The sequence below is a fragment of the Arachis stenosperma genome, chromosome 9 (genome assembly GCF_014773155.1).
Source record: "Arachis stenosperma cultivar V10309 chromosome 9, arast.V10309.gnm1.PFL2, whole genome shotgun sequence".
Lineage (NCBI taxonomy): Eukaryota > Viridiplantae > Streptophyta > Magnoliopsida > Fabales > Fabaceae > Arachis > Arachis stenosperma.
This window is the reverse complement of record NC_080385.1, coordinates 161,698,757-161,770,523: the sequence shown is the minus strand read 5'-3', so window position 1 is coordinate 161,770,523 and position 71,767 is coordinate 161,698,757. Positions and strand designations below refer to the sequence as shown.

Genomic DNA, 71,767 nt, shown 5'->3' with positions numbered 1-71,767 from the left:
ATGAAATGTACGCGTCTCAGGACGCCACATCTCAATGAAAGCACTGACTAAGGGCTCGTCCAACCAGAACCACCTGGCGTTGAGTCTCGACAGGTGGTACAAACTAGCCCTCTCCAGATAGGATACAATCCTGTCATGCAGATGCATGTTCTGCTGTCTCCGGACACTATAAATATACCTAGTCGGCTGGAGCATGTGATAGAAGAAATCAAACATATAAAAAATCCCACACTAATTTAAAGTAATCTAACACAAAAAATACAATATTAAAGTTTAAACAGGTAACATATAGTTCCTATTTTCTAATCATAAAATTCAATGAAAGGTATAAACGATTCAAGACCTTAATCTAAATTAATTAAATACTAAATTTTATGATTTAAAATAATAATGTAAATCTAAATTTAAATACCTAAATCACAGTCATAGGAAAAATATTATACGAAATACATTAACTAAAAATAACTAAACTAACCTCTTTGTTTATGCTGCCAGTAACGTGCGCAACGCCGTTCAGCCTGTAAAGACTGCGTGCCTCCGCCATAGTCCCGGCTTTGATCTCAACTCAACCAACCCAAACTTTTCTCTCTTTTTCTCTCTCTAGAAAACCTCTCCTTCTCTTTCTAAAAAACTTTTCAACCACCACAAATGTAATCAGCGAGACTCCTGAAGCGTATTTAGCCTGTCGCGGTTTATGCATATTTTCTCTAGTACGTTATCCACAACACTCTTATAACAGATTACTTATTCATAAACTGCGGAACTCCTGTTGCGATTTATATAGATTAAAAAAAATGCATTTTAGTATTATTTTTCATTTTATGCATTCTGATAATAATAGATACTACATTATTTATTATAGTATATTGTCCTAAATCAGACTATAAAAATTTATTAATATACATATTTAGTTGCATTTTCACATACTAAAATTGCAAAACTTTAGAATTACATAATTTCCACTAATACTAACAACGAAAACGAAACAAAACAGATTAGTCATATTTTCATTGGAGTTGGCAGTGAAAATAAAATGGAGCTTGTGATAAGGATACAGAGGCTTTTTGAAAAATAGGTCACATTCAATTATATTTGAAATGGGATTGGTCTTTACTGTTAATATATCTTATTGTTAGTAATCTATTAATTAAATAATATAATTATGATAAAGTACTATATATTTTAATTTTTAGCGTTCGGATAAAATTCTAGTCTTAACATTTTAAACGTTTTATTTTTATCTTACAAAATTTTAAACAAGTTTAATATTATATTTTTATTAAATTTGACATACACAAATAATTAATGAAACGAATGACATAAATATTAATAATGTTATTGTTAACTTATATCTTTTTTTTGTATTAGAAAAATATAAATAAAACCATTTTGTAATTTTTTTTTTGATCTTCTTATAAAAAAAATTCTAAAATTCTATCAATAAATCATCAATGATCTAAAATTAAATTAAAAGAAACCTTTTTAAGTCGGTGATGATTGATGAATCGATTTTACTTAAGTATTGAAATCAAATATTATTGACTATTCAATATACTAATTATTTGTGTCAACTTTAACGATGATAGTATATATAAAAATAATTAATCTATATATATATATTATATATATATATATATATATATATATTTTACTTTATTTTTACTGTCAGTACCAACAGAAACTATATATATAATTTTAATTTTTATAATTTTAGCCTGCAAAAATACAACTGAACATGGATATTAGTAAATTACTATAATCTGTTTTATTTGCGTAAATAATTATTTTTTATTTAAAGGAAAAAAACCTTTTTAAAATAAGTCCCACCACCAATTTAGCAGAATTTTTCTTATTAGTTATTAGGATATTTTGAGGTTATTAATATAACAAATTTTTTTATTCTTTTAAATAACTACATTATAAATGTATTGAATTTAATGAAGGGTTGTTTGTATTTTTTTTTCTTGGACTATTTTTCAATCATCATTATTATGGATTAAAATAATAATTTGTATCATAAAATTATTTATTCTAAAAATTTAATTAAGTTAATATAAGAATACAAGAATATTATATATTTCACACCTATACTCATGCAATAACCTTTTTGTATAGAATTGTATTAATTTTACATTTTTTATTTGTCTGATAATGATTTTTTTTCTCTTTTGGATAATAAAAACTGAATTTTAAATATTTTAGTCATAATATTTTTTATATCGTATTATGAAATTATTTGTCACAGACTTTTAAAGTAGTAAGAAGAATAAAATAAATAATTATAGAAAGACTTTCGCTCTCAGATTAATAACACCACTTTTTTTTAATTATATTTTTTAATTTTCTTCTAAAATTATCTACAATCTTCATAGATATAGATATGATAAAAAAATTAAAAGAAGTTTATATGCCAAATAAATATTAAACATAATTTGGAAAAAATTTTAAAAATATAATTAAAAAGAAATAATATTATTTTTTAATTATATCTCTAATAATTGTATACATGCTTATATTTTTATTTGTTTGTCAGATAAATTGGACAATTCTTAATGTTAGACATTACATATTTATATCATACATTCACACACATGTTTAAAGACTATCTATTGCTTGATCATAGCCAAAATTCAAATATGAAAGCTACATATTTAGTCATTCAATCAAAAGTATGCTATGCATGGCGATATTTAATTTGTAATAATTTCGGAGTTACTATGTATTGGGCCTCCGCCTTTAGATTAGTCTTTAACCTTGTTTTTGACAGGTCTTAGCTTAGAATTGGGCCTCCACCATAGCAGGTGTAGTATATGTTCTAGCCGTGCACCAAAATATTAGTAATATCGACAGATAATTAGTATTTTTTTTTTTGGTACAATTACGGGGCTAATAAAGCCCAACAAAAAGAAACTTTATATACAAATAGATCGGGGTAATGAAGCCCCTGTGCAATCTTCATAGATGATTCTAGCTAACTCTGGAGATGGTGTATCCCAAAACAAAAAACGATCACCAGTTTCTAAGCTTTTTCTAGCTAAATAGTCAGCACTTCTATTAGCCTCTCTATAAATTTGTACAAAAAATATTCTCCAATCTTTCTTTTTTAGTGCATCAATTCGTCTGACTAGAGAATTGGGATGCTTCTCCAGATTTCTTTTCACCATTCAACAGCTTAACAACAGCCGCCGAATCGCACTCCACAATGATTCTCTTCATTCCCATAATCCAGGCTAATTTCAGGCCCTCCATGACACCCCCATAGCTCTGCCGTGAATGCTGTGCAGTTACCAATCCTACAGGTAAATCCAGCAACCCATCTTCCATTCTCATTTCTCACCAACCCGCCACAGCCAGCACGTCTCATGTTCCCCTGTGAAGACCCATCTGTGTTAAGCTTTACCCATCCTTCTGGCGGTGGCACCCAACTGACGTGAACCTCACGCTTCATCTTCAAACCTTTAATCAGGTAATTCCTTTCCAGAGTTTGTTTAATTTCCTGAACTTGGTTCATGATATCAATATGAGGTTGGTACGATAGCTATGGCTTTGGGCTGCCTACGATATTAGACGGGAGAGTATCATTAATTCAATTATTAATAAGTAAAGTAGCATTTTATAGGCTTGTAGGTTATAGCATATAGGTAGAGCAAGAAGTGACTCAAGCCAACTAATGACCCAACTCGAGTTTAACTTGTTAGTAGTTCGATAAGCTAAACTCGTGAGTTGGTGAGCCAAACTTGAGCCTGAAATTAAACTCATAAATTAAATGAGTCGAGCTTGAGTTTGGATAAACTCAGCTCATTAGCTCGTGAACTGGCTCCATATATATATATATATATATATATATATATATATATATATATATATATACTTTTAATATTATATATATACATATGAAATAGTAATATATAATTATATATATTAATGATTTTAATTATTTAAAATTTTATATTTATTTTTTATATATATTTTTTATGTAGAACATAAATAAAAAAATTATTATAATTTATTGATAGATAAATAATATATAAAATTTATTTTTTAATATTTTTTTAAAATATATAAGTTATAATTTATTGATATATGATTATAAATTATGTTTCTATTATTTGAGCCAGTTTGTGAGCTTTCGGTGAGCCGAACTTGAATTTAAGAAATAGGCTCTATTATTAATGAGTCGAGCCGTGAACCAAGTTCAATTTTTGTGAGCCGAGCTTGAGTTTGGTCTAATTCGACTCAATTCGGTTTACTTCCGGCCCTACGTATAGGTGTAACATATGACAATATTATCTGAACTTGCGGGTAGTTATTTTGTTTTATTCGTTTAAAGTGAATAATTATTTTTCGGGTGTGGAGCAGATTTTTAATAGAGTGAAATTTTAGACAGAGTATGATAAAATCGGATTTAGATAATACTTGTTTTAATATATTATAATATATATATATATATATATATATAAAATAATTAATATAATACTTATCTTATATATATAATGATGATTATATAACTTTTGAAGTTTAATTTTTATTAATTGGATTTTAATTAATTATAAAGGTGTATGGTTCATGCAGTGCCATTTAGAGCGACATGCAAGTTGAGGAATGACCATGACTTTCATCCTCAAAGTTGTGTTGTTCTTTATTCCTTTTTTGCTTTACGCACTCCAGTTGTGTTGCAAGAAGAAAAATATCACCAAAGTTGTATATAGATTATCTATGTCACTGCTTTAATTTGATTATGTGATGAGGATGTAAAATGATTCTAATATAATTGTATATTGCCATTTTCAATAAAAGTTTTTTGGTTTTAATCAATTCCATCCCCAAGCATATAATAACTTCCCTTCCAATCACATGCTCTTGTAGCAACAAATTATTACTATCATAAACAACCATAATAAAATTCATATACACATAACATATAGTACTAGTCAAAAGGTGAAAACTCAATTGAAGTGGATTTCACATCAAATTAATATTTTAAAACTTTTAGATAAAAATTTAGTCAAATCAATCAAACCATCTAATAATTTTTAAATATCAATTTTACATGAAATCGACTGCAACTGAATTTTTTCGTTCACCAAATCCTTGTCTCGCAAATTACTTCATATGTAATTACATAACAAAATCTACTCACATGAACAGTTGTCTTTTTATAAAGATGATAATAAAAAATTATTAAATATATCAAATCATTATTTATGGCATATTTAAGGAGGACAATTCAAGTGAGTAGTCATTTAATATACAGAAATTGGAAGGGCACATAGAGGACTAAGTCTCTTCAATGTTATTCCATACTGCTCAGTCATGTCAAGACTTTCAGGGGTGACACCCTCTGGAAGTTTCCATTCAAATGAATGGACCAAGGCAGCCACCGCCAAAGTAATCATCCTGTTGGCAAGGGCCACTCCAGGGCAGATCCTTCTTCCCGCGCCAAATGGCAAGAACTCGAAATCCCTCCCTTTGAAATCTATTTTCGACCCGAGAAATCTCTCGGGCCGAAAAACCATTGGATCATCCCAGAACTGAGGGTCTCTTCCTATAGACCATGCATTGATCAGAACTTGGTCACCCTTGTGAATGGTGTAGCCACCTACTTCGACGTCGTTTCCGGCGACATAAGGCAAGAGAAGGGGCACTGGTGGATGAAGTCTTAGAGTTTCTTTGACTATTGCTTGCATGTATTCAAGTTTAGGAATGTCTGATTCCTTGACTTCATTGTTGGTGGTTCCAATTACTTGGTTGAGTTCCTTTCTTGCTTTTTGCATTTTTTCTGGGTTGTGTAGAAGCTCTGCCATTGCCCATTCTATTGTTGATCCTGAAGTGTCACTTCCCGCAATGAACAAATCCTGTTTAATTTGGTGTTACATTTTTTATTACCGCATCCATAATGCTTTAAATTTTGTCGTTGTAGAAAACGACGAAGAATAATATTGTCAATGATATTTATTGTTGTTGTTGAAAAAATAGCAAAAAGAACTTGTTTTCAACCATCTAAACAACGTGTATTATTTATTTTGTTTAGTCTCAATACTATATACTCAAAAGTTTACGTTAATTTGTAACACATCATGGGGGTTGGACCAAATCGAGCCTACTCTATTTATTATCTTTACTCTTAGATATTAGAAAAACCACTCCCAACAAGAAACCTGATGAAAAGATTATTGGTGGCAATGATGACGACCTACTTTGACTGATTTTATATAAAATAACATAGTTATGTATATAATAAGATAAATTACCATACTAAAATAAGTGATGTGATATGCATTATAATAGGATGTTGAAAAAAAAAAGGAGAAAGTTACGTCTTTGGCCAGAATTAAGCCGCGTAGTTTCCGATTTGGTAATAAGCAGAATTCTTTGAAATTTATATATATTCTAACATTATTTTTAGTTCTTTAGTCCTTATTAAAAATATTTTAGTACTTAAAAAAATCAAATTATAACACAACAAAGGTGAATACTGATGAGCAAATGAGATAGAATACGAATAATTTTGTTGAATAATACTTATCTAACCTTAGAGATATTTTTTGTTGTTGTGATATAAAGAAAAAAGAAAAAAGAAAAAAGAAAAAAGAAAAAAGAATGAGATTGATTACCAACAGCATAGGCTTGATGTTATCGATAGTGAGAGGATCGTAATCCTCGCTATCATCGTGCTGGTGGTGCTGGCAATGATCAAGTAACACATCCAAGAAGTCATCACCACGCGCAGCGCAAGTGTCTCTGAAACTCACGCGCTTCCCAATCATTTCATCGAACAGTTTATGAATCCTCAAATAAGAAACTCTCACGTGCCGCTTTATTCCCTGCAAGTCCAACCACTTCACCGCCGGAAAATAATCCGACGCGTTCACCTTCCCGGCGTCCTCCATGATCCGCCACACCACCTCCTTGAACTCCCCCGCGCTCTTGAACTCCGGGTCCACCACGTCCTCCGAGAACACCGTGTTCGACACAAGGTTCAGCATGGTGGCGAACGCCAGATCCCCGATGTTCACCGGCGTTCTTGCGGCAGATTTCTGGTGGAGGTGTTGCACGAGCTGCTGCACCTTGTGCTGCCGGAGGTGCTGGAGAAGGTCGAGGCGCTGGGCGGTGAAGATCTTCGTCGTGCATAGACGGCGCCGGCTGCGCCACCTTGGACCGCCGGGGGACCAGGCCAGGGTGTCGAGGACGTTGGGCTGAGCGGTGATGGCGTCCGGGATTGGGCGGTCGGAGAAGGAGCTATCGTGCTTTTGGAGGATTTCTTGGGCGGCGGAGGGCGAGGAGGCGATGACAACGGTGACGGAGCCTAGTTGAAGAGACATGAGGGGGCCGTAAGTTTTGGAAAGAGTGGAGAGAGTGGCGTGCGGTTTTGGGCCGAGTTGGTGGAGGTTTCCGATGATAGGTAGGCCGGGTGGACCCGGTGGGCGATTCTTTTGTCTGCGGCGGAGGATGATGGTGGGGAGTAGAGAGAGTGTGATAAGTAAGAGCAAGATGTGGAGCTCCATACTCAATTCTATATTGTGGGATTCCAGCCACTTTGTTGTTGCTTTCTTAATATACTTGTACGTAGAAGTTTAAGGCTAATATGATAAACAATTCAACTAGGTATCCTTTAAAAATGGTACAATATTCAACCTTTTATTACATTAATTTAAAAAAATTAAAACAAACACATTAAAATAGATTTCTTGTTTTCTTTTTTTAAATTTAAATACAAATCTACAAAAACCAGATTAACTAAAATTCAAATTCAAAATTTAAATTTAAAGCTTATAAATCCTAACAAATCTCAAATATTTCAAATCAGATTTTCATCACTAGTAAAATCTTCCTTCGTAAATATTCAGAACTGCAACGTTTATCCCTCTTCATATGTGACCGTTTTCGTCTTCTCCCGCGTTGCACACCTCCTCTGCGAGAATCTTCTCCTTCGGCGAACGCGCTCCTCCTCGCGACGTGCACCTCCCTCGCGACGCGCACACACCTCCTCCATCGATGGACTCCTCCCCATCCCTGGTGTCCTCCCTTGCACCACGCACAACCGCCTCCTCCTCTTCCTGTGCTTCTCCTGTCTCCTCTTCTACATCGCACTTCTTCTCTGTCTCTGGCAAAATTTTAAAAAAATTTGGTTGAGTTCATTCATGGAAATATGTTATCCCTTTCTTTTCATTTAATAAAAGGTTATATTTTTTTAATTTTTGTATAATATTAAATATGTCTATGTTTTATTTTTTTAAATGTGTTTGTGATTTTAACTCATATATTTGATTTGAAAGTTGTAATTTTAACTTAATTTATATGTGTCAATACTTAATTTTGGATGTGTTTATGTTGCTTATTATGTTCTTATGTATATATATAGAATTTTTTACGTGAGTTTTGGTTGTGTTGATAAAATATTGAAAGTGCATTCTTATAATATTAGATGTGTTTACATTGTTTACTATGTTCTTATGTACATATATATAAGTTTTTTTACATGAGTTTTGGATGTGTTGATAAAAAATATTTAGAGTACATTCTTATAATTTTGGATGTGTATTTGAGTTTAACTTTTTCTGTGTTCAATATGTAATTTAGAACTACAATAACAATAATTTAGATGTGTTAATACATAATTTTAAATGTGTTTATGTTGTTTATTTAATTTTAGATGTGTTTTTGACATGAGTTTTAAATGTTTTAAATAAAAATAATAATTGAAGTGAGTTTAATTAATTTTGAAAACTTCATTGATTTTTTTAAAAGAGAGAGAGAGAGTGTGAACGAGAGAGAGGGAGAAAATAAAGGAAATACTTTATTATAATGATAAAAACTTAGAGATTTTTTAGTTGATAAAGTTTAAAATAATAGTGGTTCCTTAAAAATAGAAAATATAATTAATTAAAAAATTAAAATAATAAAATATTAAATTTAAAGGCTGACTAAAGGCTGATTTATGTTGTATAAGTAGCATTTTCCTATGATAAACAACTTAATTAAATTTTTTTTGAAATAATAGTTTAAATAATAAATAATTATATTAAAAATAATTTATAAAAAAATTATTTTGTGTTCGAAATTTTAATTTTAAAAATGTTTATTTTATAAAAATATGGTAAAAAGTAGTAATATTAAGAGAAAAGACTTTTTTTTTAACTTTTTTATAAACTCCTAAATAGTTTTTTAAAAAACCACAATTTGATTTCAAAAATTGTACCGGATATTAATACTATTATTTTTTATAAGTCAAAAGCTAAAAAAAGTTATTTTTAAAACTTTTCAAACGGATCTTAAGTGCACTGAGAATTATTAAATAATTTAATAAATTTAATTAAAGAGGTAAATACCAAATCAGTATTCGAAAGATTATTGACAAAATAATCCTTAAAAAATTTTAAAATTTGACAAGCGTGTCCCCAAACTCGCCGGAACAAATTTCCAATAAGTACAGCCATTGACCTGGCAAACCATCCCCCAAACTCTAATCACTTCCTCCCAACGCAGACTTTCTCTCCCTATCGCAGCCGTCCCCCTGCCCAATGCAACCCCCTCCCTCTTCCTTCCATCGCAGCCCCCCTTTCCTCTTCCTCTCCATCATAGCCTCCCTCCCCAACGCACATTCCCCCTCCTTCTCCTTCTTCATCACAGTCCTCCTCCCAAAGCATACTTCCCTCCCTCCCTCAACACCATCACTTGCAGCAACAATCATCTCAACATTAACACTAAGCAAGCAACAACAACAACAATCCCAACACACACTTTTCTCTCTCCCTATTGCAGCAACAATCTCAACAGCAACAGCAACCTCAACTGCAAGAGCACCATCAAGGACCACTGCCACTACCATTGGAGCCTCAACAAGGTCTGGAATAGCCGCATCTCCTCAACTCCTCAACTTTTCTCTCTTTCTCTCTTTCTCTCTTTATATTTATATATGCATGTTGCGTGTTTGTGTAAATGTCTGTGTGTGTGAATGAATATTGTTATTGTTATTGTTATGATCCTCCGAGAAAAAAAGAAAAAAAAAAGAGAAAATGAGAGAAGGAGGAATAAGCAAGGTTAGGTTTTGAATGTGCAAATTCTTTTGTTGATTCTGTTTGGGATTTTAATGGTATTATTTCTGTTGTTATTGTTGCTTTTGCTACTGCAATTAGGGAGGCAGAGGAAAAGAGGAGTGTGTGTTGGAAAAAGGAGCTGCAATAGGGAGAGAGAGAAGATGGCTGCAATGGAGAGGAAGTGTGCATTGGGTAGGGAAAGGGCTATGATGGAGAGAGAGAGAGAGAGGGAGGGAGGGGGGAGTGTGTGTTGGGAGGGAGATGGAAGGGGGGTTGCGATGGGGAGGGAGATGGAGGGAGAGTCTGCGTTGGGGGGAAGGGATTAGGGTTTGGGGGATGATTTGTCAGGCACAAGAATACGGTGGCCATGTCAGCATTGTGCTTGCCGGAGATTTGTTTCGGCGAGCTCAGAACATGCTTGTCAAATTTTAAAATATTTTAGGGACTATTTTGTCAATAACAAAAGTGAGATACTATTTTGTCAGCGTCAAAATCTTTCGAGTATTGATTTGGTATTAACCTCTTAATTAAATTATTATTTAATAATTTTTAATTATTAATTTTAAACATTTAAATTTTCACCTGTATATAAAGCCATAAATTTGTTATCTTTTTTCTCAATAATTTAGACTTGTTTGTCATCTTAATTAACACGTCGACTTTCACTACTTGCCTAACTAGTTAGCTATTTCACTTTCGGAAACGATTGGTTAGTTTCAATTTTTTTTGGGTGAATTTTGTAGTGTTCATAATTTGTTGTTTAATTTTTATTTAATTATGATCAATTTTAAATATTTAATAACTATTTATTTTTATATTTTTAAAATTAAATACAAATACTTTTAAGTATTATAGTAATTACTTTTTTGTAATCAATAATCAAATGTTGTGAATGATTAATTATTGGCGAATGGCGAACGAAATTAATTTCTATTTTTTCACCAATATATGACAATTGAATATAAGTTCCTAATGTATGATCATCTTTTTTCGTCTAACAATAATATGAACTATTTTTATAATATGAATAATTTGAATAGCTTAAGTATATTCAATATATTTTTTTGTTACTTATACCCTTATTCATTAATTATACTTACTTGAGCTTTTAATGAAGTTTAAAATTAAATGAATATAAATACTTTGAATATTTTTAAGACAATTTCTCAATATGTATATATATATAATGCAAATTGAAAATGTATCGTGCATAAGATTTATTTTCATAAAAAATAGTATATTTAGATAATTATGACTAATTTTACATTTGTTGTTATCATATATATTTAATAATACATATTAATTAATATACTAAAATATTTATTACATATATTTATTAAAATAAAAATGTTAATTCTTTTTAATAATAAAGGAGCTACTCAGATAAAGACGCTTAATAGTCTTTTTTTAAAGATGTTTTTTAGTAATTAAAATTTAATACATATAATCGATTAAATTATGTTATTTTTGTCAAAATTAGATCAGATAAATTGATTTGGTCGAAAAATTGGTAAATCAAATTTTGAACTGGTCTAAATTAATATTTTTTAATAAAAAATTACTATAATAACTTTATTATAAAAAATAATTAAAATACTTCTATTATATATATTATATATATATATATATATATATATTTTTTTTTAATTTTGAAAACCTTAAATCCTAACTCTATATATTATATATATATATATATATATATATATATATATATATAATATATATATATATATAAGAGTATTTTAGTCATTTTTATAATATAAATATTGTAATTATTTTTATAAAAAAATATTAATTTAGATCGGTTCAAGGTAGGAATGGCAAAATTTTCCGAGACGCGGGGATCCCTGCGGGAACTGCCCCGAATGGGGATCCGATTGTGGGGAATTTTTCCTGCGGAGATGGGGATGGGGGACAAAATTCCCCCGAAGCAGGTGCGGGGATCTGAGCGGGGATCCCTGCCCCATCCCCGCTATTTCCCGAAATTTATGAATTTCTTGAATTATTCTTAATAGTTTATTTCTCATATATGTTTTTTAGTCATTTCACACACACATATATATAGAAACCGAAAACTCCTAATCTTTATTTGCATAACCCTTCTTCAATTTAGAGATCCCTAAGGCTGTCCATACTCCATCCAACCTCTCTGCAATCACCCCCTCGTCACCCTTCTCACCGCATCGTCACACCTCATCGTGCCATCACCCTTACTGCGTCGTAATTTCTATTTGCGGCGATCCTTTTCGTAACTCTGCCGTCGTGTCCATTCTCCTCTCTGTTGCAGCGTCTCCCACTTCGTCCACTGCTTTTTCCTTTAGCTCGTCGTTGCGTCCCCCTATTGCGTTAATTTAAAAGAAGTCACCATCGTGTCATTTAAACTTTTTATATAAAATCTTGCAGTTTTTGTATAAGATAGATACTTGCAGCTCTATTCACATGGAAATTAATAATTAGTTAGAACTATTATGTAAATAGGGAATGGGGTCCCCGTGGAGAATGGAGCTCCGTGGAAAATGAGAATGAGGAGTAATATTTCTCTACGGCGGAGAATGGAGGCGGGGATGGAGAGTAAATCTGAGGGTGGGAATGGGGAGCAGGGAGGCATCCCCGGTCCCCGCTCTGCCCCATTGACATCCCTAGTTCAAGAAATAGTTTTATTGATTTTTTAGCCAAATCAATTTATCTGATTTAATTTTGACAAAAATAACACAATTTAATTAATTATAAATATTAAATTTTAATTATTAAAAAATAATTTTAAAAAAATACGTTGTAAGCGTCTTTATCAGAGTGACTCCGATAATTACGTACTCTTAGTAGTCAGTACACACGAAATAGGTAACCAAGCATAAAGCATTTATTGATTCTGTTCAGTGTTCACTGGCCGCCAACCTTCATTTAACTCTAAAACCGCCAAGTGCAACATCGATCATCAAATTTAAAACCAATTTCATTTGTATGTAACATCATCTGTGTGGCTATCACATGATGCACGTACCAACATATGTATTATCTTTGGTACCTGTTTTGTCTTATATATTAAGTCTTTAATAATAGAAATATTTCTTGAAATATATCACAAATAAATAGGAAATTTAAATATGAATCAACATATCACTCAACTATTATTAGATATATATTAAGTATGAGTCTTCTTAGAATGAATAGTATGTTGGAACATGGAACATATATACTACAATAATGGTATTTTAGCACATCCACAAAGAAATATAATCACGTATGGTTTGTGACTTTGTTTTATCCAGATACCCGAAAAGTTTCTTTCTTCATGACTTATGCCAAGTGGCAGAAATGAATAACACACAAATGAACAAACAAGGCACATGCATGCCTTCCAATGAGAATTCTTATTTGAAATGCTATTCTGGATAGATCTCGAGGCGAGTCAAGCACTTCATGAGTAGATCAACCTTACTATGAAGCAATACTTAGAATAAATGTTAGGTGATTAATAATTTTTTCTTACGTTTTGTCTTACATTTAAACCAATACTAATTAACTCTTTTCTTTTCTACATACCCTAAAAATGTCAATCCCTTAGCATTCTTCGTTAGAGCTTTTAGATGTACGATAATTAGTTTCTTGTTTTGGTATTTTGATTTACAATAATATTTGAGAGACTAAAAAATCAATTAAACTTGTTTTATTTAATATTTATTAGTTGTCACTAAAATTAATAAATATAATTAATAATTATTAAATAAAATAAATTTAAATTGTTTGAATTGATTTTTTATTATCTCTTTAGTATTATCAAAATAGCAAGATGTTGTGAGAAAAAAATCATTATTTAAATATTTATTGTAGGAACCCAAAATTTTTTAGCATAGAGATGTAAGTGTAGATAATTGTTGTGTTAAAAGTAACCAACATTAGCTCCGGTCGCAAGTACTCAAATTCTTTCAATCATGTTTAATTGAATGATATGAGACTAGGGGAGAAGTAAAGATTAATATGGTTGCTAAAGTTTTTCTTTTTGGTTAAGGTAGTTTACTAAATTTGATTTTGAAAATATTTTTCAAAGGTTGTAATAGTTGGATTTTTTTAAAATAAATAAAATAAATATTTTAATTATTGAAACAAGTAATTTAGAGAATTTTTACCGATTTTTATAACATGCCTTATCTCATTTACGGTGTAAACAGAATAAGTATAGCCGTATTTTGTTTACACTGAAACGAGATAAGGTACAAACCCAAGTTCACGGGTGCACAGGTGTTACGTGGGAAAGAACGAATTCTGCAGATCTCGTTTATACTGTAAACGAAATACGACTATAATTATCTTGTTTACAGTGTAAACGAGATACGTACTAACTTAAAACGTTAACACTATAAATGAGATTTAATATGAAAAAAAAATCAATCAGCTATAAAAAGATGTTGAAACCGTTGGTATTCACTACAAACATCTCAATCCTTATTCTCTTCCATTTTTTTTTTTGAAAAATTTAGTAAAAATGTCTAATGGTAGTAGTTTCTTTGTTGTGATGGTGTATTCTAACTGTCACATGAGAAACAGTGACAGTGGAGTTGTATTTGGGGAGTGAGAATCCTACACTGCTGTTCACTCAAAGATCAAATTGTTTGTCCGAGTTAAAGAGTCTGATATTGACACATGTCGGTGGCAGGCAGAGAAAAGAGGTTAGAAGAGTTGGGTATAGGATGCTAGCACCGATGGGAGGTGGTGTATTTTGGTTTCTTCTGTTCTGGCTCGATGACGATGAGTAAGTGCACCTAATGTTTGACGTCCACGGGAGAATCATGGTTGAACAAGTGATGGAGCTTTCTACGGAGGTTTGTATGTTGGTGGTGGTGGTTCTAGCAGCTCAAATTTTGTCCAGGAAGACTCACCTCTTGCACCACAACCCTTGCACTGTGCTAGTCCAGTGGTAGACATAGATGTTGACGGTGAAGAGTCCTATGAAGAGTACGTTGACGATCACCACGAAAGTGATTCCTTTGAGGATAATGACGAGGATGAGTTCATACCAGAGACTTCCGTTGGTGGATCAGTTCGATACCTTTCGCCTGCTCCGTAACCAATTCCGAAGTTATCAGTTGTATCCAGCCACTACCATACTTTGGATTTGGATGCGATTTATGAGGTAAATCAATTTTTCAATATGGGAGCGAATGATTACAACACTGATGGAGATGTGGAGTTTAGGGTTAGTCACAGATTCAGAAGCAGAGAGATAATATTGCAAGGTATTAAGAATTACAGCATTCGAGAAAGTGTTGAATACCGAGTTGTGAAGTTAGATCGGTTAAAATACCATGTGTGTTGCCGACAATTTATTGATGGTTGTCCTTGGAGTGTTCGTGTCGCCCTCCTACAGAATCTCGGATGTTGGTAAATGTTACAGTATTTTAATGCATTATCTTATTTGTCATCCTTATTTTGGTTAGAATATCATTCGATTATATTTCAAATCGTTAGGGAGGTGCGTAAATTTGGCAGGCCGCGCACGTATTTAACCCCCACCATGTCTCAAGATCATCAAAAGTTTGATAGCAACCTAATATGTAGAATAATCATTGAGGAGAGTCGAATGTCTGGGAACACGTCCTTCCCAGACAGATATTTAACCTGGCATGCCTGCTGGTACTTGCCCCAATACTCCAGTGTAGGCCTGTCATCTATGGATGGCTGAATAGTGATCTTGTGTCCCTCTTCAAATCGGACCCTAAATCTATCATACCATTCCTGAAGATGAGTCGGCCACCACACATCCTCTCCCCGCCTTGTGTTGGTCAGAAACTTGTCAACATTCACTTGGTCTCCAGGAACTGACTGCTCCCCTCCAAACTGACCTTTCACCCGATTAACATGGTAAAACTACATAATATTAAAATAGACAAGGAGAACAACAGTGGGGGTGGCAGTGGAACGAGTAGGGGCGGGTTTTTGCCCTACCCGACCCCGCCCTGCCCTCCTTGCACTCCACTACTACCCGCTCCACTCTTACCTGCGGGTAGTAGGCTACTCTACCCTAACCCGCCCCTACGGGTACCCGCCCTACCCCTACCTCCCCCTATAAAAATTAAATGACGTTTTAATTTTTATACATTCATATATAAATTAAGATACAAACTTAAAATTCATAACTAAATTAAAATACAAACTTAAGATTCATACAATGTCAAATAACATGAAATTAAAAAAAAGTTCATGCAATGTCAACTAACTAAATTAAAATACAAACATAAAGAAATTATCATTAAAATATGAGTAAAAGCTCTTTCCGGTCCTTAACCATTTACCCGATGGACATTGCACCCCTTACCAATTATAAAAACACAAATTGGCTCCTATCCACTTTTGTATTTGTTCAATCCAGCCCCTAGAACCGGTTAACAACAGGTTAACGCTGACGTGTCAGGTAACGTCTCTTTCGTAATAGGGACAAATCGCCCCCTGAACTCTTCAACCATCTCCCTCCTTTGAAACTCTTTCTTCTTCCTCTCCTCCCTCTTCTCCACCGCTACCGCACTCACACTCCTCCCTCTCTGCCACCACTATCGCACTCACAATAATTATTGTCATTAACAATATCATCACCACCATTTATACATGATGATTAATGAAAATTTTATATTTTCCTAAACTCTCTCTTCCTCCTCTCCTCCCTTTCCTTCCTCTATGCATTTTTTTTACTTTCTCATTTTTCTTCATCACTCACCACTACCACCACCACCACCACAACATCATGAGTTTCATTTATTTTAACACTTAAACTTTTCTTTTTTTTTTAATCTTTATTTTTCTGGTAATTTTTCTAAAAAACAAATGAATTTTTTTCCTCCAAGCGACCAGGATACTTCTTTAGTGTGATTATGTTTTTTTTTTTTAATTTTTGGATTCTGATGAAAATATTATTGATGGCGATAAATTGTGATGAGGGTGAGGAGAAATGAATACGGTGATTTTGATGACGATTATGGTGATGATAATTTTGATGATAATTCCGGAGAGAAAGTGAGGTGGATTAGGGGTGTTGGGTTAGGGTTTTGGAGTTGAGAGAGGCAATGGGAAAGAGGGAGAAGAGGAGGGAGATCGTTGAGGGGCTCAGGGGTGATTTGTCCCTGTTACAAAGAAGACAAAACTACGTAGACACAGTTACCTGACATGTCAACGTTGACCTACTGTCAACCGATCTCAGAAACTGGATTGAACAAATACTAAAGTGAATGAGGACCGATTTGTGTTTTTATACTTGTTAGGGGGCGCAATGTCCATCGAGTAAATGGTTAAGGATCGGAAAAAGCATTTACTCTTAAAATATAAAAAGGTCTTCAATTCTTATTCTTGATCACTTTTCACATCTTCATCATCATTAAAGATTTAGATAAACAAAAAATCATATAAAGTAACAAATGCTAGCACCTATAAAAATCTAAAACACAACAGAAAATTACTTGACCAAACACAAAATTTCAATCACAACAAGAGAAAACAATAAAAAAAAACACAACAAAATTTAATGTGAATTAAAAATGGAAACCATATACAAAATAAAATTAAGATCAAGTTTAGATAGAACAGTATTAAATCGGTGAGAATGTTTAAGAATAGCATAAAACTACTAGAAAAAGCACAGAATATATATATATATATATATGCATTCCGGAGCGGATAGAGGCAGGTTTACCCTGACCCCAACCCCACCTTGCCCCGCTCAGCCACCTGCCCCAATCAAAACTTGCCCCACTCCTGGGTCGGGTACTCACGGGTTAGGGTACTCCTGCCACCCCTAGACAATAGGCATCCATGTCTCCCACTCTATCTTCACCTTCAATCAGTCCGAAGTAATGGCCTGCGTATGAAAGGTAAACGATTATAGTCAACTAAATAAAACGAATTGGCGTACCTCATTGAAAGGCAACCGATCTAACGTTGTGTGCCATCGGAAGACTCTCTGTGCATGGTAGTCCTTATTTTGCTAGGACATACTTATCAACTTGTTCACATATGCAACCAATCACGTTATCATACTCTATTGAAGAAAAAGTTTAGTTACATAAACAGAAAGGACGAAAAACGTATACGAAAATAGTTACCTCACTGCTAGGAAAAAAATTCGGGATCTGCTTCTCGGGTGGACACCACTGAGAAAACCTGTGGTATATCCACGACACTAGGAGCGAAGTGCATCCAGCTATGTCCGTGGTATAATGATGTGTTGCAAGGCATAAAAAGTGGTACGTCTATGCAAGCACTGCAGATCTCCACAACAAATCGTTGCACCTTCTGAAGTCATCTAATAGTGGCAGCCATCTGATATGTACCTGATTGTTTGACTTGTCGGTAATCAGGTAACCACCGATCAGTAGCATAATGTAAAACCTAGTGTACTATCGGAGGGTGGTTGGATCAGCTGTAGCTGACATGTGCCAGACTCGGTCCCGAAACCATGTCATCTTGATGCTAAATGATTGATTCCTCTGGGCGCCCTGCTGCTGACCATAAGGGGGTCTGGCACTTAGGAGCTTCTCTACGTACTCCCAAGTCGGATGCTGGTACCAAATCTGGAAGTCACGTAAGTATCCACCCATTGGATCTCCGTTTGTGTGAATTCTGAGGTGGTACACAACATCCTGTAAGGTGATGGTGCACTCACCCCATGGCAGGTAGAAAACGTGGGTCTCCGGACGCCAACACTTCACGAATACAGTGATCAGGGAGTTGTCAAACACAAAATTCTTGAGTTGCACCGTGTTGCCGAACCCAACCTCCCTCATGTGTGGAAAAATGACATCTGGGAGTGCAATAGTGTGACTTACCCACCTAGGTAGTAGCAGGCGAGGCCTTTGTTTAAAAATAAAACCTTTTAAAAACTTGAATTTCAAACCAAGTGATCTCGCGTATTCAAATTTAAAATTAAAAATATATATAAAAAATTCGACGCAAAGAAATAACATAACGTAATAAACAGGGATGAACAATAATTAATACATTTTTTTATTTATTTAAAAAAACTTATAAATAGTTAATAAATAAATTAAATTAAGTTAATTAGTAAATTAACTTCTGCTATAAGTAAATTCGACACCTAGCAAATATTCATTAATTGCCTACTAACCTATTTTATGTAACCTAAAGATAAGCCATTCTACTCACGTGCAAAAACACTAAATCCCTAAAAGTACCCTAACTATAATCACATACCCTTATTAATTTAAAAGATATAAACAATACTAACTTCGAAGTTGATTCGCTCCTGCAATGTGTCAGCTATCATTCAAGCGGTTGATGTCGGGATCCCGTGTGTCAATGCGTGTCATAACGTCTGAGCAAATAAAAAATATCAAGAAAACGTCCGAAAAGAGAGAAACGGAGGTTAATGGAGATGGAAAGTGGGTCAGGAGGTGTTGTGCACGAGTTGTTTTTACATGCGCACCCCATTCTTATCTGTATAAACGAAATAAGTATAGTCGTATCTTGTTTACACTGTAAACGAGATAAAGTCTGTGTCATAAGTCATAACACATGTGCATCCATGATACGTGGACTTGAATTTGTGTCTTATCTCGTTTACAGTATAAACAAGATACGATTATACTTAAAAACGCGATAAAGCATGTTATGAAAATCGATAAAAACTCTCCAAATTACTTATTTCAGTAATTACAATATTTATTTTATTTATTTTAAAAAATCTTGTAATAGTTATATTTGGTAAGTTAAAATTAAAATGGCTTTTAATAATTGTAAAATATAATAATCATCTTTGAAAAAAATTAATTTTAAATTTAGAATCATTTTAATAAATATAAATATGATAAAAATAAATTAAGAATAAATATAGATATTAATTAATATATGAAATTGTTTTAATTTTTTAATTAAAATAAATATAAATTAATTTTAAAAAGCACCTTAAATGTTTTTAAAAACAATTTTTAGAAGTCATAAGTTATCAAATATAAAATAAAAGTATCAAAAACTAATTTTAATTAGTCAACTTTAGAGTTTAGATTTATAATTTAGAATTTACGCTTAAATATTTTATGATTTAAGATCTAAAATTTAATATAAACAAATTAAATTTAAAAAAATTAACTAATATTAACTAAAAAATATTTATTTTCTAACATTATTCTCATAAACAAGACAAATATATTTCCAAAATACTTTACCAATAATCAGTATATCTATCCACCATTGAACTAGGTAAATTGGTAGGAAACTTATGAAATGGCCCACGCCGAATCTAATAAGAAAAACACCATACCTTATAGCATACTTCCAATTCGATATATAAATCAAAATTCAAACCAATTACACAAAATATTGTTCTATACGTGGCTCTTGTAGTCTTGGTCCTGGATAAGGAAGCGAGGTTCAGACAACACTTACAAAGAGTGAACCAAAAATGGCAAAATTTTAATCTGCATAGTTATTATTGTACAGACTCTTCTGAAGGATATCCGGTACACTCATGTGGAGCTTCTCAATGTAATGTCAAATATTCGGCCACGGGATTAGAAAATAAAATACAAAAACGAAAGGATAAAATGCAACAGTGCTCAAAAAGAATTTCCATATTTCTGAACTGATCTACAGCAAATGATAATATACAAGAGACCAGAATTGGATTTTGATATTCTGAACCTAATCTATAGCATATGATAACACTGGTGCGTATTGTAACTATTGGTTTGTTTTTTGTCTGCTATGAGGACTGCATCTGATCTCGCCGTAGAGCCTGCTGGAGCTGAATGACCTGTTGTTGCTGCTCTGGCGGCAGCGAACTCAATTGCTCCGGTGTTAGATTCAACACTTGTTGCAGTAAAGCAGACTCTACATCTGCTGGAAGCTGAAAGAGAGGGAGAGAAAGAAGAATGATATCATATGTATGTAATCACAAGCTAAGTTGCACAAATACAAATATTATATTGCTCCATCAATTGTGGTCAAGCCACCAAAGAATCAAAACAACCATTTGCAGTAGTAATAGTCCGAAAGATGTAAACGGTATTTTCCGTGCGCGCGGGGAAGGATATACTTTATACTTTAACCAAATAAAAAGTGAATTTTTTTTTATGAAAGACAGATATATGCTAATCTTTTACTACCTTTGCAAAAGATCAACTCTGTGAATGAGGAAATCATTTACAGTCACTTGTCAATTATGAATTACCAACTTAAACCTACCTGAGCAGGCACTTCTGTTTTAGGAGCTGCAAGAGCAGGCAACGAGTTGCTTCCAAGAATGTGGGATGAACCATTGGTCACAGGCACATCCGCAAAAGGAAAAGGCGTACTCCTTCCGTCATCCAATTTCATGAGCTTTGAAGGGCGACGCAACGATTCAGACAAACCATGAACCATATTTGTTTTCTCTACTCCCAAAGGCATGTTTGAATATGCAGATCTATCACCTTCCTTACTAATTAAGTGAGGAATTCCTGATGATACAGAGGGGCTAGGCTGTTTTAATAGACCACGTTAGATACTTCTAATAGTAAAGTATAACCATAACAAGAATATAGAAGTTGTAGCCAGCTAAGCAGAAGTGACAAGTACATCAGCTTCTATACATGATCTGCTCCACAAAAATTGAAAGCACATAGCTAAGTATACTCAATCAAGAACTATATTGAAATCCTACTTAGATTTCGTGGTTTTCTTCTTCATTAACCACATAGCTTTCATAACAAAACATAAAAGAGGCAAGGGAACTTGACCCCTTGAGATTTTTCAGTTTTAAATCCACAATAATTGCATTTGTAATACTTCTTGGCTGAATAGTGAAACTTCAGCAAGAAATTGTCTCCAGATGTTTGTTACGTTGAAAAATTTAAAAAAAGAAAAATCTCAATTATTCACTTTCTACACTGCAGGTCACATAAGGCCTTGACAGGTTACAAATGCCCAATGCACCCAAATTTCAAAATCCACAGGATAGCAATTTTGCAATTTTAAAGGATAAATGTCCTTATCTGCAACTTTGTAGGAAATAGGACATACTGGGCATCCTTATGGGCTCAGCTATTGTATTGAAAAGACAATCTGTTTGATGCAGAGGAATAGAAACTTTAAGTTGGTATGCTCTCCTGTTGCGGGGTGTTTATATTCCCTCTTATGCTATACTACAGACTACATATTTCTTTCTCAAAGAAATTCCAATGTTCCAATGGCAATAAAATGGTAAGAAAGGTGGAGCCAATTAGCCAAATACCTAAATCAGCATTAACATTCATATCTTTCTGCCTATGCAACATACAAAGACAAACAAAATTAGGCACCTGAAAGCTTGCATCTGGTCGAACCATTTGAATATTATGTCCTACAGTTGAGCTTCCAACAAGTGCTGAATGTGGTGGCAAAGGGGCATGCCTTTGCTGGTTCGGGGCAGTCGACGTTGAAGATTGAACTGAGGGCCTCATAGACAAACCCCCCAATGACTGGGGTCGTGCTGAAGGAGGCATTAAATTTGACTGCCCTGACAGCGTTCCCAACTGTCCAACATGGTTGATTGAATGTTGTTGAAGTGGCACTCTAGGCTGCAACGGAGGCCTTGGATGTGCATTCAATTGATTAGGAACCAAAGGATTATGGGGCATGACGTTCGCTTGACCTTCTTGAACATAAGGTGTCAAACCAGGCTGCAATGTACTCTGTCCCAAGCTCTGGGGTAGGCCAGACAGAGTCTGAACTAATGCCGGCTGACCTAGCTGGCCTTCATTTACTGAAGATTGTGAGGCCTGCTCCGAAACCATCCTAAGGTTTGGCATTTGTAACTGAAAAAAGTTCAAATAAACAGAAAGTTAAAGTTGATGAAGAAAGCTGTAAAATCTAGAGGGGAAAGGAATATGCATACGAAAACAAAAGAACCATAAAGTTCTCACTATTTTTTAGTTATTCTACAGATATCTTACTATTTATAAGAAGCTCCATGAATGGACTTTTGTGGCCTTATGCTTAAGTTATTTTCTTTTATTTGAGCTTAAATTGTTTTAGTCCTGCTGGCTAGTCATTATAACTGGGCCCCAGGCTCTAGCTTAATGTTTCCCAAGTTTTGTTTGATATACAAGCAATTTATATATGAAAGAAGCAATGGGTGAAAAGCCTATCTGTCAAGGAGTGCAAAGTATATCTTAGAAGTAATTGCTAAAAAAATGTCACAAACTCTATTCTATTTTGTCCCTTCGTTTACCCGCCAAGACTTACTCTTCTTCACAGACAGTATAAAAACGCATGATAACAAAATATTGGTTGATTATTGCTTTAATTTGTCCTAGAACAAGCGGACGCTAATTCACAAATTTACAAACTCTGTTTACATCCTTGGCAGTTGAAACGGCACCTGAATTTTCCTCATGTTTACATGACATAATTTTGCATAAAAGAAAACGGAAATAATATGTGAAAGGGTAATGAAACAAACCACTTGGGAGGTCACCATTCCTAGCATTATCTGAGCCTGCAAATTAAGAATACAACGATAAAGAAAGTATGAAAAATACAAATCATAATTTCTCTCAAGGCGCACACAATTACAGTAGGCCGTAAAGTTGGAGGTGAGGAGAACAAACTCTAAGGTTAAATTTCCAAGAAATATTGTACATCCAGAGCATATCAACAAAATTTAACTAAAATGAACAAGAGGGGGGGGGGGGGGGGGGAGGATCTTACAGTTCTAGCCAAAGAAAAAAAAAGGTATCAAAATCATAAAGCACATAAGGTTAGAAACGAGTTTATTATCAAAGAATGCTCAAAGGAATAGATATAGGAGAAAAGTTCATACCTGAAAAAGAGCCTTTGGCAACTGTGGTCTTGAAAGCAACAGTTGCCGAGCCATGTCCTTATTCTGTGTAGCCATTGCCTACATCATCAGAAGAACAAATAAATAAAGAAAATATTAAGTTATCCTGGAATGCGAAGGTAGCCTGATCCAATAATTACCTTGACCTCAGAGATTATCTCATTTAACTGATTCCTTGACATTTTAGCAAGGTGCAGAGTTAACGGATCATGTGCCAATGCTGACTGACTCTGCAAACCATTTTGAGCCGACTGGACGCCAAACTGAGCACCACCTAGAGCTGCTGTCATGACAGACGCAGCTGTTATGGCAATATGGAGACCAATAGGTTGATGATGAGCAGCATCCCCTTGGATAACTGAGCTGCTTCCTACATGTTTCTGAGGGTCTGTAATATGTAAAAGCGGAATGAAAACACAAAACAGAACAAAAAATGCAGAGAATATATGTATGATCATTTATCACAAGTAAGAACAGAAAACATAGAGCACTAACCAACATTTGCTGACAGTCCAGGCCCTCCACGACCCTGCAGCAAAAAGAACAAGAATAATTTCATTTAGTGCAGCCATGAAGAATTAAATTGTTCTTTTCACAACAGCAGTTACAAAATCTCAAAAGTAACATGAGTCTGCTCATTAGTGGAACAGAAAGCCGGAAACAACCCAAAGTATTAAATATTATAGACACTAAACCGAGAGAAACAGCAGCAAAGAAGATTTTCAGAGAGTAAGAGGGATGCCAAGAGAGCGAGAAGTTATGTTTAACTCAAGTATCTTATGGAGAGAATTGTTTATCCCCCAGGTCTCACAGTGAACAAACATTGTGGTTAACGAGATGAAGAGAAATAATCACAAAGAATGAGGAGGATAAGGAACTGTTCAAAACCAAAAACATGGATACAAAACAAGCATAAAGAATGAAAAGATAAATGTGTCAACTTTCCGTCCTTTGTACATCTAGAGAAACCCCTGAATATAGTCTGTGAGAAGTACTTGGAATTAAGCTACTTTTCATGCTATATCCACTGCACTTATTTTGAAGTAAACACAGAAAAGATTTAGGTCAACTAGGCTGTTTACACTTCAAGAAGCACTGACAATATACCTGCTCTCTATTTCTATCATTCCCTTTATCATTTTCAGCAAAATCAACACGCAATTGCCGCCCGTTAATTTCATAACCCTGAAGATTCCGCCGAGCACTCAAAGCTGTCTCTTCATCCTTATACTCACAGAACCCATAACCCTTTGGCTTCCCAGTTTCTCTATCAATAACTAATCTGCAGATAAGAAAGGATGAAAAATACTTCAAATAAGTAAACCACTACTAAAAACAAAGCATAAAAGGAGTTTTAAGAAATGCTAAACTTATCCCCAAGTACAGACAAATAAAACCATTGACCATTCCTAACGGAACAATAAATCAGATTTAGGGAAGTTTGTCAATGAAAAAAGGCCACAAGTACATATTGTCTAGAACAAATTCCCTTAATTGCAGAGTGGTCAGAAATCAAGAACATGAATGTTGCAAGTACCTGAATGAGACTACAGGACCAACCTCCTGGCAGATTTCAATAAGCTGTTCCTCTGTGGCATCATATGGTATATTGCCAACTATAAACACAATCACAATCACAATCACAAACAATTCTCATAAACTTGACAAATCTCTGTAGTATTGAAATCAAGAACATCCAATATATATGCAACAAGTATTAATCTGAAGTTTCAATTACTAGCCCTCATTTATCAGTTCGCAAAATACAACACTGTAATCAACGAATCAGATACATAGATATGGAGATATACCGAAAACGCAGCGATGCTGAGAGGAGGCCATGGGATTAAGAGGAGAAGAAGAAGGTGAAGCTCTGCTCCATCTTCTTCCTCTTCAGAAGCATCCCTTGTTCACACACAAGAAGAGAGAGAGAGAGAGATAAGAGAAAGAGAAGAGAGACTGCGTCGTTTTGGATCTCTCCTTGTTCTTCAGTAACGATAACAGAGACACAGTTAACGCTGCGTTGCCCTCCTTCTTCAATCTACTTTCATCTTCCTTTACTTGTTTCTACGTTTTCTTTTTCTCCTGGGTATTTTTGGTTTATCATAAGATTCTTTTTATAATTTATGTGTGTACATAGTGAATATTAAATATTAAAATTAACCATATTGTTGGTTAGTGTCTTTCTGTTAACGTAGTACTTGCTTATTTGAGAGCCCATTAAATCATTTTTTTAATAAAAAAATATTTTTTTATCTTTTAATATATTTGATAAATTTTTAATAATAAAAATTAAAAATTAAAAAAATTAAAAAATATAAAAAAGTTACAATTTATATTTTTTATTTTTTTAAATATTTTTTACGTAATAAATAAATAAATAAATATTTTATTTTATTTTATTCATATTAAAAAAATTTATATAAAATATTTAAATATAAAATTATTTTTATTTTTATATATTTTTTTAAATAAAACATTAAATTTTTTTTTAAAAAATAGTATCCAAACAAGTCTTAAGTCTTTAAAGTGAGAAAATGGAAATTTTAAGGCTGATTTTAGTTTGTATTCTTATATTTTGTTTTTATTTTTAACTTTTTTTCTTTTAAGAATTTTGTAAAAGATAAAAATAAATGTTTTTTTTTTTACTTTTTCTTATAAAATTTTGAAAATTAAAAATATTTAAAATAAAATTGTAACTAAATAAACTCTAATTATTCTTGAATTAAATAAGTAGAATTCACACGGTTAGACATGATTAAAATTATATAAACTTAATAATGATTAATTTTTTATTTTTTTTACTTTACAATTCTTTTTATTTTAGAGAACTATTTTTTACTTAAACATTCTGCATATGTTTTTTATTTATTAATTTATTAAAATTTTTATTTTTATATTATAAAATTCAAAATTAAAAAGTTAATAATATAATTAAAACTTAAGTAAGTGAAAAATTGGGAGAAAGAACTTGAAAAAGAAACTTTGTTTGAAAATGAAAAAGCGCAAATGTGTGTTTTATGGAAGAGGTCTGCTATACAAGTTGGCCCAAATAAAAAAAAATACATGCACCACTCCTTTAGAATCGAGGGTCCAACGCACGCGCCTTAATCACCCTTCCATAACACGTTCATTGTGCCGCACTCTTCCTCTTCTTCCTCAATCAAAACGCAAACCGTCAAGATTCAAGCGATATTCGAAACAAACTACGATTCTGCAGAAATGTTTCAACTCTTCGCGAAGAGTAGAAAAAATCAAGAAGAAAATATACAAATCTCCATAAAAAATCACCAGAAAAAACAAAGAAACATTATTCAAGGTACTGTTTTACTGTTCTTCTAGGTTTTTTTTTCTAGATTGTCTCTGTCATGTGCCTCATCTTTAACCAACAAAATATTAAAAGATTTTAAGAAGAAATATACTGTCTCCCTCATGTTTTGGGTGTATTTCTGTAATCCTTTGAGTGTATTTCTGTAACTGTTTGGGTGTATTTCTGTAATTCTTTCTGTAACCGTTTGGGTGTATTTCTGTAATCAATTGGGTGTATTTTTGAAGTTCCATTATCTTCAAAACGATTTCAAAACTTGATTTCAAAAACCATGAAAATCGAAAAAAAATGAAGCAAGAATATAGAGAGAGAAAACGCATGAAGGAGATACAACAAATTTGACAAGAAACTCGAAAAAAGAAACGAAATCTTTTGAAAAATAGAAGTTATATATTTGCGCGTTAATTTATTTGAATTGATTTAAAAAGTCTGTTAAAATGGCATGTAACATTAGCAGCGTGTTTAGTGGGTTTCATTCTCTTTAGACTTGTAAAGCTTGTAAGTACAAAATATTTGTATGTAGAGATTAATCTTTTATGGAATAGGTAGATAAGTAAAAAATAGGAGGAAAAAAAGAACTTAAAAGAGCAGCTGTGTCTAAAAATGAAAAGAAAAAGGAAAGTGCAAATGTGTATTGGGTACTAACAAAATACTCTCTGCTATTTTATTTAAAGTTTAATTTTAATATATTGATAGAATAAATAATTCTATATGGTCATTAGATTTATATATTTGAATATCTTTTAAAATAATAAATTTAAAAATTAGTTATGTTTATTAATATGATCATTTATAATTTATTGTTTGTATAAACTTTTTTTATATTGATAATATATTAAAATTAAATTATTTTAACTTTATCTAATAACAATTAAAATTAAACAACACATAAGAAAATGACTAAATTAGAAATAAAAATTAAATAACAAAAAATAGTAATTTTTCTCTATTTCCTTTATAATAGGTATAGATACAGGTATAACCAAATAAATAAATATATAGATTATGGAATTATTTTATTTATTTTTTCTTAATCATAATTTACAATTGGATTCTTAATGAATTAGGTTGTCTTACAAAACATTTTTTGATAATTTTAAATTTATAATTAAAGATAAGTATTTTTTAATTCGATATACCAAAAATAGAGATAGAGTATGTAATATAACAGATCAAAATCAAGAAGATTAAGACACAGTTATTAAGTGATAGTCAAGTCTAACTTGTTTTCAATTCTGTTTCAACTGAATTCTATGGTAGCTTGCTATATATAGCAAAGTTGCCTCATCTATTGTAATACATCCAATTATTTAATGATAAATCAACAATTCATTTCAGCTCTTTATTTCATTGAAAACTATTTCATGGTATCAAGAGCATAGGTGATAGATCTATGGCCTCAATCATCCCTCATCAGAACCCACCCACTTCTTCTTCTTCCCCTTTTTCCTCAACCCTTTACTACACTTGTTCTTGACAAATTGACTGAAAACACATTTTGAACATGGCAGAAGCTTGCCCTTCACATTATAAATACTAATGACTTTGCTTATCATCTTTCTGCTAACAAGGTTCCATCACATTTTGAATCCGATTCTGCAAAAGAAGCTGGTACAGAATCAAAAGCTTACAAGAATTGGAAGCAAAAAGATGATTACCTTATGACATGGCTCCTTTCTTCTCTGGATCTCACATTCAAGAATCAAATGCTGGATTGCAGGTATGCACATCAAGCTTAGACAACTATCACTGAATATTTTGCAAAGACCTCCAAGATCAAGATTCAGCAATTGAAGAATGAATTGAAGTCTGTAAAGAAACAAGGTATGATAGCAAATGAGTATCTCAAGAAGATTCGAGATATTGTTGATTCTATGGCATCAATAGGCTACACTCTTTCCCTAGAAGATCATATATCAGCCATTACAGATGGTCTTAATGAAGAATATGCTTTATATCTCTCAACAGTAGTGGAAAAATCAGAATCCATTACTCTTATTGAAGCCGAAGCACTTCTTCTTGGACATGAAGAAATGATTGAAAGGTTTAAAAAGACTGCTTTGGAAACTATACAAGCATACTATACTCAATCATCATTTTTCCTTCTTAGACCACTAAATACCATAAATTATGCTCCAAGAAGAGGTCGAGGAGGAAGAAGTTCTAACAGAGGCAGGTTTGCAAATTCTAATTCTAGACCAATTTGTCAAGTCTGTGGAAGGACAAGTCATACTGCACTGTCATGTTTTCATCGCTTTAATCAACAATATCAAGCTTCATCTTCTAATGCAATAACTCCAACCCAATCTGGACTGTTACCAATTCTTAATACCTATCACAATCCAAGGGCTTATATGGTTGCTCCATCTACTTTCTCATATACAAGCTGGTTTCCTGATACAGGGGCAAGCAATCATGTCACAAATGATGCAAAATCTATCTTGGCGCCCTCTAAATTTCTTGATACAGACCAACTCCTTCTAGATAATGGATCAGGTAGAAGTATCTCTCATGTTGGACACTCATATTTGGTAAATTTAGATTCAAAGAAACACTTTCTTTTGAACCAACTTTTACTTGTTCCTGAAATTACACAAAATTTAGTGAGTGTACATAAGTTTGCCACCGATATAATACATGCTTTTTTGAGTTTCACCCCTAATGTTTGCTATGTGAAATCTCAGGACATCCAAGAGATTCTTCTACAAGGAGCTCTATATAATGGGGTGTACAAGTTTGATAACATTACTGTCATAAAATCTACACCTAAGAATAGACATATATCTCCATCAAATTATATCTCTTGATATTTCTGTACTTGCTGTTTATGCTTCTCAATTAGACACTTACAATTTATGGCACAAATGTTTAGGTCATTGTGCTTCCAAGACTATTATTTCTGTAATGAACAAGTGTAATCTACCTATTTTCTCTGCTTCAATAAAATCTGGTATTTGTGAATATTGTTGTCAGGCTAAAATGCACCTGTTGCCTTTTTAATTAGATGAATTCAATTTTCATGCCCCTTTAGAAATGGTTTACAATGACATTTGGGGCCCTGCACCATATACATCTTATCATGGTTTCACATATTATATATCTTTTGTGGATGCTTATACTCGGTATACTTGTATTTATTTACTTCATACCAAATCACAAGCTTTTCAGGCCTTCCTTCAGTACAAAGCTGAAATGAAAACTTTCAGTGGTTTAAAATTAAAACAACTGCAGACTGATTATGGCAAGGAGTATCTCTCCAATGCCTTCACTCAATATTTAGCTCAAAAAAGTATATCTCATCGCTTCTCCTGCCTTTATACTCATCAACAAAATGGAAGGGCAGAGAGGAAGCATAGACATGTGACTGAAGTAGGCTTGGCACTTTTAGCCACTGCCTCAATCCCGTTAATTCACTGGAATGATGCTTTTATTTCTGCGACATATATTATTAATAGACCCCCTTCCCCTAACACTAACAATCTATCACCATTTGAAGTTTTACATCATCATCCACCTGATTACTCTTTCTTTAAGGTTTTTGGTTGTGCTGCTTTTCCTTGTATGAAACCTTATAATACTCACAAATTGGATTTTAAATCATAACTTTCTGTATTTTTGGGTTATGCTCCTCATCATAAAGGCTACAAATGCCTGACTAGAGAAGGTAAAGTTATCATTACAAGACATGTCTTGTTTGATGAAAACAGATTTCCTTATGCTGAACTCTTTCCACTTCAAAAGCCCTCCTTATCATCTGGTCAATTTCCTCATACAACTCTCCCTTTACCCCTTATTTCATTTCTTCCATCTTCCTCAAGTATGACAGAATTCTTGTCATCTTCTCCTTCGAATCCTACCCCTAAGACCACTACTGATTCCACTCAGAACTTAGAACCTACTACTCCCCTTCCAACATCACAAGTTAGATCAGCTCAGCGATACCAATCTCTACATCCTCACAAACATCCCAATCAATGACACTATTATTCAGTTTGAAAACTCCCCTCCTACTAGAATTTCTTCTAACACTCACCCTATGCAAACCAGATATAAGTCTGGCATATTTAAACCGAAAGCCCTTACAGCCTCACTCTCCACCTCATGTGATCTTGTTAATAATATACCCTCAAATTAGAACACTGGAAGAATGCTATGTTAGAAGAATTACAAGCCTTATACAAGACAAATATATGGACACTGGTCAATTCAACAACAACAGACAAAGTTATTAGCTGTTGTTGGATTTTTGCCATCAAAAGACATCCCAATGGCCAAATCATGAAGTATAAGGCTCGTTTGGTGGCCAAAGACAATCATCAACTTGAAGAAATCGATTATGATCAGACATTTGCTTCTGTGATTAAACCTTCTACGATTCGGGTGGTGCTCTCTTTGGCCTTGAGTTTTCATTGGACAATCAGGTAGCTGGACTTCAATAATGCCTTTTTGAATGGAGATCTTAAGGAACTTAGCTACATGTCTCAGCCACCAGGCTTCCAACAAGGTGATTCTTCATATGTGTGTAAGTTAAATAAGTCCATTTATGGTCTTAAACAAGCTCTTCGAGCTTGGTTTCTGAAATTGGCCTCAACTCTTGCTGCTTTTGGTTTCTACAGAACAAGGTCAGATCCTTCCTTATTTGTTAAATTCTCTGGTAACATTATTCTTTACATTTTAGTTTATGTTGATGATCTTCTTATTACGGGTAATGATAACAATGTCATTCAAACCACCATTACTCAATTAAACAATGCCTTCTCTTTAAAGGATCTTGGAGAATTTAGCTACTTCTTAGATATAAAAGCTACTAAATTATTCTCAGATTCTTTTCATTTGTCTCAATCAAAATATATTCACTCACTGTTAAAAAAGGCTAACATGCTAAACTCCAAAGGAGTTCCTACTCCTATGGTCAAAAATTTAAAACTCTCAAGTCAGGGAGATGATGAATTTAACAATCCATATCTATATAGGTCTATAGTAGGATCATTGCAATATGCAACTCTTACCAAGCCTGAGATCTCCTTTTTGGTAAATAAGGTTAGCTGGTATATGCAACGCCCGCTTCTCACACACTGGAAATGTGTAAAGAGAATTTTGCGATACTTGGCTGGCACTACTAATCAAGGTCTATTGTTTCATGCCTCTACTAATTTAAGGTTATTTGGTTTTACATATTCGGATTGGGGGTTAGATATTAATAACCGAAAATCTACTTGTGGATATGGAATCTATTTGGAATCTAATCTTGTTTCAAGGTCAGCAAGAAACAATCTTCAGTGAGTCGGTCTAGCACAGAAGCTGAATATCACAGGTTAGCTGTAGCATACTCTAAAATTATCTGGCTAAAAAATTTATTGAAGGAACTGCGCATTTCTCTTTCTCTGGGACCCAGTCTTTTCTATGACAACATCAGTGCTATGTTGCCTACTGAAAATTCTGCTCTTCATAGCAGGACAAAATACTTTGACTTGGATCTGCATTTTGTCCGTGAGAGGGTTAATCAGAATCAATTGAAGGTTGTGCACATATCCTCTATAAAACAGGTTGCTGGCATTTTCACTAAAGCATTATCAGCTCCTACTTTTGAGAAGTTTCGTTTCAAACTCAAGGTTATTTCCAAAATTACCATGAGTTTGAGGGAGAGTAATAGAAATAGAATATGTAATATAACAGATCAAGATTAAAAAGATCAAGACACAATTGTTAAGTGATAGTCAAGCCTAGATTGTTTTCAATTCTATTTTCTGTTTCAACAGAATTCTATGGTAGCCTGCTATATATAGCAGAGTTGCCTCATTTATTGTAACACATCCAATTACTCAATGATAAATCAACAATTCATTTCAGCACTTTGTTTCATTAAAAACTCTTTCAATCAAAGATTAATCTGATTCGGATATGAACTCTATTTAAAGTTATTTAAACTTTTCATTTAACGTTAGTAATTTCTAAAGATACATGGCAGATTTGATCTACTAGGAAAAAAATAAGAGAAAATAAACCATTACAGAAGTTTTACATTGTTTACGAGTTTTATTATTTAAAGAAGATATGTTTATAGGGATATTTGTTAAAGGGTAATGTTACCGTGAATAGTGAAGTTTAGATAAAAAATAAATTTAGTAAAAATCTTTATTTTTTCTCCAATTTTACTCAAAAAAAATTCTCATGTGTTAATTCCTCAAACGGGGGAGGGGAGGGTTTATTGGATTTAATTTGATTTATCTTTTTTTCTAATAAACTATTATAATCCACTGTTATCACTACTTTAATTTCACTCAAATCTAATAAAGAATAAAATGGTAAAAATATATTCCAGGACCTTCATTTCCTTTTTTTACAAAATTTCCAGTGATGTTTAAGTACAAATAAAAAAATTCGTGAGCCACAAAAAATGAACGCACCCCTTTGAGAACGTAATCATACAATAGAGCAGAAGTGAGTTATATTTCTTTTTCTTTTCCTTTTTTCTTTCAAAACTCCAATGAAAAGCACCATGGTATCATTACATCTAAAAATGGGAAGTAAGACATAATAAATTTGATAGTCTTTGGAGCAGTCACTGAACTTGAGCAAGCATTTGTTGATCTTCATGAGGGGTTCTTGCTGTTCTGTCTGAATCAAAACATTAACACGAATTACAAAATAATTATATCTTTATTACAAGACTATAGAACCTAAACTATTGATTTTCGTTTAGTATATATTTTAAGTTTAACCAATCCAATTTCTCATATTAAAATTTTGTAAAACAAATATTTGTAGAGTATAACCGTATAAGTTTACAAATATTTTTTAAAAATACTATTATTCAATTAAAAAAAATACACCATCAGTCATTAGCTTTAATTACCCCTACTTAAAATATCATTAGCACATATTATAACATTGCTATTCAACCCAAAACTGTCATGCTATTACTATCCAATTCAAATACCACTTCTTAAAAAGTCATACAAATAGGCGAATCTATTTGAACAACGGAAATTCTATTAGTACATCACATTGTCATTTAATCTATGTAATTAGCTCTACGATGTGAAACATATCCATGTTGTTTATGTATAAATTAAACACTAATTACGGTCTTTTCTAATTTCTAGAGTCCTGAATCTTTATATCATATGATCCTACAACGAGGAACCAATAAAGTCTTACTAATTGAATGGCGTAACTAAAAAGAAAGTGGATGATGATTCTCTAATATATGCGCGCAGCTCAAATATTTTCATGAGCAAAATACTTAAAAAAGACCAGCATTGAGCATTCACCCTCCGAAAACAAATTTTATAAGAAATATTTTATGCTAAACAACCAATAGACATGAAGTTATAAAAGAACACTAATGATCTATGTACACTAAAAATTATAACAAATTAACTATTATATATTTATATATATTAATTTACACATTTTCTGATTGAATAATCAATTATCAAAATAATTAAACCTACTATAATAAGATAATCAAACATCCGGTAGACCAATAATCAATTTGTTTATAATTAATAATTTCTTTTAATGAAATATCAAATATATATCTCTATATCCAATAATTGATTAATAACTGTTTTTTTTATACACACTTAATATAATTGATAAAAGAATTATAACCAGTCAATAAAACTCATAACATTATGTGGTGCGAGTTTTTTAAGCTAGTCCGTACAGAAAGGGATTGCACTTTGATTTTTGAGTGATCACAAGGCAAGGAGACAGATTCCTCATGGGAGCATGCCAATCATCAGAAACTATGGTATGCGCCATATCCTTTCAAGCTTAGAATTTTCTTGAGTGTTCAGCCATATGAAATATCTCGATTGTCAAAAAATACAAAGCATACCGCAAACGCACTTCGGGGTAGCAACCATGTTAAGGGAGTAGTAACCATCAATTGCTTACACAACAGCTATCGAGAACTACACAGTACACACAGCTTTATTTTCCGGGTTACCGTGCTTCTAACAACAAAAATATAATGCCCAAGGCATCTATACTATCAATTGCATATAATATTACAAATGTCTTAAAGGGTATAGATATAGATACATCAATACTACGATATCTCACAAAGGGTTCAGCTTTACAATGTACAATCAACATCGAATGGTAGTGCTGTCTGATTTAAAAACCCAAACAAGATATTTACATGGGTCCAATAAATAAACAAAAATAATAAATAACTTAGTGCATTACCAATCCACCCTGCAAATTCATATAAAACCCCTTTCTCTTGGATTAAGATTGTTAAGACTCACCTAGGCTATGTTTGGAAGTTTGGAGGGGGTTGAGGGGAAGGGTCCTTGATGAAGTGGAAGAGTGGAAAGGAATGGCTGGTGATTTATTGTTTGGAAGATGATGAAGGCCTGGGAGGGACAGCTAAGTGTTCTGTATCCACCCCTCCAATTCATGGATCAAGGATTCCCTCATGCCCTTCCTATGCCATGCTTTGCATTCCCCATCAAACTCTCCGAAATACGGTTTTCGAACACCTGTCCCAGCCACACCTCACCCTCCCCTCTCCACCATTGCTCCCAACCATAGTCCTAATATTGCCTAAACTTAAAACTTCTAACAGTCCCAAAGAATAAAATATTATTTTTTATTTTTTGAATATGTTAGAACAATACTATCTCAGTCATCTTGGGGAGATCCCAGATAGAACATATATAGCATAATAGCATCAAAACTTTTGATTTACATATTCAAGGAGCGATGCATCTCCCTAATAATCTAAAAGTTCCAAGAGAAACCCATAAGAAAGCACATAAAGCAATAAGAATTGGGAAGAAAAGGAATGAAAATCCTTTTCTGCCCACTCTCTTCGTAGTTGCAGTGTCTTTACCTGCAGCTGTGTTCGTCGGCTTGATATTAATCTTCACTCGGCTGAAGCTAGACATTCGATTCAAAGCCCGATTCACTAGAGCATTTTCCGCAGCTGATGCAGGAGTGGTAGGTATTGACTCAACAAAGGACCAGAGAGCCGAAGAGAATCTACTTGTAGCAACATCTTCTGCAATGCTACTTTGATTATCATAGCCTTCAGTAGATACAGCACCTAAACATGACCAGAAACTAGCAAATATTAGAGACAGCCTACTGAGCCTAGGACCTATTTTTTATTTTTACATAAGAGCCGCTTTAAACAGGCTCAAATTTAACATTTCCCTATTTAGAAATCTTAGTTTGTGAAACTCTCAATAGAGCAACAAAATTTAGACTCCTAAATGGTTTCTGCCATGCATAAGCTGGCATGTCAACCAGGAGCAGTAATCTGCGAAGAGCTCAGCACAAATGAGATGTGAAGCTTGCATCTCCATCCAAATCAAAGACATTAAAAATATTTTTTGGGAGTTGAGCAACACTGTGTCTTGCACTGATCAGTATACCTGGATTTTGTTGAGAGACAGAATCATCAAAGCCTTCAAACAGACTCAAGGTGTTTCTTTCATCATGCATCCAAAATTCATGAACATTTTGAGTAGCGTCCTCTGGATTGGGCAGCAAGTGATAATTCTGATTTTCAATGTTGCTTCCAGCGGCATTATTCATATATGAATGTGGAATGGTTTCCTCATTGATTGGTCCCAAGTCACGAAGAAACATCTCTGCATCTTGGAACAGATCAAGTTCACACAATCCATCTTCAAACTGCAGGTTCTCCACTGGTGTTTCCATATTTGGAATTGTAAGTTCACTACCATTGAGATCGTTGATTTCCAAGAAGTCATCCTCCTGAAAGTTATAGTCTTCTACTTGAATGTTGGCAGTAGAAATAACTTCTGATCCTTCCGGGGCATGAAGGTGAGATGCAACCGACTGATTGAAGTTGACATTCTGTACATCATAGTGCTGACTGGTTGAGTGGTAAATATCGTTGTACTCGGGGTCTGTCACTGCCTCAGAGAACTGATCCACCACAGTACTTTGTGTTTCTTCAGCAACAACCTATATGATTCATAAGGAATTCGATTCAGACGATCATTTATGGAAATAAAGTAGAAGTTAGGCAATCAAAACTAAATAAGTAACAAAATTTGTTATGACCACATACCTGAGGAAATTCAAGGCCGTCACCAAATTGCTGGTCAAGGGCAAGCTCATTATCCAAAATTTGATTAATCATATCCGTGACTTCATCATCGGCCAAAGGAGGCAGCTGATCATTAACAGGGACAGTATTTACTACCTCCCGATCTGCTGAGTTAATATTGAAATCTACGCATTCATCATCAGCCCACTCCTCTTCTTTAAATGGTGCACCATACTGTTCTCCATTTTTAGGACCAGGTCCACTTTTCTTGTATAGCTTGTAAAGTGCAAAATAGTCCTGATAACGAAAAAAAGATGATCAGTAAGCAATGTTCTTTCCATGATGAATGAGAATAGAGTATAGAAAACAATCATCCAGTAAATTTAAATAAAAAATGTTACTTCAGGAAGATACCTTAATATCCTGGCACCTATTCAGCTCTTCTTCATCCATGGTGTATTCATGCATAACCCAATCGGTCCGCGCACCATTAGGAGCTCTGCCTCTATAGAAAACCAGAGTCTTTTTCACTCCAACTGACCGAGAATTGCAGGTCACATTACGATCCTTTCCTGTTGCTTTCCAGTAACCTTGCCTTGTTGCTCGGTTGGACCTCGCACCATTAGGATACTTCCTATCTCTATGAGTGAAAAAGAACCATTGCCTATCTCCAGTCCTCAGTACAGAGATCCCTGCGAGATATTACAAACTATCAGCAATCAACCGAAAAGAAAATAAAGAAAAGTGGAAAAAAAAAGTTCCATACAATCTTTAATATCAACTTAAAACCCTATCTGGACTAAATTTGACAGTGGTGCAAGCAGTGTACCAGCATCATACCCTATCTGTATAATTTGTTCGCATCATAAGAGTAACTGCAACCTTCGAACACCAAAACCACAAATCCCATGAACAGATAAATTATTAGCAAACTTTATTAACCATAATTATATGGTAGGTAAAAAATCCCAGTTTGGACGGACCAAGAAAGCCATAATCTGACAGATCATCGCACGAAAGCCATATATTCAATTTATATGGAATATACACCAAATCAGTCAAGATATCTCAACACAAGCATTCAGAGTACCAACTATAATTGGTTTATTAGTATTCTAACCCAAGCAATCACACTATTCAAACACGAGGACCCAAGTTTAAACACATACACCCTAAAGTATCAATCAACAACTTGATAAGAATCAAACAAAAGAACACAATTACACAAATAACACAAACCCTAAGTCAACGCTATAACAGTCAGAAACACTTGAGTTCACAGAGTATAACAGTATACCTGGCAATTCCTCAGGATCCCACTTGTAAACATCGGTTTCTAGAATCACGTCGAGTTTCAGCTTCTTCCCACATATCTTCCTCTTCAGATAGTACATAACCAGCTCCTCATCCGTGGGATGAAACCGAAACCCAGGCATCGACGCCATGGCCTTACTGAAACACTCAGTTGCACCAGCTTCAGCACCCATACTCAATCCGAAAAACCCTAGACCAAACACCCAAAGGAACAAACCGAAACTTTCTGAATCGACAGGCTACGAAACCAAACACCCAGTTAATCGATGCGATTAGAGGAATCCGGAAGAAGAAATTGAATCACGGAACCGAAACCCCCAAAAATAGAGGATCAGAATTCACAACCCCCCAAAAAAGTGAAGAAGAAAAAGAGTCCGAGCTTTGTGGATCAAGCGGTTGTAGAAACCGAAAACCTACGACTACATGACCCGAATCGAATCCTCGGGGTACGAGAATTCGAGGAATGAACCGTCGAATGAAAAAAAAAAAAAACCTAGAGGGAGAGAGAAGCTTAAAATGGGATCGATTGTGGAAAAATTGCGGTGTGAAAAAGAAGAAAGGGGGTCTGGGGGGTTGGAATTGGATAGTGTTATGGTCAAAGAAGGAAGCTTGGTGTAGTACTTAGACTCCTACCAGTAATGACTGGGAACCTTCATATGGGAGAGTGATTCAGTGCGATGAGGGAGTAGGGAGAGAGTGTGAGCTCCGTGACATGATGTGATTGCGTGGTATTCAAGTTTGGTTGATTAAGGGTGTGATTAGGGTGTTTGAGGTGAGCATTGGGTTTTATGTGATCTTGGGTGTATGTGATTGTGAGTTTGTGTGTGAACATTAGGTCTTATGTGGCATCTCGCACAAGCAAATCACGATTTTGATTTGGTATATTCATCATTTCATCTAGTATTTTAATAGGATAAACCAAAAAAAAAAAATACCTAAATTTTTTCAAATAACAAAAATATTTTTAATTATCGATGAAAATGTCTCAAATTATTTAAAATGTGATAAAAATATACATTTGTAAATGGAGACATTTTATGTTAAAAAAAATAATAATATGTTAAATAAAATTTTTTATGTAACAAATAAAATTCTAACATTAACAAATGAGTCGCATAACGTTTTTTATTAACGGAATATGTCTCTAATTATAGTTGAATATTTTTGGCATATTTTGAAAATTTTATCAATAAAAAATAATTTAGATATATTTTTTGTAGTTTATTTTATTTTAATATCATTATAAAATATTTTTACTTTGAAATTTGCAAATAGTAACTAAATTCTTATAAAAAAAACTAGATGATTAATCCTTTTATAATTATATGCAGCTAATAATTTTGTTGTTACTTTATTTTTTTATAAAAAGGATAATATATTTAATTAGTTACCTTTTCTAATGTTATTTATTTGAATAAAATTAAGGCCCATTCTTAAACGCTCCTTGCTAAGTATGGAGTACTGCACACCTTGTGAATTCGTTAAATCTAAATTCTTCATTTGTTATATTTTATTTGAATGGTCTGGATTTAAAAAGGTAACCTGTTAATCAGGTTAATCATTTTTTACAAGTTTTAGAATTTTTTTATAAGTCTCAGATATTGGGCTAAAGTTCAAAATAAAAAAATATATATATAAATATTAAAAACAACATGTCTGTAAAAAAATTATTGGACTTTAGAATTAAAATAAATAATACATAAAAAAATAAGTTAAAAATTCATGTACTAAATCTAGAAAAAAATTTAAATAATATTAAAATTTAAATAAATTTTGTTTTGTGTGAAATAAAATTATAATATTAAATATAAATACAATGATAAAAAATTGTGTTATATATATATTTTATGTATATAATATTAAAATTTAAATAAATTTTATTTTATGTGAAATAAAATTATAATATTAAATATAAACACAATGATAAAATATTAAATATGAATAGAATAATAAAAGATTTTGTATTATATTAATTTAATTAAAAAAATCATATATATAATATAAAAAGCAAACAAACATATAATAATTTTATTTTGTGCGAAACAAAAATTCATATAATTTTTTATTAACAATTTTTTATTGAAATATGTCATTTTACTATATTTATAATATATTATTTGGGATAATTATATTATTTTAATTAATATATATTATTTAAAAAAATATTTAAAATTTATTATTTTGTAGTAAGAATATTATTAAAAATATATTGTTAGTTTTTCTTAAAATAATACTTTCTTTTCTTTGATTCAAATACTATGACAATAAATTTTTTTTACGTAACTGTGTCTACTCAATAAATATTATATTCATTTATTTCTATATAGTATGTAAAATAAATAATTAATATTTAAAAAAGTTAATAAAAAAAGTATTCTTTTTTTTTTTACCAATTTTTAGGTGAATATAGAGACTATGTCATTTGAATTATAACTTGTTTACAAAGAAAGAAATACTCTTAATTATATTTAAATAGAATAATTATTTATTAGGCTCATTCTTATACAAATAAAAATTTTTCTTAGTTTTATATCCGTAATATTTTATACCAATTAGCTTCAAAATTTAATTAATTTTTGAATAAATTAATAAAAATAATACAAATAATTGTTTAAATAAAATTATATTTTAATTTTTCATTCTATTACGTACAAGTTGAGGATAATTTGAAATAAAAGATAATGGACTTGTTATAACTGTCATGTATTTTGTGCTTTGACTGCGTCATCATCTGAGAATCATGGGGCCTTCATGGAGATCGGTTCTTCTACAGAATCAGTTTGGAGTTAGCCAACTAGTAGCAGCGACAGACAGCGTCTTCCTTTTCTATGGCAGCAATTTTTTCGGCTTTGAAGGTCCATTTATCCATTTATGGTAGAGGTGGAATGGAGCGGGTTCAAGAGTGTCAAAATCTGTGGCTAGACAGAACAATAGTAAAAACACCTGCTAGTAAACAAAATAGTGAAAATGCTTGAAGACATCACATCAACAATAACAGAGTAACAGAAAAATTCGATTAAATTTTTCTGAGTATTTTTTTGGTATAAAGATAGTCCTCTGTTAAACGAGCGAATTAGTTTTTTTGTTAGTGTCGGTTTGTTTGTTCACCCCATAACAAAAAAATAATAACAATAATAAATAAATTTAATTTACCTGATCACTTTTGATAGTAGGTTAACTTTTAAAGAGTGCTGCACTCCCTACTTTACCTGAAGTGCACTAGCTTTCGCCAAAATTAAGTTAGGTTTTTTTTCCAAATATCCAATAGAGAACCTGACCAGGATACATATTTGATAAATTTTTACTTTGGCTATCAATAATCTAACTGGAGTGTATATGGACCAAGTAAAATTGGATTTATTTTCATTTAAATCTGGTTTAAAATACATATTAGGTCTATTTTTTTTTTATTTTAATTCAGTTTTAGACTCGATAAAATATACACATTTTTAAACAGAGTAAAAATTGGGTTTTTAGCAATAATTTATAAAAGGAGATAAAAATTTACTTGTTAGTTGTTACAAAGAAGTTGATACCAATATTAAACTTAACTTTTTTCATAAATCACAATTTTTTGAATTTTTGTATTTCTTTTTTAGTTGCACAATTTTCATTAAAATAAAAGAATCAATGTATAATTAATATTACACATTCGGTAGAAAACACAAGTTCAAGACAAAATATATTACTTTAATACTTTTTTGTAGGCTAATATGTGAAAATTTCTAAATTTTCACTCATTATTTCACATTGTGAGATTCACTTAGAAAAATATAATAAGAACTAACAATTCTCCAAATTAAAGCATAACCACAATCAATACTAATATTGTCTAATAACACTAAATATTTAAGTCACATACAAATAACACAAATATTATGCATTAGTATAAAGTATTATACTTCCTAAACACAGAAATTTAACTTATAGTCTTTATAACACAAAATATTAATGTTTACACTACTTAAATTCCATAAAAAAATAGCCATCATCCATCAATTGCTATTAATGTCGTCAACTTATTGCTTGTGATATGGATGCACTAGTAAAACCTACAAAACTATAAAATTACTCATTTTCATATAAAAGATTATTACTTGAATTAAATAAGTCACAAATAATAAAAATATTATAAATGTACTTTCAATAATTTTCTGACTACAATCAAATTGATTAAATTCTTGATCTCCAACTTATTGTTTAGAAGGGCACAACTAACTTTGAGTACATATTAAAGCTTCAGCCAGTAATAATAACAAAGAGCTGCAGAAGACATCAAGCACATATCTACCGATGCTAAAGCATGATTCAGAAATAATAGTTGAAATTGGAATACCTAAGACATCACGGACTATAAGAGAAAGAATCTTGTATTTTGAAGCATTCACTTTCCACCAAGCCAATATATCAAAATTCTCATCTTTTTACAGTATCTTCGGCCAAATATCTCTCCACATCTGACTTGCTATCTACATTAGCCTTCTCTCTTTTTGTTTTTTTTCACATATTCACTCTATCTTCAAAAACATCCTTGACACTAGCTGAGATTTTAGTATTGTCATCCAATACATCTCTAGATGAACTTTCACCATCCTCCTTTTCTTTATCATCCGCAACCTCCTTTTCATAAAACTTATATAAAGTATCCAATATGAGTTTAACAAAATCAGTCATACTAGTAGACACTTTCTTGTCATCAACATCCTCCAAACACCAACAAAGATAATCTAGTTTGTACCGAAGATCCAATACAATAACAAGAACTAACAATGGGTTAAATTTGTCAACCTGTCCCCAATGTTTATGATATTTATTCTTCATAGAATATGCCATAGTTCCTAATAATTCAAAATGATTTTTGCTCCAAGATGTTAATTGAGATGCGATTTCATGAAAATATTTGTTTGATGTCACATGCAAGGAAGATGAAAAACTCAAAGTTATCTCGTAAAAGATTCTCAAAAACTCAATGAATAATCTAGCATGTTGCTAATCAAATGGTGTAGGTGGACTAATTTTTCTTTTCCCCCCACTTTTCTCTCTAAATCATCTAAGAAAATCAGGTTCTTGATCATAAAAATCTATCAAAAGTGTTTTCAAATTTCTCGACATGCTCCAATATTAGATAGGTAGAATTCCACCTAGTTGAAACATCCAAGCACCCAAAACTTTTAGATTCAATTATCTCAGCCTCAGTGCAATTTTTAAATTTTTTTAGTCTATTGAGAAGAGGACCTAACATACCTGACAGCATTTCTAATGCTTTGAATTAAAGTTTGTTGCTCTTTATCTTCATTCACTATCAAATTAAGAACATGAGCACAACATCTCACATGCATATATTTTTCTCCACACACTCACCCACCTCTTACACCTAATTTTCTTTGAAGGTAAATAATAGCCCCATCATTCGAACTTGTATTATCTACTATGATTGTGAAGACTTTTTCGATTCCCCACTCTCTCAAGCATTTCTCAATTTCTCTTCCTGTATCACTCTTGTGGTTCTTAATCTGGCAGAAATTTATAATTCTCTTTTGTAACTTCCATTTTTCATCAATGAAATGTGTAGTCAAATTCATATAACCATAATTTTGATTTGATGTCCAGCAATATGTTCTCAAGCAAATTCGAACACATGACTTTGCCAACCATTCTTTTAGCTTTTTCTTCTCGTCAAAATAAAATTGAAAGCAATCTTTTGAGACCGTCACCCTAGATGGTACCGTAAATCTTGGCTCAAATCGATTTAACATTTTGCAAAATCCAATCCCCTCAATAACTTTAAACGACATTTTATCAAGTGCAACAAGCTCAGCTACAGACTTTTTACAATCTTCCAAGTTATAACCCTTAAAGGCTTTGCATAGTTTCCCTTCTTCATCAATTTTAGCTATATAACCATGAAGTGTCCCCTTCTTCCCCACTTTAGTAAATATCTACTTATGAACACTCTTCAAGTGTTTATTTAGAGAATTTGTGCCATGTTTAGTAGGATGACAACTATATTTTTTCTGGCAATGATTACATTTAACCTGATGCTGTCTCTTTGTCTCAGTCAATGGAAGTTCAATAACATGCTGCCAAACATGCAATTTTTTTCCCTTACAAACAACTTCTAGATCCTCATTGTTTGCATCTTTGTTTTTTTGTGGTGGCATCAATAGCAGGAGCAGGAACAATAAGATTTTCATCTTCAATTTCTATTGTTTTGTTCTCTTCGGTGATTTGTGGAGGAATACAATTATCTCCTCCTTCCATTGTTCGTACCCTAAACAAACAAAATTAAGAACAAATTCAGCAATAATCAACAACACATTAGAAGTTCAACAATAATCAGAATAAAACACTAAAACAGGAAGAACAAAGTTGCTCCTAATCAGAAGTTTCAATAATCAAGAGTCAGAACAATAATAAAAATTATCATTAAAACAATAACCAAATACTGAAAAAGAAAGAACAATAAACACTTGATCCGAAAAATAATCAAAATTCCTAATCAGAATTTCTAATAATCAAAATCCCTAATTAGAAATTCTAATAATCAAAACCCTAATCAGAAATTTCAATAATCAAAATTCCTAATTAGAAATTTCAATCATCAGAAACCCTAAAATTCAGAACATTAATTATTTACCTGAGATTGAGCAAGGGCCAGAGAAGAGAAGAAGAAGAAGACTAGCGGCTGAGAAGAAGAAGACGACTGGAGGCAGCACTGTCGTGACCGAGAGAGGAGAAGCAGTCGTTGTCGTCATTGAGGCTTGAGGGTCAGAGAAGCTCCGTCGCATTTCGCTGTCGTCGTCGTCATCAGGGGGCGAGAAGCAGTGCAGCACCGTCGTGACTCTAAGACTACAGAGTGGTGATGGGCATCGTGATGGTGGCTGGTGAGAGACAGAGAGAGGGCTGAGGGGGAAAGAGTGCGACAGTTGGTGAAAGACACAGAGATGGCTGCAATGGGAAGGGTGGCAGTAGCGCCGTGAGGGAAAGGGCTGAGAGGGGACTGAGCTTTGAGGGTGGCAGGGTGCGTGGCTGAGATCGAAGAGAGCAAAAGAGGGCTTGTGAGGCTAATGGCTCATGGCTGTATGCATGCCCTAGTTGTTTAGAACTAGTTACCCTCACCACGCTGGGCCAGGTGACCTGAGCTATGGCCTGTAAGAGTGGAAAAAGGCCAAGCGGCCTGCCAGGAGCCTACAGCCTGGCCTGTGTTTGGCCTGGCCTGGCCTGGCCTGTTATAAAATAGGTACAGGCCCAGGCTCTTTTAAAAGCCTTAATACATTAATAGGCCAGGCCTAGACTTATTAATTAGCCTTATAGGCCTATCAGGCCTGCTTGGATTTGTTAAAATATAATTAAATATATAAATAATTATTTATTATTAATAAAATTATGAGATATTTTAAATTTATTATATTTTATTATAAATATTTTGTATATTTTAAATATGTTAAAAGTTTAAAATTTTTTATAAATATTAAATATATGACATATTACATATAACTATTTTTATTAAAAAATAATTTTTTTAAATAATATTTTTATTTTTGTAAAAAAAATTATCAAGCCTTTTAACAGGTTTCAGGCCAGGCCAGACTGAATAACAGGCCAGACCTAGTACTTTATAAAGAGCCTATAATAGGCTGCAAGCCAGGCTCAAGCCAATCAACTGTATGACAGGCCAGGCCTGTTAAGAGCAAAGCCTGGCCTGGCCTGTTGCCACCCCTAATGGCCTGGTCCTGGTTTCATTCCTCTTTCTGGTTTCATTTTTTTCCATGGGTCAACCCTGGGCCACTTCGGGTCTGTGCCATCATACGCCAAAATCCTTTGTGCTCGAACCATGTACACCACTAAATTCAACATTAAGCTACTAGGAATTAAAAATACATTAAATAAATAAAAAATAAAAAATAAGTTGTGTCTCCGTTTAGTATTTTTTTATCTTTCTTGTTAGAAAGAACACAAAATACATTAGTGTCTCAAGACACAATATCTCTGTCCATGTTTATCCTGCTAAACATAAATTTGTGTCTTTATATCCATATATCAGGATTCTGCCCTTATAAATAAACGCAACCCAAATGTCAATGAATGCTAATTGTAAAAGATGAGTATATTAAGTGTTGCCATGGCACAGTGATCACAAATAAAGGAATCTAAGGTAGCATTGAGTACAATAGGCACACTACAGTGTTTTAAGGACAATTTTAACAATAGAAGAAGGACACCTCAGTCTTCTATGCCACAACACAAGATTCAGATAATATTTTTCCGAAAAAGCATGAAAAGTAAATTTATCAACTAAAGAAGATGGAATAGATAAGTTGTCAAATGAGTAAAGTCCATGTTTAAGTAGGGCCTAAAGAAGAATTTTCTTGTTGACCTGAGATTTAACAAAACAATGGTAAGGATAAAATTCAAAAAATACATTATTATCCAAACAGAATTTTGAAACACTAATAAGTTTCTTAACAGTTTTAAGTATATGCAATATGTTCTTGAGTGTAATGACTAATTGGAATACTAAAACCATTAGCAATGTAGAGCTTATCAAGATGGTGTAATCAGTAACAGGTATGAGATTGCTTGCATCATGTGTGACATGATGACTGGCACCTGTGTCAGGATACCATGATGAGTCAGCAATGGAAGAAGTTGATGTTAGAAAGGATTGCCATTGATGAAATGAAGATGGAGGTGGTGGTGATGGCTAGTTAGATGAAAATGAAGGATTAGAAGGGGTTAAGTTTCCATTATATGCATGATCAAAATGGTAGAGCAATGGAGAGCAGAATGACCAACATGTTCACAAACTTAGCAATTCAATTGATTGCTTGGATTCCAAGAAAATCTTTTTGGATGGCCAAAACAGCCACCACAACCTCCTCTTTTGCCATTGAGATTTCTACTCGTAAATCTTGAATTAGAGAAGCTTGATTGTGCTATTTGTGCTTGTGCCATTCCAAGAGGCAATTGTTTGAATTTTTCTAAAGTTTCGTCATGAGAAACAAAGAGAGTTTCAACTTCTCCTACAGTGAATAACTTGGGTTTGGCTTGAACCAAAGAAATGCAACTTGAAAAATCTTCTTGAAGCCCATCACAGATAGCCTCAGTATGTGTTCTATTAATGACGTCGTGACTAAGGGAAACTAGCGAGTTAACAAATTTCTTGATATTAGAGAGATATTGAATGATTGAAAGGGATTGTTTCTTGGAATTCTTCAACTAAGTGTGAAATTATTTGATCTTTGACTTTGCTGTTTCAGCAAAGAGTTGATAATATTTTTGCTAAATTTGTAGAGCTAAGGTGCAACGAACCATTCTATTTTTGAAAGAATCGTCAATGGAAGTCAGAAGCCAGAAATTGAGATTGTTGTCATTCATCATACTTGGAAGAGGTGCTTGCAGTTTTTTCTGCCTCTGATGTATGCTGGGGAGGTTGTTTCCCTTCTACAATGTGATATTGCTATACTATTAATTCTGAATAGAGCCAATTGCTTTCAAACAATTAAATTCGTTTCATCAAGCTTGTTTGGAATAGATGAAAGAAGAGACTTGCTGCTATTTGAGGAGGAGGACATAACCAATGCCACTAGATACCATATGAAAATTGTTGTCAAGATGCAAGAATTGTGGTAAGAACAATGGACAGAGGACAATATGTATTATACTAATTTTATACTACTTTCATGGTTTATTAGGTAAATATTATTTAGTGGATGCTGGCTACTCTATATTGACAGAATATGTAGGTCCCTACAAATATGAAAGATATCACCTACCGAATTTTACGCTCATTTGAATTTGAAATCATAACGAGGTGTTTAATTATTATCATTTAAGTTTAAGATGCACAGTAAAGAGGACTCTTGGACTGTAGAAGACAGAATATGTAGGTCCTTACAAATATGAAAGATATCACCTACCGAATTTTACACTCATTTGAATTTGAAATCATAACGAGGTGTTTAATTATTATCATTTAAGTTTAAGATGCACAGTAAAGAAGACTCTTGGACTGTAGAAGAATATGTTTGCAATCTTGGTGAAAAATGCCAAAGTTTTAATATTGAAACTCAAGTTTACATATTTAGTACAACAATGGCTATACATAACTTTATTAGAAGAAGAGTAATGCTACACATCCAAGTCTTTTTATGAACCAAGTCCAACCAAATTAAATAATAAGACTTGAAATAATGCTAGCCATAATTGATTTTTGTTATGTTAGACCAATTTAGTTAGACTTGGGTAACAAAAAGACCTCGATGTATAGTATTATTCTTAGAAGAAACTCTCAAACAGATGCTGAGTTTAAACAATTTGTAAACGAGAATACCATTGAACTTGAGGATAATGAAAGTGACAAAGAAAATTTAGATGTCACTTCCACAGAAATGGATGATTTTTGTGACTCGATTAGAGATCAAATAGTCCATCACATGCAGCATAATTAGTTTTAGTCATTTATTTGTGTATGTATATTTTATTAAGTCGTAACTATATCTCTTTAAGATTATATTGATTTTGATATTATCAAATTTATATTTCAAAAGAAATAAGTAAGTTTTATCTTAATTTCATTCATATACTTATATTTACACATCATTCTATATATAAGTTTGAACTACTACAATACAAAAAAAAAAAAAAACTAATCTTATAATCACCTTATAATGTCATATTTATTTTATACTTGCTCATATATATATATATAATTTTTTTGTTTTTTAAATTTTATAATAATATTTATTATTTAAATTCATTTTGGTTAACGTATTGTATTTATATAATAATATTTACATTTCTCAATAAAAAATATTTATATTTGTTAAAATTATATTTAATAATATTTATCTTTTGCATAATTAATATAAAGAATGATATAAATTATATCTTTTTAAATAATTTTACATTTTAATATGATTTTAGTCAATATAATTCAAACATAATTTATTTTGTCGAAAGCACATTTTATATATATATATATATATATATATATATATATATATATATATATATATATATATATATATATATATATAAACATAAAGTATATTGACACTAATTTAATTTTGATCAAAATTAATTTTCTAAAAATACATTTGTATTAACTCCATTTATAAACGTTAATCCAAATACACACTAAGTCATTGAGTTGAAACATAAATATTTTATAATTATTTTGCATTAATCTAAACTCCTAATGTCTCATTGCGGTTGTCCACCTTTACATAATTCAAGAATTTGATAAGTTTCTTTTTTTACATTTTAACTAGTGCATTCCCCCGTGCCATGTACGGGTATGCCACTAACGAATCAAATTATGTTACATACGATATAGAAATACGAATACAATGTTGTTAATTTGAGTTTAAAGTACTTACAATACATCACTGATTGATACAATTAAATAAATACTAAAGAGACTACATATTACACTAACATGGTCATGACATATTTTGGAATACTTTTCTATACATGATATTTTTTGTTGAGTTTGACGACAATGATCTAGTGTTCTAAATCAGCACACGCAAACCATTATTTGACTTTACTCTTGATAATGCAACGTATAGTTGATCATATGTGTAAATAACGATCTAGATAAATACAATCTAATTGTGCTTAAGGTCTGTCATTGAGATTTGTTAATGGTCATAGCGAATGAGACAATGATCGAAAACTATCTGCGTTGGAATCTAAATAGCAAAGCTTGGTTATTGGGAATCATATTCATCTACAGTATTAGAACGACTTGGCCTATTTTGCCTCTTGTTAGCGTGATGCATTCATTTACATGGTTATCTTATCCTCTTACCAGTAATCTTATTCCATTACATAACTCGTTTGATTGATCAATGTTACGCAGTAGCATGACCAGAAAACCCACTTTTAGAGTCAATTCGTGCGATGGCAAACCAGAACAATTATTTGCATTAAGGACATCCCTTGTAAGTGTATCCAATTCAGATTCCATGCTTCCTTCTTCGAGACACAAAATATCTGAGTTTAAATAAGTTTTCACATCGGCATCCACATGTTGCATTATAAATGAGTTAACATTGTTGACAACTTCTAGAATTGGGGCCATGATTGATCTATCTTTGAAGAATGATATGTTGTTGATATTAACCAACAGGTTGGGATAAAACAAAGTCAACCAACTGGTCGAATTCTTGAATTATAATTTCATTGGGCATTACCACAATAGACTCACCATCAGTGAAATCTCCGGCAACACCATCACCTATGTCCAGCAACCATGAAGTAAATTGAGAAACATCAATAAGTGACGTATAAGTTGCTCTAATAGTTAAATGTATGTTAATTGTAATACATTACAGAGTTGCCATAGATAAGATGAGAGAGTGTTGTAGAAAAACGTTTTACTAATTCCACCATACTCATAGACAGAAAAAAGTCATATTGGTTTTCATTTACAACATTAATAATTACATCGAATGCAATCTTTTGATCTACATTTATGTTTGTTGGTTTATAGCCAACTAATTGTGTAAAATACGACGTCAAAGTTCAGTTCATCAACGATTAACTTATCATCTAATCCTTCAATAGTGCCAAAGCTTAAAAAAGACATCCCGTCAAATTCTTTAAGTGATCTACCGGTGTGTTAGCCTATAATTTTTTCTCTATCTTTAAAAAAGTTAGATTCATTATCTTGAATTTAGACATAAATTACTTGCATTTAATAAATTAGACACAGATGTAATAATTCAATAGTTTTAAAGTGATTTTAAAATATTTCAAATTTGAATTTGATTAAAATTTTCATCCAACATTTTTTTAATTTTTAATGATATGTCATATATTTATCATACAAGCTCCATTTATCAATTATATAAACACGGCCACTTAGATAGATAGATTCTCTTTGTCCATATAACCTACCTAAGTTTATGTTTAATATTTTTCAGACTAAAAGACAAATAGGTCCCTGACCTTTTAAAACGGGGACATTTTCGTCCCTTAAGATTGGAAAATACATTTCGATCCCCCACGTTTTAAAACGGGAGACAATTATACCCTTCCGTCCGTTTTGGGCCAAAAAACGGTAACGGAGCTGGCTGACATGGAGGGGCAGTGAATGACGTGGCCGTTACGGTCGCTGAGGTGGCTTGGGACGAAATTTAAGTGGACAAATTCGTCCCTGAAGTGCCAAACGACGCCGTTTCCACCATCCCCCATATTTGAAGCTTCGCATTCCCCATAACACCCAACCCTTACTCCATATATTACAGAAAACCCTACCAGAACAAAAACGCCCTTCTCCCTCCAAAAAAGAACGACTTCCTACAGTTGAAAGCGGTGGTGTGGTTAGTGGAGGTGGTTGGTGTTGAAGGTTACGGCAAGCTTTGCGTGGAAAAGAAGCTGCCATCATCTACAGAGGTAAGGGCGATAATGAAGAGTTTGTGTGTTGTTTAACTGAGAATGCATGGGGTTGGGTTATGGGGGGACTGCAGTTTTTTTTTTTTTTTGGGGTAAAAGAATGAGGAAAATGTATGTGAAGTTAACTGATTTAGAAATTTTGATTAGGTAGAGTTTAATCTCTGGTTTATCTACCTGTGGACAATGCAGATGGATGATATGTATGTGGTACCTGTTTTTCACCACGGAGGCCGTTTTGATAGAAAACCCAGTGGAGCTCTTGAGTATATTGGTGGGAAAGTTGAAAAATTTCCGAAGATGGACTTAGACTTTGTGAATTTCGGGGATTTGGTGACACTGTTCAAGGGTTTGGGGTATGCATCATATAGGGCAGTGTATTGGTTTGACCCAACTAGCAGTGATCTTGAGGGTGGACTGCACATTCTGAGAGGAGATGCAGGCATCAATGAACTCTGAGAGAATAAGATGAAGAATTCAACGACGGATGAATTCTATATTTACTTCGACCATCCAGTTGATGAGCCAGAGATAGTGGATGAAGCTACTGCGGCAGAAGCAGTGGTGGAAGAGTTTGATGACCCAATTGATGTGGACAGCATCATGAGAAAGCTCCAACCATCACCATCCACAGAAGCTGATGGGCAAGAAAGTGAGGAGGATGAAATGTATAAACCTCCTCCAAGTGACTCAGAGATTGTTTCGAATGAGGACTGTTCCAGTGTTGATGAAGACAATAATAGGATGAGGAAAAAAAGAAGTGTGAAAGGAAAGGACAAGGTTCTGCCAAAGACAAATAGCAGTGTGAAAGAAGGGACAGGGGGCAGAGTCAAGTGGAGTTAAAAACAGAGGTGGAGTAAGGAGTGGAAGGGGTAGTGCTGCCAAAGGTGATGGGCCTACTGTGAAGACCAGAGGAACAGCCAAGCCCAAAGAAAGTGGGCCAAGAGAAAAGTCCAAAAAGACCAGGCCTGCTCCGAAGCCCAGAAGGAATGGGCCTAATGCAAATCAACAAAGAACTTGGCCTGCTGTAGATGCTGAAGAACCTCTTCCTAATGTGCAACCCAGGGATATGCCTCCAATTGGACTCTATGTGAGTGAGGAGGTTTCAGATGATGATGATCTGATTTATGAGTATGCATCAGAGGAACTCCACACACCTGTGTCTTCCGAGGATGAGGGAGAAAATCATGAGTTTCCAGTTTTCAATGAAGAGTATGGGTTCGAGGAGGGTAGGTTTGAGATAGGAACAAAGTTTGCAACAATTGATGGGTTCAAAGAAGTGGTAAAAGACATGTTCATTTCTGAAGGGAGGGAACTGCTGTGGATCAAAAATGATAAAGAAAGGGTAAGGGTTGGCTGCAGAGGTGAAGAATGTCCATGGCTAGCACATCTATCCTACAACAAGACTTTGTTATGTTATCAGGTAAAGACTTACAAGGCAGAGCATACATGTGCTAGAGACCTGGGCAGCAATGCAGCTGATCAACACTGGGTCAGCAAGAAAGTGGAGAAGAGAATGGCTAGTCAACCTCATATGACTACTAATGAGGCAATTGGTTTCTTAGAGAAGACTTTAATCTAGTGTTGCATCCGAAGATGGTATACAGGGCAGTGAAAGAGGCCAAAGAGAGGATTATGGGAAATGAAAAGGAACAGTATGGGAAGCTTAGGGACTATGCCATGGAGATCATTAAGAGTAATCCGGGATCGACTGCAAGAGTTGATGTGATCCCAATCCCTCAATCCCTACCTGTCTTTGACAAAATATATATCTCCTTTGAGGGTTGTAAGCAAGGCTTTAAGTCTGGATGTAGGCCTTTCATCCATCTAGATGGAGCATTTTTGAAGACATATCATGGAGGTCAACTACTATCAGCGGTGGCACAGGATGCCAATAACCAATTCTACGTAGTAGCATATGGAGTTGCAAGATCGGGGACGAAGGAATCCTGGAAATGGTTCCTCACACTGCTTCAGGAAGATCTGGGTGATGCACATCAATTTGGTTGGAACTTTATGTCCGACCAACAAAAGGTCAGACCCGTACAGCACTGCATATTATTGTATCATGTTAAATTTCTGCATATTAGTGTAGGATATTAATATAATGCATGTATGTGGTAGATGTTAAATTTCTGCATATTGGTGTAGGGTATTATATCACTGCATGTGTGTGTTTGAAATGGAATTTAGTGCATATATGTGTTTGCAATGGGTATTAGTGCATAGGTGTAAATGATATTTTGAATAGAGCAAATATGTGTGTGACTAATTGAAGTTATTGCATATTACTGACTACAATTTAAACTGCTGCATATATGTGTTTGTAATTGAAGTTATTGCAATATTATGTGTAATTGGCAGGGTCTGCTACCAACCTTAAAGGAGGTAATGCCGAGAGCACATCATCGGAACTGTGTGATGCACCTGTGGAAAAACTTCATAAATAGGTTCAAAGATATTCACATTAGAGACATCGTATGGGACTGTGCTAGGTGCACCACTGAACCAGAGTTCAAAGAGACCACGGAGAAGCTGAAGAGGGTGAATAAGGCAGCATGGGAATATCTGATGAGGTTTGAACCAGCCACTTGGGTTAAGGCTTTCTTCAGTCATGGCCCCAAGGTGGATAACCTGACTAACAACATGTGCGAGGTATTTAATTCAAAAGTCGTTAAGTACAGAATGAAGCCAGTTTTGACTATGTGTGAGGAAATTAGGTGCTACCTAATGCGGAGAATGACCAATCATATTAGGCTGTTAGAGCACCATAGTGGAAAGCTTGCACCCGTTCAGGAGAAAAGGTTGCAGAGGCTGATAAAACCCAGCAGCAGGTGGATTGCTGAATGGGTGGGAGATAACGAACGAAAGAGATTTCAAGTTAGCAGAAAGCAAACCAAAGTAGATATGGATTTGATCAAACACACTTGTTCATGCAATGTTTGGCAACTGACCGGTATATCTTTAAATTTCAGTGCTTTTCTGTAATGCTGATCTAATATAATGCTAGGTAATATGTTTTGAATGATTTTAGGGCTACTCTAATATAGTGCTAGGTATTATATGTGTTTTGAATGCTTTTAGTGATGATGTAATATATTGCTAGATAATATGTTCTGAATGATTTTAGGGCTGATCTAATATAATGCTAGGTAATGTGGTATGTGGTTTTATTTTAGGCATGCCATGCATTCACGGTATTGCTGCAATTAGAAAGAGGCATGACCAGGTAGATGATTATGTGCATCCCTGGTTATGTATGGAATCTATTCACAAGACATATGCACATTGCATAAAACCAGTACCAAGTGAGGAATTTTGGGTAACCACTGACCAGCTGAGGCCTACTCCACCACCCATCAAGTGACCTATTGGGAGGCCTAAAGTACACAATCGCAACAAGGATCCTGCTGAGGCTCATATTCAGGGTGACAAGCTCAAGAGAAGCTTCCAAGTGACATGCAGCAAGTGCAATGAGAAAGGCCACAACTACAAGACATGTAAGGGAGCACCAAGCAACCCAAATTGGAAACCAAAAAAGAAAAAAGCTAAGAAGACTGATGCAAACACAACCCTTGGAGCAGCTTCCCCTATCACAATCAGCCCTCAACCAGAGGTATCCCTGTTATTGTAGGATCGATCGTACATTTTAAATTTTGTCAGTGGTTAAGATGTCCTTTTAATTTTTTTAAGGACTAATTTGTCCATGTTGTTTCCTTGTTTGAACTATGTTGCATAGGATCAAAGCCAAACACAGACTGAAAGTTTGGCTGAGAATAGTGCTGTGCAAGAGAAGCCTACAGTAAGCCTCCCACACCCTAAATAATGCACTCATAATCACAATCACTTTATTCATGTCAATGCATTTGAACAACTCACTAATTCCGTTACTTTTGCAGAATCATGACATGAGCCAGAATGCTGCAGCAACAACACCATCCGCTCCAGTCCAAACTCCATTCAGGCCTCCATCCCAGCTGCCAAGAATGGGTCAAACCAAAACCCCAGCTGCTGCCTCCAAATTCAAACCCAAGCAGACAATCAGAAGGCCCCAAGCAAGTGCAAATCCACCTCCAACTCCACCCTCGGATACCACCCAGACTCAAAGCACCAGTGCCAATGTCGCTACATCAGAGGAGACTTTCAAAGTCGTTGGCAGTGAGGCCATAGGAATGAATTTCATCCCAACTGCTGGATCCAAGAATTAGAAGAACTGAACACCACTGAATGAATTTCTGTTTTTTGTCATAGTCTTACGTATGAATTAAACAACACTGTCTACTTATTGTAGTTTGGCAAACTTGTTTATATGCCAACCAGATGTTTTGTTATTTTGTGACAAACTTGTTTATATTTTGGATTAAGACAGATACATTGTTGTTCATATTTTGCTCATAATATATGCAGAATTACTATCTTATATAATAGCTGATTCACACAATTAATACCTTATTTTTTCTTCAATAATGGCAATTTTCATTGAATAGCCAACAATGGCAATTTTCATTACATCATCAACATTGTACATCAACTCATCATCCTCACCACTTTAAGAAACATATAGCAACAACAAAAACTACACTAATCAAAGCAATCTGCCACATACTCATTTTTTTCTCCTTCTCCATACATAACAGTTTCCTCTCCAACTCTTTCATTTTTTTCTCCAGTTCATGGCTTCGCACCAGTTGAATTTTTTTTTTCTAATTCCTGACTTCGCAGCACTTGATCTTCAATGTCTACACCTCCAACATCATCCACAGCACCCAATACTTCAGACTCCATGGCCCTAATTTTTTTCAAGTGTTCATCAAGCCAGACAAAATACCGGCAACACCGTTCTTTAACCTGGAGCAATTTTTCAGATAACACCATAATTAGACATAGAACACTCTCATCCAATTGCTATACAAAATAATTGCTCACCTTGAAGAAGGGACACCTGAAAAACATCCTATTGGGATTAGATGCTGTTCTTGACTTGTAAAGAATGGCATAAACGCCGCAGAAGCACTTCGGCGCAACCCCATCTGGATCACGACCTCCTGCAACAGCGCATGAAGATCCCCGTCCAGGTCTTGTGCATGAAGAACCCCCCTCGCTCATCATGGACGATCGCACAAGCAGCGGCCATGAGTTTCACCTTGCGTTTGGATGAAATAGGGCTCAGTGATGGAAACGGCGTCGTTTGGCACTTCAGGGACGAATTTGTCCACTTAAATTTTGTCCCAAGCCACCTCAGCTACCGTAACGGCCACGTCATTCACTGCCCCTCCATGTCAGCCAGCTCCGTTACCGTTTTTGGCCCAAAACGGACGGAAGGGTATAATTGTCTCCCATTTTAAAACGTGGGGGATCGAAATGTATTTTTCAATCTTGAGAGACGAAAATGTCCCCATTTTAAAAGGTCAGGGACCTATTTGTCTTTTAGTCATATTTTTCATATTATTCTTTCGAATTATTCTTTGGATCTGTGGCTTCAATAATTGTAGATATGTGCTACTTAGAGAGTTTGTTGCAATATGATGTATAGATTCTTTGCGAGTTGAGTTGTATTAGGTTGAGCTTTTTTATTTTAATATAATTTTATTTAACTAATTGTAATTTACATTGTATTGATGTTTTAACCTAATCTGGTTTAAACTATTACGATATTAGACTGATTTTAATTATATTTAAAAAATGCAAAAATATGGAGGTCTAAAAATACATACATAAATAAATATGATATTTATTTTATTTATTTGACAAAAAATAATCCTCGTTACTATTCTAAATTTCTAATGGCAAAAGGGGGCATGTTCGGTCAAAGTGTCGGAAATATTCTACATGCATCTGCACTAGCTTAATTACTAAGATTTAAAAATAATTTATTAATTTGAAGATTTGCTTAAAAAAGTAAATTATTTGTACAGTCAACGTCAATGAATGGAGTTGAATTCTTATCCTACTTTGTAATGTAACGTGCCTTCAATTATTTTCGTGTAAGCCGTGCTACTCATATTAGTTAAAAAAATTATTTAAAATTAAAAAATTAGTAAAAAAAAGTGAAAATTTAATTATTATTATTATTATTATTATTATTATTATTATTATTATTATTATTGATTTTACAACTTATGTTTTGCGTAAATTTTACTATTTTAATTTAATAATAATTAGTATTTTTTCATTCGATGATTGACTTTTTATTTTAGAAAAATTTGATATATTATTATTATCCAAGATCACTACACTGCAAGGAATTGCTATATTTTTTAAAATATATAATTAATTATTAGATTAGTATATAATCACTGTATTTTGATAAAATTAGAAAAAAATGAAAAATTTTATTGTATGTTGATTGATTGAATTATAAAGGTAAAACTAAATATATATAGAACATTGTCTACTAAAGATAAGAATAAAGATAAGATAAGATAATATAAGAAGATAATATAAAAATAAGATAAGATAATAAATGCTAATTGAATTTATGTATTCTGTTGACTTGAATTTGTATGTCATGAGACTTTTTTTATTGTTATCATGAGCTAAGGTGGAATAATAGTTTAATACACCTCGAAAGCTAGAGAATGAAAGATGTCAAGAACACTAAATTTATTGAGATTAAGATGGAATGGTTGAAAAGACAAAGACTTGGTGAAGATGTCAGCTAGCTGTCCAGGAGAGGAAATAGGAAGAAGTTTTATCACTCCAACTTGAACTTTTTTGTCGAACAAAATGACAATCAACCTCTAAATGTTTTGTCCGTTCATGAAAAACTAGGTTAACAGCGATATGAAGAGCACTCTGATTATCACAATATAAAACTGATGGGCAGATAGGAGAGATGCGTAAAATTGTAACACATTCAATATTTATTGAAGTTCACAAGTTGTGTTGGCAAGTACACAATATTCTACTTCAATGGATAAGTGGATAACAGTAATTTATTTTTTAATCTTTAAAGAGACTAAAAATAGACCCGGTCATTATTTCGGGTCGGGTCCGGGCCATAGCTCGGGTCACCCGAAGTCGGCCTGGTGGCCCGGCCATCATACATAATTAATATTTTGTGTTATTAGTAGTGATGGATCATGACTATTTTTATGTGGAATTTAAGTATTGTAAACCTTAATATTTTGTGTTATTAGTCATTATAAGACTATAAGTTAATGTTTTATGTTTAGAATGAATAAGACTTTAGGCTAATGCATAATATTGTGTTATTTGTATTGATTTAAATATTTGATATTATTAGACAATATTAGTATTGATTGTGGTTTTGCTTTAGTATTGATTGTGGTTATGCTTTAATTTTAAAGAAGGGTTGATTCTTGTTATATTTTTTTAAGTGAATTTTACCATGTTAAATAATGATTGGAGTCTTGGAAATTTGGATATTTTTACATTCTAGCTTACAAGAAGGTATCAACGTAATGTAATGTTACCGGCCCAGTTTTCACCCGGTATAATTGTGGCCCAAAAGTGTATTGGTTTCATCGGGTCTAGGGTCGGGTTCGGATCTAATAAATAGACCCGGTGTATATTTCGGGTTGGGTCTGGGTCCCATCAAACCCAGCTTTACTCGGCCCATGTGTACCCCTACATGTATTTACCAGAGAAATGATTTATTATTATTATTGTTGTTGTACTCATGAAAGAAAAAATAATAATAGACTGTGAATAATCATTAAAATATGATTAGAAGTTTCAATTTTGCAGTGTTTTGTTGTAACAAGTGTAGTACTCATGAATCATGATCTTTTCCATTATTTCATAGTTTAAATGGATGCTTGATTGGAGGAAGCATCACGTCCTTCTTCAGTACAGTGAACATGCATTTTGCTTTTGACTATGGTGTTATTACATAAATTAACAAATAACAATTAGACGCTATCTTAGCACGTAAGATTATGGTTCACAGAAGTGAAAATAAAAAAATGTTGCGTGCATAGAACACTTGATTAAATTTCTGTGGGGCACGCTGGACGCGTTCTTCGGATGCTTATTCTCTAAATAATGATAAAAAAGTTTTAATTTATTTTTTAGTATTTAAATGAACAAAAATTAAATATATATGTTAATTTTTTAAATATCAAAATAATAATAAAAAAAATTTATTTAAAAATTAAGAACATAATTAAAAAGATGAATTAAAATTTATAATTATCTTTTATTCTCAAATTCAGTAGTTCCTCATTGACAAGCTAATATACTTGTTGTTTTTCCCACAAAATTAAAATCATGTAACAAACCTAAAGATTCACCTTAATCTTTAATTTTAAAATAATATTTTTGTCTTTAATATTTATAAAAAATTTAAAAAATATTTTTTTATCTCAAATTCTCAATATCTAAAATATATTTTAATTCTACTTTTAGTTTTATGCGATAATTTTGTCCGTTTAATTAGAAATAATTTTAAAATACAAAATAAGGAATAAAAGATGTTACAAACTTTATGAGTTGGGGACAATTTAAATTATATTAACAGGCTTATCATTAACACATAAAAACAACTATAATTATATGCTGCAGCTGAGATTTAGTTCAAATGATTATTTACGTATCTCTTAATATGTTACATTCAGATTATCTAATCTCTATCTGACAAAAAAACTATAATTATATAATATTCAAATCAATTTGAAGAAAGGGTAAATTAGACTAATTCCAAATGGATAATTATATGCAAGTACTCTATTATGCTTTATGCAAAGTTGTGAGGAATAGAATATAAAAGAAATTAGTCTCTAAAATTATATTTATGCTTTAATCTAATTTTAAAAGTTTTAATTTATTCAATTTAGTTTTTTAATTTGACATTAATAATTTATTTTTGTCACACAATTATTAATGACATGTTCAGATAGATCAATAAATATCACATTATATTTTTTATCAATTATCTAATGTGTTAATTAAAACTTTTACTTCAATTTAGTTAAAATAAGAGTTTTAAATGTTTGGTAAAAAACAAATTGAGATAAAAATAAAAATAGTTTTAATTGTTTAAAAAAGCTAATGAAGTACTTCTCAATCCATTTTAGTACTTCGTTGACGGTTTTGCGACAAAAATAAGACTAAAAACTAATACAAATTATAAATGTTAAGTTGAGAGACCAAATCAAATAAATCAAAATTAAAATCAAATGAGTATAATTTCAAAAATTAATTTAAATAGTAACTTGTATAAAAAACATAAAAAATGCATAATTTCATTAATATTAAATGTTTTTCTAATTGATACCTTTTTTCTAATTAATATTTGTTTTTTTAATTGGTATCTTTTTTAGACATACAACTTGGATTATCTTTAAAATTATGTATATAGTCTTTATGCAAGTCAATAATATTTTCTTAAAAAGAGCTAAGTAGAATTTATTTTTATAATAATATTATTTTAATAATAATATATTTTGATAATTAAAATAATATTTTATTAACTAAAAAATAATATAATTAATTAATTAATAATATTATTTATGTAAATTCTTGACACTATTTTCTTTGAAAGGGCAGCTCACACTGGTGACTGGTCGTTGCATCCAAAATAGTATAACTGTACGACCAATTTATTTATTTTTTATTTAAAATAAACCTGCTTAAGTGGTAACAAATAGAAACTGAATAAATAATAATGACTTTCAACGGCTGAGATTCGATTGTTTTATGATCATATGAATAAGAATAAGACACGTGTGCCCACAGTTTCCTTTCTTTCCAGCTGCGAAAAAATAAAAATAAATAAAAAAAATGAAAAAAGGGTCAATCATTTTCATGTCTCCCAACACGTTTGCTTTCTCTTTTGGTGGGAGAGAGAACGGTGTCAAAAAACGAAAGACAACAAAAACCTCAGTGCAAAATTTGAATTAAAAAAATTCAAACTTTGAAGATTTTTGGAATCTCACAACTGTCACTGCTGTTTATCCGCATAACAGATTAGGGTTCTAGATCTGATCGACGAATGTGCTTCTGATAGTGGAGAAGGGCTTGTCTTCATTATCTGGGTTCTTCTGGTAAGCAAGTTCAAGATTCTGTTATGGGTTTCTCATGCATTGATTGAAAGTTTTATACTTTGTTTAGAACTTGTGGGAGGTTTTTCAATCTTTTTGAAATTTTCAGGTTGTGGCTATTTTCAGCAACCATGCTACAGTGCTTGGTTTTTGTGGTTCTTATTTATTTATTCCTTTATCTGAAAAAAATAAAGTATTTGAAGTTTTCACACTTGTTTTTTTCTTCCTCTTGCAGGGTTTGAAGGAAACTAGCTTCAAATTCAAGATCTTTAGCTGTAAAATGCTGCTGTTGACTTGCTGAGTTTGTTTGTTGGGTTGGGTTGTTTTTGTTTGATATTGGTTGACTGGAGCTTTTAAATCTCAATAATGGTTTTCTGGGAAGGTTATGTGAGTGATGAAGTGATGGGCACGTTTGCCCCTATTGTGGTTTATTGGTTATATGCTGGTTTCTATCAGTTACTTCCATCTTTGGATAAATATCGGTTGCATACTAAAGAAGAAGACAAGGAAAAGAATTTGGTGCCCTTTGGAGCTGTTGTGAAAGGTGTTCTTCTTCAGCAGCTTGTCCAAGCAATTGTTGCTCTCTTCTTGGTCAGTTATTCTACATTTGAAGTTGTTTATATTGATGATATTTGCTCAATTTATTCATGTTATTTTTCTAGTGTCTAATTTTCTTGTTTCTTGTGTTCACATTTGTAGTTAACAGCATGTTTTGAATGAGACACTTTCCATTATTTTGATTTGTCTTTGATACTTTAGGATAAGTTGTAAGCTATACTCCTTGTTCATTGTGATCCCATTTTATCTTAGGTCTTTGCTTAAGGCCCCATAGTATGAACTCTAAACTGATATGGCATCACTTCGGAAAGCTATAATTGAAGAATAATATTATCTGCAAAGAAAAAAGGAAGGCGAGGGTGCATTTCTGGGGAAGATAAAAAATTAATGTACACAATAAACTAAAGGTGCAGTCGACTTCACGTGAAGTTGATATCTAAGAGCCGTTAGATGATTTGATTGATTTGACTAAATTTTCATCAAACGACTTTCAGATATCAACTTCACGTAAAGTAAACTTCACCTGAGTTTTCACCTAAACTGAAAGATGGAATACAAAATGAGCTGAGATCCAAAGGGAAAACACCTGAGCTGTAGTTGGATGAACTACGAAGAATAATGGAGGGAGTGGATCCTATCACTAAAAAGTGGCACTCAAACTCTCCAACATAGCATAGCTTGATCCACTTCACTCCCCCTCCTTCCCTTTCTGTTTGTTCTATAATCATCCAGTCCCTTTGATCTCCAATAAATCTCACAATCTTAGCCTTAAGTACCAATATCTAATAGATGCAAGGATCAAAAGATACACTCCAACCAAACTGCAAAACAACACACTGCCATAAAATAAGGGAGTTTCAACATGTTTCTGAGCTTGATGGTAGTTGGTAGTCAGATGTTTTGTAGTGAACAAGACAAAATTAGTTGAGCTTACAACACACTTTATTTACTTGCCATTTGGGAATCTGGTTAGTTTTGAGTTTACTGATGCACTTTCTATTATTAGATTAGTTGACCATGTGGAGAAGGGAATTTATTTATTTGAACTTTGAGATGTGTTCAATTTTCCTTTTGATCTATTCAAATGGAAAGTACAACTGTATCGAATAACCAAACTATGATGCGGGTTGATAACTGCTTTTTACAAGCATGACATAAACAAGATTGCTTACTTACTAGTCTTCCAGTCCAGTCAACAAGGTCGATCTTAATTTTGAAGTTTTTATTGGTCCTGAGAAACCAAGTCTGTAATTCACATCATTCGAATTTTCGTAGATATATGATTTATATAATTGGTGTAAATAAGGTTTGGTTGTTTTATTGGCTTTGCCATGGACCCAGGACTAGTGTTAAAATGGCATTGTTTTATAATGCAAACAATCCTACCTTAGGAGAAAATAACTTAGTTGTTATCATCATTGTTTTACTACTACTTTAGCATTGTCAAATGCTAACATGTTTGCTTTGATTCTGTAGTTGACCACAACCTCGAACACACCTGAAGCTACGGTGCAGCCTTCTATTCCCAAGCAAGTTTTTCAGATCATTACAGCGATGCTTGTCATGGATACATGGCAGTACTTTGTGCACCGCTACATGCATCAGAACAAGTTTCTATATCGCCATATCCACTCGCAGCATCATAGGCTGGTTGTCCCTTATGCAATAGGCGCACTTTACAATCACCCACTTGAGGGCCTTCTACTTGACACCGTCGGTGGAGCCATCTCCTTTCTTGCCTCCGGGATGACTTCAAGAACAGCAGTCACATTCTTCTGCTTTGCTGTGGTGAAAACTGTCGATGACCACTGTGGACTCTGGTTACCTGGCAACATCTTCCATTTATTTTTCCAGAATAATACAGCATATCATGACATTCACCATCAACTACAAGGCCTGAAATACAACTATTCGCAACCGTTCTTTCCCTTATGGGACATGCTTCTTGGCACATACATGCCTTTCACTCTTGTAAAACGGCCGGAAGGGGGCCTTGAAGCAAGGCCGGCAAAGGACTAGTTAAGTGTCAAAGCCCTCGCATCCGATGGGACTGGTTTCCTTTTCCCTACGCCGGCAAATGCTTTCGGATGATATGTATATCAGAAGCTTTTATTGTGGACATTTCCAAAGTTGGTTGGAGCTCAATGGTGTTTGGTGGCTTGACAAATTACAATGTTTCTCAGTTCATATTGTCTCAGATAGCGTTTTTGCCGAGCCTCCTTGTGTAGCATAGACTATGATATGGTGAGGAACGTTTTCATAACCCGGATTGTTAATTATGATGTATTTAGAATTTTTTGAGATGTAAGTTGCTGAAAGAGTGCCATTTTTTTTCTGCCGATATTTATTTGTTATACTGATTTATTTTTTCTATTAAAAGTGTGGATTAAAGTAACATGTATGATGTATTACTATTAGCCATGTATGCTCCAATTTGCAACCTTCGAATTGTTAAAAAAAAAAAAAAGCTAAAGGTTTAGCAAAATTTATTATTTTTTACTAGTAGTTAGTTAATAATGTTTCAAAGTGTGGTTAAAAGTATGTTATTAGATTGTTGGACTAAAGATATTGGGTCGATAGTTAAAAGTGTTAAGTTAAAAACAATAAATTTTGGCCCTTGAGTTTTTTTTTTGTTTTTGTTAAACTACCAAAATAGGAGAAACGGAGAGAAATAAAAGGGACATTTAGACTTTCTATTATTTGGGTGTTAAGATCATGAAATGAATGCATTTTGCAAAAAATATGAAGGCCTATTTGTCTCTTAAATTTATTTAGGGTAAGCTAATAAATTGTATTTGAAAATTTATCTCTTTGACAAAATTTTTTTAAAAGATATTAACCATAAATAAGTCTCTAAATAATTTAAAAATATGATAAAAATAATAAAATAATATAATTTAAATTTATAAGTAGTAAAGAATTTATTTATTTGATCTAAAATTTTGTGTAAACATTTAAATAACTATTTAAGAAGTGTAGACAAAAAATCAAAATAAAATTTAATTTTTAAGTTTTTAAAATATATTCGGTTAGCATAAATGATCAAATTTTAAGAATAAAATACAACAACAACAAAGTCTTGTCCCACTAAGTGGGGTCGGCTACATGAATCAAATGATGCCATTGTGCTCTGTCATGTATCATGTCTACAGAGAGACCGTTTACATGTAGATCTCATTTGACCACTTCATTGATGGTCTTCTTAGGTCTTCCTCTGTCTTTCGCCCTTTGTCCATCTTCTATCTCATCCACCCTCCTGACTGAATGTTCATAAAATACTTGTAAATAATTGTATTTGTTAGAAACAAGAGACTAGACTGGAGAAAGACTTGTGTGTTATTAAGTGTATTCAAGTTGTCTACTCAAGTTGTGTGCAATGATACAATATAGAAGAGTATTTATAGGTACTAAGAGAATCGTAATAATAAAGACGTAATATTCTATAATAAATATTCAGATATACTAAATAATACTAATTGATCATAATTGATCCTAATTATATTCTAACAATATTAAATTTTCATTTTTAAAATATGTTTTTAAAATGTATTTATAATATCTTACTATTTTTATTATATTTTAAAATATTTAAAAAATTTATTTATCATTTGTATTTTTTAAAATTATTTTTGTTTTTTATACCATTTTTTGGTGTTTAGTTTTTTAGTTTGAATTTTTAAAATTTTTAATTTTTATTTTAGAGGTTAAAGTGTAATCTCTTATCCTTTAATAATTTTTTTCTGATATTTTTTTTTTAATCTTACTTATAAAATAAATAGTAAAAGATCATACTTTATTTTTTAAAATAAAATTTAAAATTTAAAATATCCAAATCCCTAGTTTTTTATAACATTTGAATTTGAATAGTTTACCTTTGGAACTATCATATTAGATAAGGATTAACCGGATTTCCTCATTTTAAATTTTAAAGTTGTGATTTTAATTAGTATTGAGATATTGGTGCTATATGAATGAAGCATTGCCGCAAAAAACACAGAATTGTAATCAACCCTTCTACTCTGCTCGCTGAGAAAAACCCACTGTCACTCTCTTGAGCTCTGCCTCTATATTTTCCACACAAAAATCAAACATGAGGTTCATTTTCTTCTCTTCATGTTGTTTGGTTTCCGAGAAAGTGCTTGAAAAACAACATTTATCAATTTATATATATTTATATATACATATGCTCTGTTTGCTTCATTCATCTATGCTATCTTCATCCTTTATTATTGTTATCAACTTGTGTTTTTTTCCCCTCCTCCCACCTTATCGTTTCTTAAAAAATAAATTTAGGGTTTTAGGGGGGTTTAGCTGGAGAGAATGCAACCTTTGAATTTTTATTTTTATTTTAAATCGTCGTGCAGATTGTTTGTGGTGTTCATCAGTTGATTTTAGGGTATAGGTTACCTTCACACTCACCATTTTCCTTTTTGTTGATTTCATTTTAAAACCAGGATCACTTTTACTTGAATGCTATTTTTGTTTGCTCGCCATGTATCATAGTAAAATTGTTATTTTGCACTGTTTTCAGTTTTTGTTTTAACAAAAGGTATCCTGAAGATGTTTACAGTTCTATCATAACTTTGATTTTCCTTTTATTTGAACTTTCAGCTATATAGTTGGTGTTGCAAATTAATTATCTGGCAGAGTGGTGGTGAATTATATAATCAGGGGAAAATCTAAAATCAATGTTGTTTCGGAGTAGAATTTCTGACCTAAATGTTGATCAGCATGTTTCTATTTTCTTTTCACACTTGAGTGCTATCATGTTTTATAGTTTTGCTTCACAATTTTGTGATTGTATTGAATATTTTCAGTATTGGTGCAATTTTGTATGACTGTTTTTACAGCTACTGTATCAATGCTGTATTGACCAAGTGATCTCTTGTTGGTGCTCTGTTATTGGCATTTGATACTTGTATATTGTGTGAAAACCTGCATATCATGTGTTCTTGTGGCAGCGGGGGCCTTGGGATCACTATACTGATTGAAAATTAGCATTTCAGGTCCCTAAATTCCTTTGATATTTTAAAATGCAGCCGCCATCCTCCTGTCAAGTGGGCTCAGAGATCTGATGAGGTATACATAACTGTGGAGTTGCCTGATGCCCAGGATGTGAAGCTGAAACTGGAGCCAGAAGGAAAGTTTTACTTCTCTGCGACCACTGGCGCAGAAAAGATACCTTATGAAATTGACATTGACCTGTTTGACAAGGTTGATGTAAATGTAAGAAGTACCTATTCCTATAATTGTTCTGATAGTCATATCTTTACACAATTGTGTATTAATTTTGTATTCATCTTTCTTTTCAGAATAGCAAGGTTAGTGTCGGCTCGAGAAATATCTTCTACTTAGTGGCAAAGGCTGAGGACAAATGGTGGGACAGATTGTTGAAGCAAGGAGGGAAACCTCCTGCCTTTTTGAAAGTTGATTGGGATAAGTGGGTGGATGAAGATGACGAGGTGGACGAAGACGGTAAAAGTAAGTGATTCTGCTAAAATTTCTCAGGATTCGAGTTCATTTTTTTTTAATTTTCTGCCAGTGTTCTCATTTGCATATTGTCTTTCAGTGGGAGCCGATATGGACTTTGGCAACTTCGATTTATCTGTACGTATCATAACTCAAGATAGTTTATTACTATAGTACTTTTTTTTTCCTGTTTTGACGAGTTTCTAACTCGCTTATTAAATTGTTATCCAGAAATTGAGCTTGGGTGGAGGTGAGGAACTGGATACCGAGGCGACCAACAATGCTGATGGTAAGAATATCTTGCTAAACCGGTTTAAACCCCATGAAATTGGTGGTGGCAAGCTCACTGTTGTTTTCGTGATTACTGCGTTTGTCTATCTCTTGTATTGCCTTCAAATTGGTTTATGGTTTGGTGTAATTGGTCTTTTTTTAAACATAGGACATCATGAGATTGTTTGTTTTATGTTGCTGATTCCACTTTGGGTCAAGGGTTAGTTGTTGATGTCGGAATTATGATTGATTTCTTTTCAGATGATGAGAGCGACACCGAAGATGAGGTAACAGGACAAACATCAATTGATAATGAAGCTGACACAAAAGAAAAGGTGGATGGCAGTCCTAGTTCTGCACCTGAAGCTAAAGCTTAAAAACTTGGAGATGGGAACCTTGTCGTAGTAGCTTTCATTGTAAAGACTTGGGAGACTTCTTCTGATCTTAGGTTACTGGCATGTTTACTCTTTCAGCGTTTTGACATTTGGATTCTCATCAAGAGAAGCTAGGTATATAGGAATTGGCCATACATAGTATCTTCAGAGATCAGACAGTGTTATGTGTATTTGGGTTGGGGATGGTCGGTTTGGAAAAATTCTTCGTTTTTGGATAAAGTAGCTATAAGAACAAATATGTTTACGCATTACTGACCTTTATAGTTGATTTTTGAGCCAATCACACTGTTTTTATTCTGGTGCCGCACAGTTTTGAATTACCTGATTTAATTTTGAATCACACTGTTTTTACTATTTTAATTTAATAATAATTAGTATTTTTTTCATTTGATTGACTTTTTACTTTAAAAAAATTTGATATATTATTATTATCCAAGATCACTACTCTGCAAGGAATTGCTATATTTTTTTTAAATATATAATTAATTATTAGATTGGTAATATAACCATTGTATTTTGATAAAATTAAAAAAGAATAAGAAAAAAAAAGATGAAGAATTTTATTGTATGTTGGTTGATTGAATTATAAAGGTAAAACAAGAGTATATATCCATTAGAGTATATATCCATTGTGGTCCTTAGAGAATTTTAGACTTGACACTTTAGTCCTTAACTAAAATTAATTATTTGATTGGTCCCTAACAATTAATTTCGTCAGTCACTTAGGTCTTTTATTCCGTTAACTCTAACGGAGGACAAAATAGTCCCTGACAACTCTAACAGGGGACAAAATGGTTTCTACAACTCTAACAAGGGACAAAATGATCCCGGACCCCTTTCTTCTCTAATTGTTATCATATCCCGCATAACCCTAACATTCATATTCTCCTTCTTCACCTTCAAAGTCTTCTTTTCCATCTTTTCCTTCTTCCTTATTAGCTCCAAGATTAAGCCATAGTGTAATTATCACACGTGTCACACCTACCTCAACATGTCATGGACTACACACTTCCTAAATCTTTGTGACTGGTACATCCACCTCCTCTGCACTTCACCCTCCAAAAGCATCCACTTCCACCTCTTCGATAACATCACCTCCAACCCCGACACATCCATGACATCCTCAAGACAAAGTTTCACAACTACTCCAAGGGCATGTCTTTCTCCACTCTCCGGCAAGTAATATTAATTGTTGGACATTAGGGCATTATGAGAAGATTCTCTTTCAACATCATATGCAAATTCTCATTTGAAATAGACACCGAGTGCTTCATTCCTTCTTTTCCAAAGTCCAAGTTGGCAGACAGTTTCAACCTCGCATCCAAGCTATCAGTACACCGAGCAATGTCGCCATTGCCACTCATATGGAAACTGAAGCGATTACTGAACATTAGTTCGGAGAAGAAGCTGAAGAAAGTGATCAGAGTGGTGGACAATGTAGTCATGAAGATGATAGGGCAGAAGAGGAAAGAGATGGCAACGATGACAACGAATCTTAACAAATCAGACTTACTGTCTAAATTCATGGGATCTATCGAAGACCATAACTAGTTGAGAGCTCAATGGTGTTTGGTGACTTGACAAATGACAATGTTTCTCAGTTTATATTGTCACAGATAGCGATTTTACCGAGCCTCCTTGTGTAGCATAGACTATGATATGGTTGAGGAACGTTTTCATAACCTGGATTGTTAATTTTGATGTATTTAGAATTTTTTGAGATGTAAGTTGCTGAAAGAGTGCCATTTTTTTCTGCCGATATTTATTTGTTATACTGATTTATTTTTTCGATTAAAAGTGTGGATTAAAGTAACATGTATGATGTATTAGCCATGTATGCTCCAATTTACAACCTTCGAATTGTTAAAAAAAATGCTAAAAGTTTAGCAAAATTTATTATTTTTTGCTAGTAATTAATTAATAATGTTTCAAAGTGTGGCAAAAAGTATATTATTGGATTGTTAGAGTAAAGATCTTGAGTCCATAGCTAAAAGTGTTGATTAAAAATAATAAATTTAATTTTGGCCCTTGAACTTGTTTTTTGGTTAAACTACCAAAAAAGGAGAAACGGAGAGAGAAATAAAATGGGCATTTAGACTTTCTATTATTGTGGAGTTAAGATAATGAAATGAATGCATTTTGCAAAAGAGTATTTTTATACGTACAAATCTTTTTAGCATACATGTCACTTATATAATGCGCGCGTGAAATCACATTGTTCCTCTTTCTATTCTGTGTTTTTTCTCCTCCTCTTTCTCTTTTTTCTTCTCCTTCTTCTTTGAGTTTTTCCTCGTTTCTCTTCGCGTGTTTCATTTTCATCGTCGTTTTTTATTATTATTATTTTGTTGCTGCATTTTTTCTCTCATCTTTCTATTGATTTTGCAACATTATGTATTTTTTTTGTTTGATTTTTTTTTTCCAATAAGAATTATGAGAATATAAAATAAGAAGATAAAGAATAAGAAACAACAGAAGATGAGGAGGAGAAAGAGGAAGAGTTTTGAATTATGCAGAACTTATCAGCACACATACACCGAAATTCTTAAACAATACACTCGAATATCTTCGTGTTACACATAAATATCTTTGTATTACACCCAAATTTGCTACAAATACCGAAAAATATTTTCTCTAATGCTGCATTTTGTTTCTTCTTTTTTTCCTTATTTTTTTTCTTTCTTTTAGTTGAATGAATGTAAGTTTATCATCTTCCAAGTAGTTTTGTAGTATTGTGTGTTTCTTCTTCTTGGTTTGATTTTTTTGTTTTTGTTCTTGTTAAAAGAGTAAAACAAGAAGAAACTTGAGAAGGTAAAATAAAAAGGAAAAGATGAATAAAAAAAAAAGAAGATGGTGATGATAATGATGATGAAAAAAAGAAGAAACAGCAGCACAAAATGAAAAGGAGGAAGAGAAAGAATTTTGAATTATGCAGAACTTATCAACACACATACACTGAAAATTCTTAAACAACAAGTGTAATAACCCGTGCCATGCACGTAATAAGATTGAAATTATAATTTTAAGCTATTGTGTTAAAATTAATTTCAATTATAATAATTTAATTAATAAAAAAAAACTTGTATGCATTTATTTTCTTTTCTTAATATAGTGTTGATTGTATTAACTATAAAATAGTTATTTAATCTATTTTTTTTCA

At 33.0% G+C, this 71,767-nt stretch overlaps 7 protein-coding genes across 10 annotated transcripts; 3 read left to right on the top strand and 4 right to left on the bottom strand.

The window, feature by feature from the left end:
- Positions 1-5,178: 5,178 nt before the first annotated feature.
- Positions 5,179-7,540, bottom strand: LOC130951819 (geraniol 8-hydroxylase-like). The gene is made up of 2 exons (XM_057880557.1): positions 6,615-7,540; positions 5,179-5,855 (listed from the first exon to the last, which is right to left on the bottom strand). The coding sequence occupies exons 1-2, from the start codon at positions 7,503-7,505 to the stop codon at positions 5,244-5,246; spliced, it is 1,503 nt and encodes a 500-aa protein (XP_057736540.1). The 5' UTR covers positions 7,506-7,540; the 3' UTR covers positions 5,179-5,243.
- Positions 7,541-20,429: 12,889 nt separating this feature from the next.
- On the bottom strand, positions 20,430-25,936 carry LOC130950872 (cleavage stimulating factor 64). The gene is made up of 10 exons (XM_057879473.1): positions 25,647-25,936; positions 25,373-25,451; positions 24,943-25,117; positions 24,331-24,364; positions 23,976-24,223; positions 23,818-23,895; positions 23,458-23,493; positions 22,316-22,810; positions 21,222-21,497; positions 20,430-20,883 (listed from the first exon to the last, which is right to left on the bottom strand). Exons 1-10 carry the CDS (start codon positions 25,675-25,677, stop codon positions 20,740-20,742), a joined length of 1,596 nt encoding a protein of 531 aa, XP_057735456.1. The 5' UTR covers positions 25,678-25,936; the 3' UTR covers positions 20,430-20,739.
- Positions 25,937-33,710: 7,774 nt separating this feature from the next.
- Positions 33,711-39,082, bottom strand: LOC130951814 (NAC domain-containing protein 16-like). 3 transcript variants are annotated; one of them, XM_057880551.1, is made up of 6 exons: positions 38,497-39,082; positions 37,614-37,891; positions 37,221-37,496; positions 36,556-37,114; positions 36,012-36,224; positions 33,711-33,781 (listed from the first exon to the last, which is right to left on the bottom strand). In XM_057880551.1, exons 1-6 carry the CDS (start codon positions 38,684-38,686, stop codon positions 33,726-33,728), a joined length of 1,572 nt encoding a protein of 523 aa, XP_057736534.1. In that variant the 5' UTR covers positions 38,687-39,082; the 3' UTR covers positions 33,711-33,725. The 3 variants fall into 3 exon arrangements, with proteins under 3 accessions (XP_057736534.1, XP_057736535.1, XP_057736533.1); XM_057880552.1 differs by lacking the exon at positions 33,711-33,781 and adding an exon at positions 34,726-35,085 and having other exon boundaries at positions 38,497-39,081; XM_057880550.1 differs by lacking the exon at positions 33,711-33,781 and having other exon boundaries at positions 35,126-36,224; positions 38,497-39,080.
- A 14,428-nt stretch (positions 39,083-53,510) lies between these two features.
- On the top strand, positions 53,511-56,122 carry LOC130950367 (uncharacterized). Its single transcript, XM_057878868.1, has 6 exons — positions 53,511-53,948; positions 54,279-54,870; positions 55,094-55,236; positions 55,342-55,530; positions 55,654-55,716; positions 55,814-56,122. The coding sequence occupies exons 1-6, from the start codon at positions 53,511-53,513 to the stop codon at positions 56,120-56,122; spliced, it is 1,734 nt and encodes a 577-aa protein (XP_057734851.1).
- A 463-nt stretch (positions 56,123-56,585) lies between these two features.
- On the bottom strand, positions 56,586-57,023 carry LOC130950366 (uncharacterized protein At4g04775-like). The gene is made up of 2 exons (XM_057878867.1): positions 56,841-57,023; positions 56,586-56,762 (listed from the first exon to the last, which is right to left on the bottom strand). Exons 1-2 carry the CDS (start codon positions 57,021-57,023, stop codon positions 56,586-56,588), a joined length of 360 nt encoding a protein of 119 aa, XP_057734850.1.
- Positions 57,024-61,684: 4,661 nt separating this feature from the next.
- Positions 61,685-64,900, top strand: LOC130947306 (very-long-chain aldehyde decarbonylase GL1-9-like). Its single transcript, XM_057875973.1, has 3 exons — positions 61,685-61,921; positions 62,154-62,509; positions 63,953-64,900. The coding sequence occupies exons 2-3, from the start codon at positions 62,285-62,287 to the stop codon at positions 64,493-64,495; spliced, it is 768 nt and encodes a 255-aa protein (XP_057731956.1). The 5' UTR covers positions 61,685-61,921; positions 62,154-62,284; the 3' UTR covers positions 64,496-64,900.
- Positions 64,901-66,413: 1,513 nt separating this feature from the next.
- LOC130951104 (co-chaperone protein p23-1-like) lies at positions 66,414-68,919 on the top strand. Of its 2 annotated transcripts, none has more exons than XM_057879718.1 (6): positions 66,414-66,571; positions 67,516-67,702; positions 67,789-67,957; positions 68,046-68,083; positions 68,177-68,234; positions 68,477-68,919. In XM_057879718.1, the coding sequence occupies exons 1-6, from the start codon at positions 66,567-66,569 to the stop codon at positions 68,590-68,592; spliced, it is 573 nt and encodes a 190-aa protein (XP_057735701.1). In that variant the 5' UTR covers positions 66,414-66,566; the 3' UTR covers positions 68,593-68,919. The 2 variants fall into 2 exon arrangements, with proteins under 2 accessions (XP_057735701.1, XP_057735700.1); XM_057879717.1 differs by having other exon boundaries at positions 67,483-67,702.
- The last annotated feature ends 2,848 nt before the right edge of the window (positions 68,920-71,767 follow it).

Bases quoted from the DNA above. Each gene is read 5' to 3' on its own strand.
- LOC130951819 (XM_057880557.1), bottom strand. From the start codon at position 7,505: ATGGAGCTCCACATCTTGCTCTTACTTATCACACTCTCTCTACTCCCC. The intron at 5,856-6,614 runs GTAATCAATCTC...CAAATTAAACAG, and splicing joins ACATCAAGCCTATGCTGTTG to GATTTGTTCATTGCGGGAAG.
- LOC130950872 (XM_057879473.1), bottom strand. From the start codon at position 25,677: ATGGCCTCCTCTCAGCATCGCTGCGTTTTCG. The intron at 23,494-23,817 runs GTATGAACTTTT...CTTAATTTGCAG, and splicing joins TGCCAAAGGCTCTTTTTCAG to GCTCAGATAATGCTAGGAAT. The intron at 22,811-23,457 runs GTTTGTTTCATT...AACTTTTTTCAG, and splicing joins GAATGGTGACCTCCCAAGTG to TTACAAATGCCAAACCTTAG.
- LOC130951814 (XM_057880550.1), bottom strand. From the start codon at position 38,686: ATGGGTGCTGAAGCTGGTGCAACTGAGTGTTTCAGTAAGGCCATGGCG. The intron at 37,497-37,613 runs GTATCTTCCTGA...TTTCGTTATCAG, and splicing joins ATAGGTGCCAGGATATTAAG to GACTATTTTGCACTTTACAA. The intron at 36,225-36,555 runs GTATACTGATCA...GGTCATGTTTAG, and splicing joins TGTCTCTCAACAAAATCCAG to GTGCTGTATCTACTGAAGGC.
- LOC130950367 (XM_057878868.1), top strand. From the start codon at position 53,511: ATGGTATACAGGGCAGTGAAAGAGGCCAAAGAGAGGATTATGGGAAAT. The intron at 53,949-54,278 runs GTCAGACCCGTA...TGTAATTGGCAG, and splicing joins TTATGTCCGACCAACAAAAG to GGTCTGCTACCAACCTTAAA. The intron at 55,531-55,653 runs GTATCCCTGTTA...TATGTTGCATAG, and splicing joins CAATCAGCCCTCAACCAGAG to GATCAAAGCCAAACACAGAC.
- LOC130950366 (XM_057878867.1), bottom strand. From the start codon at position 57,023: ATGATGAGCGAGGGGGGTTCTTCATGCACAAGACCTGGACGGGGATCT. The intron at 56,763-56,840 runs GTGAGCAATTAT...AAATTGCTCCAG, and splicing joins TCAGGTGTCCCTTCTTCAAG to GTTAAAGAACGGTGTTGCCG.
- LOC130947306 (XM_057875973.1), top strand. From the start codon at position 62,285: ATGGTTTTCTGGGAAGGTTATGTGAGTGATGAAGTGATGGGCACGTTT. The intron at 62,510-63,952 runs GTCAGTTATTCT...TTGATTCTGTAG, and splicing joins CAATTGTTGCTCTCTTCTTG to TTGACCACAACCTCGAACAC.
- LOC130951104 (XM_057879717.1), top strand. The intron at 68,084-68,176 runs GTACGTATCATA...ATTGTTATCCAG, and splicing joins TTGGCAACTTCGATTTATCT to AAATTGAGCTTGGGTGGAGG. The intron at 68,235-68,476 runs GTAAGAATATCT...ATTTCTTTTCAG, and splicing joins GGCGACCAACAATGCTGATG to ATGATGAGAGCGACACCGAA.